The sequence below is a fragment of the Bidens hawaiensis genome, unplaced genomic scaffold, assembly GCF_021521415.1.
Source record: "Bidens hawaiensis isolate Kalapana, Puna unplaced genomic scaffold, B.hawaiensis_p1.1 tig00053460_1, whole genome shotgun sequence".
NCBI lineage: Eukaryota > Viridiplantae > Streptophyta > Magnoliopsida > Asterales > Asteraceae > Bidens > Bidens hawaiensis.
The window spans coordinates 20207-92295 of NW_027499640.1; the positions used below are offsets into that span (position 1 = coordinate 20207).

Genomic DNA, 72089 nt, shown 5'->3' on the forward strand with positions numbered 1-72089 from the left:
CATATATCTTTTAACATGTGTGGCTTTCAAAGTTACTAGGCTATGACTTTGAGATCGTATACAAGCAATGCGTAGAGAACACTCTTGTCAACGCTTTATCGTGTGTTTAAGCTTCTAGTCTCATGGCCACAACTCTATGTATTTTTTAAGCTAGATATATTGTATGGCATAATCAAATAATCTTGGAAAAGATACCTTTCTCACTAAGCTTTTATAAAGATGTCTCGATGTGATCTTTTTTCTAGGTACAAATTGTTAAAAGGTGGTCCTAGCTAGGAAATTAAGTCACCACCTTAAGGGATGTTATAGAGGTAGGGTACCAAAAAGACCCAAATACCCTTAAGTACCACCCGCGGGTCGTAGAGGAACCCCTCATATACCACCCGCGGGACATATGGATCACCCGCATAACATGGTAAAGGAAGAATATCCTTGCACCACACGCGGAAGCATCCAGGCACCCCTAAAGAGTCATCCGCGAGACAGGACATCTGTCCGCCAAAATGACCGAAAGGCAATGCCAACCGGACAGCTATCATTAACCATTTTCCCTCCAGAAGAATATCCATGATTGTTACTTGAAGAATACGTGACTCACCAGCCAATGAGCGAAGGACACCTGGCCAGGTTGTTATAACCGTGCACATGGCCAGGGTGTGGTCCGTCCTATCATAAGGTGACGAGTGTCCAGGTTGTTATACCCATGCACATGGAACGTATAGCTCAACTTATCATAAAGGGACACGCGTCCAAGCGGTTATCAAGATCTTCTAGAAGAGGACAGCTGGCCCAATCACCTTCATACATCCTTCGGCTAAAAATACCTTGTCAACCAGCATGAGGTATTCATTCACATTCACTCACATACTCTCACTGTACTTGCTTTGTTTACTTAGTACTTTCTCTCAAGAATTGTACTGATTCTCACGCCGGAGGGTGGTTATGGGAAGATCCCCCCCCCCCTTGTCCTTCCCGTAACGAGACTCATGGTGTCTGTTTTGCAGGTTCCGGTCATTGGACTTTGGGAAGCTATACTCATACTGTGTTTGTTGTTATCATATCCTACCCTGTGGACTCATCGGATCCAGGACCCATACCTGGGGAACGGATCCATGTTTCTTCATTGGAGCCATCCGTTTTGGTGTTAGAACAGCACAAGTTGTCATTGGTTTTTGGTTCGTTTAAGTATGAGTAAACTTCCTGAAGGGCCGACGGGAACTACTGCACCTACCTCACATGTCATTAATACTGAAGCACCTGAGGGTTTTGCTTCGAGTGTTTTTGCACGTGTTACCGCTCCAGGTTCACGAAATGCCGATGTAACGCCATGAGGTCGTACCCTTGAACGTGTCACGGTACCAATTGGGCTGACTCCCACTGATATGGGACGTGTTACAGCACCGGAAGGTTCTAATCTGGGTGATCTCGGACGGATTATGAGAGATACTCGTCGAACTCAATCGGTATTAGATCTGGAGGACGACTCCGGCGATTCTGATATGGCGGGTCTCACCACCATATTTCCAGATCTAGGGGACTACTGTCTCCGGAAGAGTGGCTCCGCATCCATCAAGAGAACCTAACAGCTGAATATGAGCGTATAGTGCAGAATGAACGTTTCCACTCTCGCACTCTGACTTACGAAGAATCTCCCCGGAGATCTCTTTCTCCTCCACCAACAGTGAGAGGGAGTCAAATCCGTTATAGTCAACAGAGGGAACAAGATTTTGGTGAACTACGAAGGCTGCGCCCTCGTCCTCGCATCGACATGCGGATGCCATCCTACCTGGATGAGTATGACATCTATGATTCAACTTATCATCCGGGAGATTTCAGTTTTTATACGGGTGACAGCAGGATGAGTTCGCGGAAAAGAAACAGTCGTCTGCGGGGTGTAGTATGCCACACTGAGTATCATAGCGATGCAGAGGAGGATTTCACCAAACCATATCGTCCGGCAGCCTTTGCCGAGAAGTCAAAGTTTATAGCAAGCATTGCTACAGCACCTTTTCCCGTTAACGCTAAGATACCTACATCTGTGAGTAAATACAATGGTATGACTGATCCAAGCGATCACCTTCAAAACTTCGTGGCGTTTGGTGGTGTGAGCGGATGGACGCTCCCCTATTGGTGTCACATGTTCGCATTAACACTAACAGGGGCAGAGCGAGAATGGTTCGAAAAGCTACCTGACGGTCAAATTTCTAGCTGGGATGATCTGGTGAAAAAATTTTCTCAACAGTTCAGCCAGCAGAAAAAGCATACGCGTGACCAATCAGAAATTTTGGATGTTGTCCGCCGAGATAACGAATCCGTGGAAGACTTTATTACCCGGTTCAACGACGAAAGTCTGAACATTGGGAGAATCAGCAAGGACATGCTTCGCGGTACCTTCCACAAGAATGTCAAGTGTGACGCGTTGATTCGTAGGCTTACTGGTAGAGATGGAATGCCAAAGGAATGGGATGATATCATGACTGCAGCAAAATTATTCGCCAGAACTGAAAAAACATTGGGATATAATAATTCGAAGCAAAAGTTTAAAGTAGAGTTCCAAACTCCACGACCCACAAGCAAAGGGACCAATCTGGTCTAGACTGCAGCCAAATACAAAACATTTAAACCATTCGATGCAAGATCTCTCATTGGTAATAAGAACAAAGGGGACCCTCGAATCGAGGTCCCAAAAATTGGACTCCACTTTCAAAGACTCCCGCTGAAATTCACACCACAGAGAATGTGAGCTTCAAAAAACCGCAGCCACTCACGAGGAGATCATTCCTCGATGCCAAAAAACATTGTTCATTTCACAATGACATCGGTCACAACACGAACGAATGTAACGCTTTGAAAAGAGAGATTGAGGCGGCTGTAAAGTCTGGGAAACTTGTACACTTGGTAAAAGATGGAAAACCTAGGACTGGTAAAGCACCCGTGCGGGATAACCAGGGCCCATCCAAAAAACAAGTCAAGGACTTGAACGTACACATGATCCAAGGCGGACGAAGGGTTTGGGGAAAGAGGCAAGACTCCGACGAAGAAGAGTGGAAGAATGAGCCAGTGATCTTTCCACGAATCAAAGGAGGTCCCAGTAACAAGAACCCCTTGATCATCGCTTCTCTGTTCGGCCACTATCGCTCCCAATATGTTTTCTTTGACACTGGTAGTACATCTGACATCAAAAACGAGCAGTGCTTTGAACAGCTTGAAGAGGAAGATAAGGAGAGGTTGAAGCCTATTCATGCTCATGTATCTGGATTTGTAGGGGAGGTAATGCACCCGCGAGGGGTGATTTCTTTCCCAGATACTTTAAGCGATGGGATCCACTCAAGAACTGAGGAAGTTGAGTTTTTGGTTCTTCCAGCAACTTCCAAACATGACATCATCTTAGGAAGAGAAGCAATCGGTGACTTTAATGCTTACCCATCCACGGCTCACGGCGCGGTAGGGGTTCCAACCCGCACCGGTGTAGCGATAATTCATGTTAATCGACATTGCTTCGCAACAGAAAGCTCAAAGCCCAGTAAGATTCCATAACAATCTCAAAGAACTGAACTGGAAATATGGGTCTTGAACAAAGAATTCCCCGATCAGACAGGCATAATTGGACCCACTATTTCAGAAATAGTGCGGACTTTCTTAAAACAATTGTTGACCAAAATATGGACATCTTCTCTTGGCAACCTGCGGACATGACTGGTGTCCCGCGGAGTATTGCAGAACACACAAGTTAAGGGTGAACCCAATGTTTACACCAATTGTCCAGAAAAAGCAAAAGATGGGCCCATAACAGACGAAATCCATGAATGATCAAGTACAAGATTTGCTCCATGCTGGTATCATCCGTCCAATTCAATATCAAACCTGAGTCACCAATCCGGTTATCGTTCCCAAAAGCAACGGGATGTGGCAGATGTGTATAGATTTCCATGATCTAAACAAGGCATGTCCCAAGGACTGTTATCCGTTACCCGAAATAGATCTCAAGGTTGATGCGGTGGCACCATTCAAATTCAAGTGCTTTTTGGATGCTTACAAAGGCTACCATCAAATCCACATGGTTGCGGGTGATGAGGATAAAACAGTCTTTCGTACTGATCAAGGCACTTTTTGCTAAAAATGATGCCTTTCGGATTAAAAAATGTGGGAGCCACGTATCAACGATTGATGGATATAGCATTTAAAGGTCAGATTGGTCAAAACTTAAAAGTATACATGGACGACCTTGTGATCAAAAGCATTGAAGAAGATCAAATGTTGAGGGACATCGAAGAGACATTCGTAACCTTAAGGGGTATCAACATGAAGCTGAACCCAATGGAAGAAGGAAAATTTCTTGGGGTAATTGTTACGGGCGCAGGCTTCGAAGCTAATCCGGATAAAGTCCAAGCTGTAGCCCGCATGCCTTCTCCTTCCTCCCTCAAAGAGGTTCAGACACTCAATGGTCGATTGGTTGCTTTGAATCGTTTATTGGTGAATCATGCAGCTAAATCCTATCCGTTTGTCTCAACATTAAGAAATTCCCTCAAGAAAGCACAATTCAAATGGACCGCGGAAGCAGAACAAGCTTTCTCGGAGGTTAAAAAATGTTTGATGGAACTACCCACGTTAACAGCACCTTATGCGGGGGGAACCTTTAACGTTATATTTGTTGGCATCAGACATTGCTATTGGGGTTGTACTCCTGACGGAAAGAAAAAACGTTAAGACACCGATCTATTACGTCAGCAGAACATTGTCAGATCCAAAGACTAGATATTCAATGTTGGAAACACTTGTCTTAGCACTGGTCTATGCCGCCCGACGCCTTCGCAGGTACTTTCAGGGACACCCCATCAACGTATTAACTTGATACAAACTCAAGAACGTTCTTAGTAAGCCGGAATTGTCTGGGCGATTGGCGAAATGGGCCATCGAGCTGGGTGAACATGCGATTGAATACAAACCCAGACCAGCAATCAAGGGGCAGGTGTTAGCGGACTTTGTCACACAAGTCCGCAACACAAAGAAAAGGAATGTTTGATTGAGAAGAACCCCAAGCACCTCCCGAGCAAGGACAGATTTGGTCTTTGTTCACGGACGGGGCTTCAAGTAGTGAGGGATCTGGCGTAGGCCTCAGGCTAGTCAATCCCGAAGGTCACGAGTTTACATACGCCATAAAGTTAGATTTCAAGAGTACTAAAAAGTAGGTAGAGTATGAAGCTCTCTTGGCTAGCTTACGGATAGCCAAAAAGCTTGGGATGAAACACTTGGAAGCCCGCGTGGATTACATGTTGATTGCGGGAAAAATCAATGGCACTTATGAAGCAAAGAATGACGTAATGGCTTCATATGTGTCACAGGCGAAAGATTTGATGCTTCAGTTTTCTTCGTGCAAAGTAATTCACATAAAACGAAGCGAGAACAAGTCGGCGGATGCTCTTAGCAAGCTGGCTTCAGCGAACTTCAAGCACTTCACTAAAGACATCCGCATTGAAATACCGTAAGTCCCCCCGGGGCGTCGCCGATCGATACGAGATCCGCACGAGGTCTAGGAGTGCGGAATCCTCCTAGACTCGTTTATTGGTGTAAAGATGAAGAACACAAACACGTACACGAACAAATACACGAACAAATACAAGAACAAATACAAGAACGGGATAATCAAATCTGCAGATTCTTATATAATAATCAAAACACGTTACATACCGTAACCAAACAGAAAACACGACTGACCCGAGGTGAGCTCTACCTCGGGTCGTCTCACACGACTCTCCTTGTCTCTTACTCTCTCTAAACAAACAAACTGCTCAAAACACACACTAATTTCTGGATCTCTAAACCTAAACAAGACACACGTTTATATATATAAAACATTCTCGGGCCTGGGCTTCAGTAGGCGAAGTTGTGCTAACTTCGCCTATGGCGAAGTTATTCTAACTTCGCCTATGGCAGAAGTTGTTACAACTTCGCCTACGGCGAAGTTGTTATAACTTCGCCTATGGCGAAGTTGTTCTAACTTCGTACTTCGTTTCCGCTTATCAGAATTGCATAGCGACGGTCACAAAATGCACCAACAGTCTCCCCTTTGACCGTTGCTCTCAATTCTAACAAACACAAAAGATCATCTGTTACACGACATGCACCAACAGTCCCCCTCTTAACTGATGATCTTCTGTTTGCAGTCAACCAGCCGTGTCTAAATCTGTCATGTAGCTTCACAAATCTACCAATCACCCAGCGTCTTCCATATCAGATCTTCCCTTCATGTAAGCTTCTCCGACTATAACGATTGAGGTCTTTGAAATGCATGCATCCTTGTGCCAATAGATCATCTCAACCAATCACGTGAGTCCATCTGACTTCACCAACACGTGAAGTTGGGCTTCCTCCACAACTTCACCAACTCGTCGGCATACGATAAGGTTTAATCTTCAACTACTAACATCAAGTGATCAATTTCATCACAAAACCACCTTGACAGAATCTAACACATGACCATTAATTAATCCGAAGCATCTTCAATCACCAGGGATAACGATCAAGAACATAAACACTTTAATTCCCGATTAAATCCAACTTGTTCCAGAATTTTCACTCTAATAAATAAGCATCACGTTTCAGGATCCAATTCTCGAACGCCTTGAAAATAACATAAATAATATGCTCTGACCGCAATCCAGTAATGACGAAAACCTTCAGTTCAATTTGACTTTCTTCAGTTGGTCAACCTCGAAAAACAACAATTTCATTGCCCATAAACACCCGAATATGTGTCAATATCCAGTTTCAAACAATATCCCATTCACAACCTCAACTCCAAATCCAGAGTTGACAAGTATTTGTTCACACGTAAGATCAAGAGATAACAAGATCACTCGTTGACGGAACAACATCTTCGGTCTCACAATAATCGTGTACACCTGGCCATACAGACGAAAACTCCAAATACTCTTTTTTTTTTTTTTTTTTTAACTTCGCCGAGAAGTCAACTTCGCCTAAAGTCAACTTCGCCTGTTCATAACTTCGCCTGGCTATAACTTCGCCTGTCCATAACTTCGCCAGACCTTATATCTTCGCTGAAACCCTACGAACAGTGACGGCAACTTCGCATGATGAACAATAACTTCGCCTGCGGCGCTGTTCGGCCAGAAACGCACAGAAACGTGCCAGAAACACCAAAACGCAGATCTCGAACCATAGCATAAGAGCCTAAGGCTCTGATACCACATGTAGGTCCCCCCGGGGCGTCGCCGATCGATACGAGATCCGCACGAGGTCTAGGAGTGCGGAATCCTCCTAGACTCGTTTATTGGTGTAAAGATGAAGAACACAAACACGTACACGAACAAATACACGAACAAATACAAGAACAAATACAAGAACGGGATAATCAAATCTGCAGATTCTTATATAATAATCAAAACACGTTACATACCGTAACCAAACAGAAAACACGACTGACCCGAGGTGAGCTCTACCTCGGGTCGTCTCACACGACTCTCCTTGTCTCTTACTCTCTCTAAACAAACAAACTGCTCAAAACACACACTAATTTCTGGATCTCTAAACCTAAACAAGACACACGTATATATATATAAAACATTCTCGGGCCTGGGCTTCAGTAGGCGAAGTTGTGCTAACTTCGCCTATGGCGAAGTTATTCTAACTTCGCCTATGGCAGAAGTTGTTACAACTTCGCCTACGGCGAAGTTGTTATAACTTCGCCTATGGCGAAGTTGTTCTAACTTCGTACTTCGTTTCTGCTGATCAGAATTGCATAGCGACCGTCACAAAATGCACCAACAAATACTGGATCGCCCAACTGTCCCGCAACATCAAGTATTGGTATCCAGAGTGGAATCCTCGATGACACCCATCATAGCATACTTGTCATCAGGAGCCCTCCCGGAAGGAAAAGCTACAGCTCGAAAGATAAACACAAAGCCTTGAACTATCAACTGCATGATGGTGTTCTATACCGACGTTCCTTCCTCGGACCACTACTTCGATGTGTGGACGCCTAGTACGCGAACTATTTAATCAGAGAAGTTCATGAAGACACCTGTGGTCTTCACGCAGGCCCGTGCATGGTTGTGGCAAAATTAATGAATGCCGGATATTATTGGCCAGGAATGCATCTGGACGCTGTGCATGAAATCAGAATGTGTGATTTATGCCAACGTCATGCTTCTAACATGCTACGACCAAAGAACGAGCTCGTTCCAGTCACTTCAGCCTGGCCGTTCCAGAAATGGGCTATCGATGTAATGGGACCTTTACCCGAAGCCCCGGGACGGGTCAAGTTTTTAATAGTAGCCATCGACTACTTCACGAAGTGGGTGGAAGCCAAACCGGCTGCTTTTATAATAGCAAAAAGCGTTAAAAAATTCATGTGGGAATTCATAATCTTCCGGTTTGGTCTTCCGTTGGAACTCGTTAGTGATAACGGTACTCAGTTCACGGATACTGGGCTACATGAATGGTTGAAAGAATTGCAGATCTCTCAAGTTTTCACATCCGTAGCCCACCCGCAAGCAAACGGTCAGGTTGAGAGAACCAACCGGACAATAAAGGAAGGAATCAAAGCTAGGTTAGGAACTAAACGGACGGGTTGGGTTGACGAATTGCCCCATGTACTTTGGGCCTTCCGCACTTAAAAGAATTCTAATAATTCTGAGACCCCCTTTAGCTTAACCTACGGCACAGAAGCCATGATTCCAGCCGAGATTGGGATTCCATCCGCGAGAGTTTTGTTGATTAATGACAATGATCACGAACTCCGGATGAATCTTGACCTCCTTGAGTAGAGGAGAGAACTAGCATCGATCCACGAACACAATTATAAACGCCAATTGCAAAAGTATTATAACTCGCGGGTCCAAAAATGCGAGTTCGATGCGGAAGACTTTGTCTTCCGCAACAATGAGGCCTCCGGGAAAGTTGGCCCCAACTTGGGAAGGACCTTATAGAGTTAAAAAGGTATTATCTAAATATGCCTACAAGTTAGAAAATTTTGATGGAACTGAGATTCCTAGAACTTGGAACGGGGCCCAGTTAAAGAAGTGTTACATATAATATGTTTTTTTCCTTTTTGGCCTGCGTGCCTAAAAATATTAGCAAAGATATGTAATTTCATCTTTTGTAATTCGTCTTATGCCTCATCTATGGAAATTCTATTTCAATCATGTATTATGTGTTATTGTGTAATCATTTATTGACAAACAAAGAAGGTCCTACAAACACTTATATTATGAAGAGTAAAACAAAGTGTACCGGACAACAAAAACTTCTTATTACTTCTCAAAAGGGATTACAAAAAGATCTTAATTACAAGGAAGAAAAATATTCTATGGCACTGCATCTTCATGCTCCGCGTTATGTCCTTCCACGTTATTTGGATCTTCTTCCTCATCAAGATCAAGAAGGTCTTTAAGCTGTTCAACGACGTCCTCCTTGTCCGCAAGTTCGGATATCTGCTCCGCGAGAGAAAACTTCAAATTATCAAAGATTTTTTTTTCTCTATAAGTACGGTTGCAGTATCCTTGCCATATAAAATGTGTTCTTCCGGATGCTTAGATTCTAAGGCAAATTTAAAAACCTTCCTGGAAGCCCACTTGGCGGCCAGCTTTCTTGGACGCGTTTAGCATTAAGGCGACACAATTCCCGAGTTCATCACTCTCCCGGACTTGGGTGATGACCTGGCAAATAAATTGTAAGCAATTGTTTCACAAATAATCATGAGAATATAAAACACAATTACCTCGGGGATTCCTTCCTCCAACAACCACTTCTTGTCTGCCTGAGCGCGGAAAAGCTCCATCTTATGACCTGCACATTCCAAGGCCTGATCTCGGCTCTTAGCAGCAAGGTCATTCAAGCGCTTGTCTTTTACCGCTGACTCAGCCCAAAGAGTCCTTATCAACTCAGCTTGTTCATCCAGTTGCTTTTGAAGAACAGCTATGGCTTCCTCAGCGGCGGAATGAGAAGCTTTCTATGCTTCCAATGCCTGGCGGCTTTCTCTGGCCTCATTTATAGCCTTAAGGGCTTCGTCCTTAGGTTCAGACGCTGAAGCCGCCAGTTCATCCCATTCCTCATTCATCGCCAACTAGTCCCGGGTTATCTCCTGATTAGTGGAAATAGTATTCGCCATATGATAAGAGTTTGAGTTTAACAACTCTTGGCGAATACATCGGCGCTGTCGCTCCCATTCTGCGGGAGAAAGACTTTCCCGCAAATACTCAAAACATACGTCCACGTCGTTGAATGTGGAATCTCGGTGGAGAGACCAACGTGGATGATGTGGAGAAGCGTCTTCCTCATGAGGGGACGGGGAGGTCTGACGCCCATAGGCGAAGGTATTAACGCCTCCTTGGTCTCTGAAGCGATAAACATTGAAGGGAGGCAACATACTAACGTGTCAGTATCATCAACCTCCTTATTCTTCAAAGGAGAATCATCCGCAACAATGACTGGATCTTCAGCGGTGTTAGGCGGTGGAGATAGAGGCAGAGTTGAACTCTTCAAACCTGAAATATCTTCAGAAATGTCTTTTAAGCCTTCTGTAGAATGATAATCACACGTCAGACTTATGGTTGATTAACAATATTCAACAAATTTGAAGAATGTTAAACTCACCCAAGGAAGCATCTTTAGAATCAAGTTGATGAAGGCATGACTCCAAATTGACAGTTTTCACCTTTTTCGAATTCTTGGAGGGCGCAGCCTTCGCGGGTCGAACTTTACGCTTGCCAGCAGCCTTTAAAGCACCCGCACCAGCAGCTTGAAGCTCCTCCACAACGTTAGCACCGCCAACCGTTTGGCGATCACCTTCGTCACCCGTCGACGGATTGGTGGTGGCTTTTGAATCTTGTCTACGGGTCAGACCTACAGCTGAAAACAATATATTAGGGGCACCAACTGTTAAATCTCCTTCGCAGACTGACGACTCCTCGCTAGACGAAAAGAGCACAACCACTCCACAGAAGTAATAGCAGTCACGGGTCGGGGTTGTAAAACGTCCTCACCTTTTTTAATAGATTCTTGAACATAGTCCTCACCTTTAGCGTACATTGCTTCGGAAACTACAGGTTCCGAACGAAACGCGGTGGGAAAAAGGAAGTTGACACATGTAGGTTCCAAAAATGGCACATCCCTTGGATCGATTGGACAGCGCACCATCATTCCCTCTTCATGGTCTAACAAGGTATCGAAGGCGGAACCCTCACCTGTACAAACAATAATAGAAGTCAGAAATCAGACACTTATTATTGAGAAAATTGAAGTAACACCAAGCTTACTTTTGTTGGTCCTCTTGTAATAAGGCTCCAAATCAGGGAATGGCCACAGGCGGCTCATCTTAACACTCACCATCCCCCCCCCCCCCCCCGTGAATAGGGTGCATGGGAGTTGCCGTGGCGGTTAGCGTCATAAACCATGGAACACCCTCATGAGCAGCGGCCGGAACCACTGGCATTGCGTCCTCCGCCTTGCGATGAGTCATCGCGAACGGGATAACATCTTCCCTGATCCAGAAAAATTTTGGCTTCCAACCATGAAGACTACGGATCCGTTCCGTACCTATAACCCCCTTCCCGGTGGTGACAAAGCTGTACCACCCATCGCGGAAGGTCATCTTGTAAAAAACGGCAAACATGCCAACGGACGGTTCAAAGTTGCGAGCTTGATAACAGAATTCAAAATGTCGAATTCTTAACATCCCAAAAGGGTGGATTTGCGATATGTGGATTCCATAAGTTGTCAAGATCGACTGGACAAACCTCGTCACCGGGATTCAGAAGTTTCCTGTTGTAAAATGGTCCACATAAACCACCATTTTCTTCGTAGGTGGACTGGTTGCAATGGAACCACTCACTGGACGCTCTGGTTCCCATTCCGATGCTAGTCCATACACGCTAACAACATCGTCATAATCTTTCTTCTTGAGGTTCACAACGACCTCATGAACTGCAGGAGCGCTCTTCTTATCTCCGGCCATCTGAATAAGATTGGTATACTACGATCTTGGTAAAGAACTTGAATCAAAAGTTAGTAGTAATGGAGATGAAGAAATCTCAGATTTGCTTTCAATAAGAAAAATGGAGAAATTTATAACTGGTAAAGATTGAATGAAGTATGGATACGACGTATTTATACTCATCGCAATAAATGCGTCCGACTGGTTGTCAGAGGAGAGAGAAACCACGGACCGTTAGATGATTGACACGTCAGGCGGGAAATTCAAGAAAGTGTGAACAGGCTGTCAAAGGCGTCATATACGTCTTGTCAGTTGTCCCTTAAAGTTCTTCTCTCCGCCACGTCATGAAAAGTGTTCAACTTGCAAAAATTCAAATTTCAAAATATCTCTCAAAGATATTATCACACAAACAGTATAATATTCACAAAGACAAAAAGTTTCTTTCTATTAAGTCAAAAGACGGTTACAAAACATGGAAGAATAATTACAAAGTCTTAAAAATATAGTCTATCCTATTCTATGGATTTGAAGTTGTTGTATCTTCCGGAGCCTTTGGCGAAGTATCCTCAGATGAGGCTTCCTCAGACTCATCATCCAAGTAGTTCCTCAATTGTTGCACGCCGTCACTGGCTGAGGCAAACTCCGGGAGCATATTTTGTTGCGGGAAGACCATGCCATCATGTTCCTTAATCCGCATATCTCGCTCCTTCTTGACATCAAGGCCATGAAGTGGATGATCTCTAAAAGAACGATTACTTTGAGCATAGGTCATCCCTTCATTGAAGCCTCTCACGCGACCAAGCTGGGATGAGGCGGTCATTAAATTAGCAAAGCTATCAGTTAGCTCTGCACTTCTCTTAATATGACGGATGACCTGACAAAATAAAAGATAATTCACTCAGTATCAAAGCATGAGATGCGTAATAAACAGCGCGTAAGGAAAACTTACAGAGTCAAGTCCCCGAGTGAGGAACCACTGGCGGTCTTGCTCCGCACGCTCTGCACTGCCCCGCAGCTCTTGCATCTCGTTGGCCATCCTTTGGTTATCAGCAGAAGCTTCAGTAGCACGAGTTTCTACCTCCGCACGAGATTGCAGCAAGGAATCATAAGCAGACTGCATTTCAGCAGCACTTTTATCTTTAAGATCATATTGTTCCTTCTGTAACCTCATCTCTGCCTCAAGCTCCTGAATTCGGTCGCCCTGGCGGGATATCTAGCTCTCTAAGGCCGTATTAGCCTCAAGGGCACCCGCCAAGTCTTCCTTTCTTTTTTGAGCTTCAGCCCGGGCAGCTTCGAGAATAGCATTTTGCCTCTCAAAGACTTCCTTCCATTGACAGGCAGAGGAAGCATTCCGATCTTGTTCAATCCTAAGGGCGATCTCCGCATCCGTCTGTTTCCACTTGGATGTACTGGCCGCCAAGCGATGATCCTCAACTATTTTCTTCGCAGCTTCGACAGCTCGAGAAGCTTCACCTAATTTCCCGCCCATGGTACGCCATTCACGTAAAATTTCCTGTCTGTAGGCTAAAGTGTTAGCCACGGAAAAAAGACAAGGCATTGTGGAGATCATGGAGAGAACGTTCACGTTGGTGCGCCATTTCGGCAGGCGGCACACAATGTTTAACAAAACTCATCCAGATCCCGGGATCAGAAAACCGGGACCCATTGATAATATCCCATGGAGGGACAAAAAGATCAAAATCATCCCCCAGATTCGCGTCCCCGTAATAACGAGAGCCTGAAGTTTCAAGGCGAATAGGAATTGAGGTTGATTATTGAGTAGCATCTTGTGTCGTCGCCTCCCCGGTACCTCGGGATGTTTGCCCAACCTGAAAACCTCCTTCCCCGCCAGTAGTTAAAGGGGAATAAGTAGCAAAAAGTTGTGGGGGAGGACAAAGTGGAGATTCATCTGTCCTAAAACCCTCCGCATTCATAGTCGGGCCGCCCCCTCGAAAACCAGTAGCAGTCCCAGTCTGAAAAAGATAGTCAAAAGAACTATCATTCCCAGACTGGACGATTGGCTTCTCCGTAGTAGTATCAACCGGAGGAGTAGGCGGCCTATCTTCTGTTGTTCTCTCAGGAGGAGGAGATGGTTGTTTATCAGATTTGGGGGTTGGTGAGCTTAACTGTTCGAACACATCGTCCCCAACAATCGATGGATCTGCATAACAAAAGTTACACTTAGCTAACATACTAAAAACAAGTAAAGTATATGAAATACACACCTTCTACCGTATCCATACGTTCAGCAAGACTATACTGCGGCTTTTTAGGACGACGTGTCCTCCGCTTCTTCTTTGAGGATCCTTCCCCGGCGTCCGCGGCACTTGCATCCGCATCACTCGCCCGAAAGAGCGAGAAAGCCCTCTTCTTATCCAACTCTGCCAATAGATGTGAGACAGAGGAAAATTCAAAGGCATCGTCATCGGAGCTCCACCCTTCCTGAGTGGCGGAATCGTCACTCGATGATAGAATGGCGATCACTCCATCAGAAGTGAGGGCATTAAGTGGAGGAGGATTTAAAACGTACGCATCTGATTCATAGGTCGCGTCCGAAACTAAGGGTTCGGCCCGCACCTTTGTTGGAAAAAGGAATCGGTCTTTCGTCTTTTCAAGGATGGGTCTGTCACTCGCATCGCGGATGCTCTTTCAGACACAACCCCTATCCTTGAAAAGAGCGTTTATCATGGGACCCTGACCTGAAAAGAAAATTACAAAAAATCAGTTATAAAGTTTCAAAGCAAGGAAAAATCATAGAAAGTAACTTACGTTCGTCCAAGCCAATAAAAACAGGCTCCAAAAACTCTGATGGCCATAGGTGGCTCATGCCCGCCCATACAAGAGCTTCCTCGGGAAGCGCCCACATCGGTGTCGGTTCCGACATTAGGACGCGAAACCAATCGCGTCCCTCGTGGGCGGCCGCGACAACGTCTAGGAGTGCATCATTGATCGGACGGCGGACCATAGCAACAGGAACCACGTCCTCAGATATCCAGAAGAATTTTCTACGCCAATCCTTTGACCCTTTCTCGACCTCGTAACCGATACTCCTGTCGGACAGCCCTTGGCACGTAAACCAACTGCCACGGTTGGCAAGTCGGTAGAAAATGGGAAATCGGTCAAAGTGAGGTAGCATCCCATGAGCTGTACACACGAATTCATAATGGCGAATTCACATGACGGCATGTGGATGCAACTGGGATAAATGTATCCCGTATGTACTTAAAATCTTCATAAAAAACTTCGTAATGGGAAATGGAAATTCTCAACAACCAAGTAATCAAAATACACGGCCATTTTGCAGGGGGTGGCAGGCTGGCTATGGAACCAGGGGAGGGAAACTCCTGTTCCCACTCCGGTGGGAAACCATAAGTCCCAATCAGCTTTTCAAAGTCAGATCGATCCCACTGAATCTCTATCTCGTCAACTTCATATTGACCAGCCATCGTATTACAGTAAGAACAATGAAAATTGGAGGAGATTTAGTGATTAATCAGAAGTCTCAAGAAGGAAAAGCAGAAAAATACTTTGAAATCAAAGGCGATAAAACTTCGAGTGGAAGATAACTCCCACTATTTATACCCATCGCAATTAATGCAATGGGATATGAACAGTGGAGAGAGAAAGTCGTCACTCAATCAAAGGTCGCCACGTGACGCGGGAAATTCGAAAAAGATAAAAAGTTGCACAGTCGAGTACAGTGACAGCCGTCATAAACATCCCATCGTCTGTTCATGCGCCTGCGAGTGGTCAACTTGTCCTTTTTCATGATTATCCACACCAACAGAAGATATTTTCTACCTAACTTCAAAATTCAAAAACCCCCAATTTTACCTTAAGTCCAAAATTTCACCCGCATAAAAACTTCACACGGAAGAAACACTGGACTGGGGGACTTATAGAGGTAGGGTACCAAAAAGACCCAAATACCCTTAAGTACCACCCGCGGGTCGTAGAGGAACCCCTCATATACCACCCGCGGGACATATGGATCACCCGCATAACATGGTAGAGGAAGAACATCCTTGCACCACACGCGGAAGCATCCAGGCACCCTCAAAGAGTCATCTGCGGGACAGGACATCTGTCCGCCAAAATGACCAAAGGAAATGCCAACGGACAGCTGTCATTAACCATTTGCCCTCCGGAAGAATATCCACGATTGTTACTTGAAGAATACGTGACTCGCCAGCCAATGAGCGAAAGACACCCGGAAAGGTTGTTATAACCGTGCACATGGCCAGGGTGTGGTTGTTGTGTGTATAATGTATATAAATATATATATGAATAAAACACAAGTCGCAACTAAGCTTTAAAAACCAAATAATCTATCCTAGTTCACACAAACGGCAAGTGTACCGGTCGCGTATAGCACAGATGAGGAAAGTCCGGATAACGAACTCGAAGACACGTGAAAATGTTTATAATCACTAAACTCTAACCAATACTCACCAAAATATTTAATTGATTTTTTTTTAGATTTGATTTAACTACTTAACTTAACTAAATGAAAACTTTTGACAAAACTTCGGAAACTTTGACTGCAGTGATAAAAATGTCTACCTAGGTAAGAATCATATTGAAGGAGATGACAAGACAATGGATTGAAAACTCTCACGACACCGGTCCTAAAGGATGACACAACTAAGGTTCGCTCAAGAAGGTCAGATCACCTCTCGGTCTCACTAACAAACTCTAACTTATCTTAGTTGATTTTAAGAACAAACCGGGAAAACAAATTATCAACGTGTTCTAATGTCGACTCACCTCTCGGTCTCACCGACACACTAGCCTAATGGAAACGAATACTACGCAACCAAGGATAGAGGAACAATTCAACTTAACTTAAACTAGACCAACTAATCGCTCAAACATCTAAACCCGACAAGAACAAAACCCGCTCTCGCGCGATCTTAACTCTAACAAGTAAAAGTAATGAGACGAGTTTACTTCTTATCACCTCTCGGTCTCTAAGAAGTTGTTTCACAACTGATTTTATCTAATCAATTTACCCACTTATCCCTACGGTTGTACTTCCCGCAAATAAACCCTAAACACAAAGTAAAGAGCCTTAAACATGCCACAACTAATCAAAACCGATTCAATTAATTAAAGCATGAGGTTATTAGGTATAATCAAACAAAACACAGCCACTAAACACAATCTAATTTACTGTTAAATCAAACTTTACATTAACAATTTAAGCCATGATCATTAGCAATCCATATTACTAGTTAAAACCTAACAATATTCATCAAAACTAGGTAGAACAAACAAGATTAGCTACTCATTAAGTTTGGACAGCCATTAACATTCAAGTAAAACATAATAAACATCAACATAAACATAATCAAACTCATTCAAAATCCAAGAATAACTAAATCAAAGTCAAACAATCAATTACTTGCAAAACAATCCAAAGAAAAAGATCAATTCAACTAGTTAGCGTTCTTGAACAAGAAACAAAGTTTAAAGATGATTACTTAAGGTTTATGAGCTGAGTTTATGGATTTATAAGACCTTTAGCTGCTGTATAAAACCCTCCTTGGTGTTCTTCTTCTCTTCCAGCCGTCACAACCACCAAACCCTAGCCGCCACAAGCTTTTTCTTCCTTCTCCTTGCTGCTGCCGATCGCAATTTGCCTAGGGGGGTTGGGGCTGCTGAATTTCGGGATTTTGGGCTGTTCTATGGCAGAAAATTAAGTTATTAACTTAATATAATATCATGTAAGGCTTCTAACTTGTGGGCTTGGGTCGGGCCTTGAGTTGTAGTTTTGAAACTTGACCAAAAAAGCCCCTAGAGTCTTCCAGCTTAACTCTTTTTTCACCATCTTTCATAAACCTACAATTAACATTTAAACTTTGTAAATTATTGCACTTAACCCCCAATACTTTCATAAAATAAACAATTAAGCATAAAAACCATGATAAAATCATAAGGAAAGTAAGTGTGTTTTACAACACATCAAACATCCCCACACTTAAGACTTTTTCGTCCCTGAAAAAGATTTGACTGCAGTTGGATCAGAATCGGAAAATCATAGTCAAATCAAACATATAGGTTAGATTTTAAAGCTCAGAAAAACGCAAAAACCGCGATCATCGATATTGTTGTCCACCTAAACCCACGCCTTAATCTTTACCGGGACAAATAAGATCCGACAATAATATTACTTAGTGGTTTACACAATTAAGACCCGCTTATTTTCAGCTTTTACCGAACCAGACCACCCCAACTTGACTTAAACCTCAAAATTAGCAGAATTAAAACTTTTTTGCTCAATATTTATGAATAGTTAAGACGATCAAGGGTATTGTTTATCCACCTAAGCTTAAGCATCAAAGTCTACCAAGCAGCCATTAGATACGATTAAGGTTCAATTAATTAATAGCTAGTGTTCCCCACAACATGACATACCCCCGTTATCAAGAAATACCCCGAAACCATCACCATAGGTGAGTATGCAAAATTTCATCTGTAGGGATTACATGTAGCATGTCCCTTGTGGTCCGTTTCTTAATGGTAATGAGATGCGAGCAAGGGGACCCCCCATGGCTAACAGCGTGGATGATCAAGTCTGTAGTGTATTTGTACTTTTGCACTTTTGTGATCATGTTTATAGACTTATAAGGGTTTGCTCTTTGGCTTTATTTTTAAATATCCACAACCCCACTTAGGAATTGTGAATACCCAGATAAATAGATTGCATACAGACCCATGGTCTCCAGACCCGAAGCATCCCATCAATACAGGATTTAAGGTTATAAAACTATACGCCAATGAGGTGTAAAACACTAAACTAGCAGTTTAAGATTTATATCACAGGCTACACGGCATACTCTAACGTTAAACCTACCCAAGCATCATATGATAACGTATTCAAATTTTTAAAACTCATGATATTTCCACTTTTTCATACCAAAATTTGAAGCTTGAGTATGGCCCGACCTTTCATTGCTTATTTTCCACGGACAAAACGTTTTACCCAAAAAAGATTTCCGTTTAACCATTTTATCAAATTTGCCCTTTCATTTTCAAGGCTGAGCCTACCAACACATCCCAAGTTAAGTGCATTTTCTTTTATTTATCTCATATTATTAGTAGTTTGAAAAACCGATTTCCGATAAATATCATCATCTCCCACTTTAAAGCAAAAGAAACTAAAAACAAGGGACAAATTTTTTTTTTAACTTAAACAACGTACGAAAACGAAAAACAAGTGAAAACTTTTATTATTTTTTTTTAAAAAAAAATTCTACAACTAAGTAAAATAAATTCCCATCCCACACTTAGAACGAAATCGTCCTCGATGAGAACAATGAAAAGAAATAAAATAAAAATAAAACGTAAAGCATAAAATTAAAACTTGAAAGAACAGAAATTAAAATAGAGAATGGGTTACTCCCCTGGTTTAGATGCAGATTCTTCATCAGCTGTGTATGACTCGAACGAACGACCGTATAGCATTTCATTCGCGGCCACAACCTCGGGTGAACCAGTTCCAAAACGCCATCAGAGCTACCATGCGCATAATAATACCTGTAACAACTCAAACTCGCTCGCATGTAGCGGCGTACAAAACAGAAAACAAAAACATAAAAAATAAACATATTTTTGTGTTTTTGATTTTTTTTTTTGTATTTTTATGTTTTTATAAATATAAATAAAAATAAAACAAATAAAAACAGATAATAAAGAGAATCATAATACAAACTCTACAACTCGGGCTGTCTCCCGAGTGATGCATCCATCACGACTATTCCTCTGTGAATAAGTCAAGGTAGAACACCTCGACTGTCTGATCAGTTATCGGCTCTCCTATGTAGTGCTTCAATCTATGATCGTTCACCTTAAACCTCCCGCTTCGATCTTGTATCTCAATCGTGCCATACGGGAAAACCTCAGTGATCGTGAACGGTCCCGACCATCGGGATTTCAACTTTCCCGGGAATAACCTCAACCGTGAGTTATACAGTAAAACCTTATCCCCACACTTGAACTGCTTATTACCCTTCAATTTCCTGTCATGCAGTTCTTTCGTATGCTCCTTATACCGAAATGATCGTGCATATGCGTGATCCCGGAGCTCCTCTAGTTCGTGTAATTGAGGGAAACGAATACCCTCTGCGGCGGGTAAATCAAGATTAACCCTTTGAAGGGCCCATGACGCGCGGTGTTCCAATTCAACAGGAACATGACAGGCCTTCCCATAAATCATCCGAAATGGTGTGGAACCAGTCGGAGTCTTGTATGCTGTACGGAAGGCCCACAGAGCGTCATCTAATTTGTCGGACCAATTCCGACGATTTGAACCAACCGTTTTCTCGAGAATACGTTTGATTCCCCGATTACTCACTTCTACTTGCCCACTAGTCTGTGGGTGGTAGGCGGTCGCAAGCCGATGGCTGACCCCATAACGCTTCAACGCCTTATCCATCTGCGAGTTGCAAAAGTGAGTACCTCGATCACTGATCAAGGCTTTCGAGACTCCAAAACGAGCAAATAGACTTTTTAGAAAACGGACTACCGCTCGGGCATCATTGGTGGGTAGAGCTTTGGCCTCAACCCACTTAGACACGTAATCGACGGCCACGAGTATGTATTTGTTTCCACGCGAAGATGAAAACGGTCCCATGAAATCAATACCCCAAATATCAAAAACCTCACAAACTTGAATGGCATTCTGGGGCATTTCGTTTCGCGAAGAAATGTTGCCGACACGCTGGCAACGATCACAACTCTTAACGAACAGATGAGCATCCTTAAAGATAGACGGCCAGTAAAAACCAGAATCAAAGACTTTCTTTGCCGTAGAACTCACACCGTGGTGACCTCCAGTCGGTCCCACATGACAATGGCTCAAAATTTGCCATCCTTCCTTGACATCTACACACCTTCTAATAAGCTGATCAGCACCAATGCGGAAAATATATGGATCGTCCCAAAGGTAAAATTTGATGTCAGCAAAGAATTTCTTCTTTTGCTGGTAAGGCATCTTTGAGAGGTATCCGTCAGCAAGATAGTTCGCGAAATCAGCAAACCATGGAAAACCTTCCTCTTGTTCAGTAACAAACATCAGACTCTCCGTTGGAAAACGATCGTCGATCCTAACTCCCGAATCTCCTAAATCAACTCCCTCTAGACGTGAAAGATGATCAGCCGCCACATTCTCGGCCCCCTTTTTATCATGGATCTCTATATCGAACTCTTGAAGCAACAGGATCCATCGGATAAGACGAGGCTTAGCATCCTGCTTGCTGAAGAGATATCTAATAGCGGCACGATCCGTATAAACAATCGTTTTGGACAAAACCAGATAGGACCTAAATTTTTTGAAAGCGAACACCACAGCTAAAAACTCTTTTTCGGTGGTGGTATAGCTTTCCTGTGCGCCATTTAAGGTCCGGCTCGCATAGTAGATCGGATGGAAATGTTTATCCTTCCGTTGTCCAAGAACCGCTCCGACTGCGAAGTCGCTCGCGTCACACATCAACTCGAATGGTAACGACCAGTCGGGAGCAACCATGATTGGGGGGTTAACGAGTTTGTCTTTAAGAAGATCAAACGCCTCGATACACTGCTTAGAAAAAACAAATGGAGCATCCTTCTCCAAAAGTTTGGTCATGGGTCTCGCGATTTTAGAAAAATCTTTGATGAGCCAGCGGTAGAACCCGGCATGACCTAGAAAGCTACGAATTGATCTCACAAAAGTAGGCGGGGGGAGATTAGAAATTGTCTCGACCTTTGCCCGGTCAACCTCTATCCCCGCACTTGAGATTCGATGACCTAGAACAATGCCCTCGCGAACCATGAAATGACATTTTTCCCAGTTAAGGACTAGGTTGGTGTCAACGCAGCGGGACATCATCCTCTTGAAATTTGATAAACAATGATCGAAGGAACTCCCAAATACGGAAAAATCGTCCATGAACACCTCCATGGAGTCCTCGATCATATCATGGAAAATGGCCACCATACACCTCTGGAATGTGGCCGGAGCGTTACAAAGTCCGAACGGCATACGTTTTTAAGCAAACGTTCCGTAAGGGCAGGTGAAAGTGGTTTTCTTCTGGTTGTCCGGAGCTATCGGAACCTGGAAGTACCCGGAGAAACCATCTATGAAGCAGTAGTACTGCTGACCTGCTAAACGCTCTAACATCTAATCAATAAATGGGAAAGGAAAGTGGTCTTTCCTGGTGGCATCATTCAATCGGCGATAGTCGATGCAGACTCGCCATCCCGTCACAGTCCTCGTGGGAATAAGCTCGTTCCTCTCATTGGTGACGACAGTCATGCCACCCTTTTTAGGAACCACTTGGACTGGACTCACCCAAGCACTATCATAAATGGGGAAAATGATCCCCGCATCAAGGAGTTTAATGATCTCCTTCTTTACGACCTCTTGCATTTTCGGATTAAGCCGCCGTTGCGGCTGGACGACAGTTTTGAAATTTTCCTCCATGAGGATTTTATGAGTGCAAAACGAAGGGTTGATACCCATGATGTCGATAATCTTCCATGCAATAGCCTCCTTGTGCTCTCGTAGCACCCTCAACAACTTCTTCTTCTCGACCTCGGTCAAAGCAGATGCAATGATAACCGGAAGCTTCCTCTCTTCATCTAAAAATGCATACTCAAGGTGGGAAGGTAAATCCTTAAGCTCTAAGGAAGAAGGAGGACTCTCGACTGAAGGTCGGTCCATCGGATCGTCTCGTACGATCTCAGCAGACACGCCAGATTCAGGGGTATGCGACTCGGTGTCGTCATTTAAAGACTGATTGGTTACGGCAATCATTTCAATCTCCGGAATCTCCCTATCGAGAATCTGGGTGTCGGAGGCAGATCCTCCAAAAATTTCGCTGAGAAACTCCCCGACATGCTCCATGATGGTATCAATGAAGTATAAGGAGTCATCAGCAGACTTGGGGTGTTTCAGTGACTGTCGAACGTCAAAGGTGATGTTCTCATCCCCAACTCTTAAGATTAATTTACCCTCGCAGACATCGATCAATGCCTGTGCAGTGGCAAGGAATGGTCGGCCTAAGATGAGTGGGACACTATCGTCATCGTTCATGTCCAGGATGACAAAGTCCACCGGGAAGATGAACTTGTCGACACGAACAAGCATGTTCTCGACCACCCCTCGGGGGTATTTCACAGAACGATCACCAAGCTGGATACTCATACGGGTAGGCCTCGGTTCGCCTAGACCCAACTTGCGATACACGGAATACGGCATGAGATTAATACTAGCACCAAGATCTGCCATCGCATGGACGACCGTATTATCACTCAAGATACAGGGAATTGTGAAACTCCCAGGATCGGACATCTTTTCTGGTAACTTTCTCTGCAAGACTGCAGAGCAACCAGCACTCAGAGGAATGGAAGAGACTTCGGCTAACTTCTCTTTGTTTGAAAGAATATCCTTAAGAAACTTTGCGTATTTGGGCATTTGCGTAAGTGCCTCAAGGAAAGGAATATTAAGATAAAGTTGCTTCAAAAGATCAAGAAATTTGGAGTTCTGCTCCTCGTCTCTATCCCTACGGACTCTCCCGGGATATGGGAGTCTAGGTTTGTAGACTCTCGGTGGTGTGCTGGGTAATGGTTGGTTCTCGGCCTGTGCTGAACTTCCGGGGTTGTGCCACTGATGCACCTTGGCCAGTGGAGACTCCAACTGAATCTCCTCGTCTACCTGCTCCTCTACATCTACCGCAGGCTCGTTAACGAGTCCTCTCGTCGCCTCTTGAATCACTGGCTCACTACGTGCCCCTGCACCGCTCCTTGTCGTCACAGCCTTCGCGAACGCCTTCGGATTTTGTTCAGTGTTACTTGGAAGTGTACCTGGCGACCTCTCATTTAGACGACTTGCTATCTCTCCTATCTGACGCTCAAGATTTTGAATTGACGCTCCTTGATTTCTCATGAATGACTCGTTATCCCGGAATTTCTCTTGAGTTTCTTTGTGACGGGAGTCCTCTCGAGTCATGAGTTGTGACAGCATCTGTGTCTGCTATGCCATCATCTCCTCAAACGTGGGCTTCTTCTCCCCACTACTCGTTCCCTCACCGGAATCCTGGAATAGGCTCTGACGTTGCTGGAAGCCGGACTGATTTCCGTTCCTCCAGTTGGAATTTTGGTTACCTCTCCACCCCGAATTATAAGAATTGAAAGAATGTTGATTTCGGTTTGGATTATTAACGAAGTCGACTGCCTCCTCCTAGAAACCTACGGGGCACTGAACAGTATCATGTCCCCCTCTACTGATCTCGCATAACTTACTTTTCACCTGCAATTCCTTCACGATCTTTGCTAATGCTTCAACTTGTGCCGCAAGTGCGGTGCTCGTGTCGACCGAATGCATGCCGCGTGATAGGGAATCGACGGTTTTGGTACTCTTAACTGGTGGTCGCTGGTATCCACTCATGGCTAAACCGTTAAACAAGGCAAGGCACTCAACCGTATCCTTCGTTGTCAGTAGGTTACCTCCTGCAGCTGTGTTGAGCATACTCTGAGTTGCGTACGTCACTTCGTTGTAGAACTTCTCAACAATCGCCCAGTCTTGTAGGTCGTGGTTTGGACATAACGCAAGTAGATTTTTGAACCTTTCCCACGCTTCGTAGAAGCTCTCGGTGTCCTCCATCTGGAATGAATGAATTTGGTTACGCAAACGAGCGTCCTTAGCCGGAGGATCGTATTTTTCAAGAAATTGGGTCTGCATGGCAGCCCAAGTAGCAATGGATCCCTGTGGGAGGGACTCAAGCCACAGACTCGCATGATCAACGAGTGAGAACGGAAAGATTCGGAGTTTGATGGCGTCTTCGGATACGCCTGCAAGATGAAACGTGTCGCAAATTCGTGTGATGCGAGTGATATGAGCATGTGGGTTCTCATGGAGTAACCCATGAAATTGAGCAGAATGAGCAATCGTGTTCAGAACATTAGATGGAATCTGCCAAGTCGTTTGAACTCCTATAGCTGGTGGGGCAATGCTGGATCTCGCGCCAGCATCGACCGGACGGGCCCGGTCTGCAACTGTCCTCCTCGGTGGTGGACTCGCGTCGCCCATAATCCTATCCCTAATGACGGGTTCAGAAAAAGTAGGAGAAGAGAACGTATTACCGACGGACGTAGATGAACTGGAAGACGGGTTTGTACGACGTCTCTCACGAAGCTCTCTCTCTGGTTCGGAAAATCCTTCAGTTTCTGGTGGTCCTAGAGATCGAGTACGTCGCATACAACTATTAAAATAAACAAAGTAAACTAAAATTAGCTAAACTATTTTAAACTAACAAACAAAACAAATAAGAAAAACAAGTAGTAAACAAGGCAAGTCCTAACTCGAGTCATTCTTAATACGCCTCAAACCGTGTCCCCGGCAGCGGCGCAAAAAACTTGATGTGCGAAAATATATATAATTAATAAACACATATCACAACTAAGCTTTAAAAACAAAACAATCTATCCTAGTTCACACAAACGGCAAGTGTACCGGTCGAGTATAGCACAGATGAGGAAAGTCCGGATATCGAACTCGAAGACACGTGAAAACGTTTATAATCACTAAACTCTAACTAAGACTCACCAAAATATTTAATTGATTTTTTTTAGATTTGATTTAACTACTTAACTTAACTAAATGAAAACTTTTGACAAAACTTCGGAAACTTTGACTGCAGTGATAAAAACGTCTACCTATGTAAGAATCATATTGAAGGAGATGACAAGACAATGGATTGAAAACTCTCACGACACCGGCCCTAAAGGATGACACAACTAAGGTTCGCTCAAGAAGGTCAGATCACCTCTCGGTCTCACTAACAAACTCTAACTTATCTTAGTTGATTTTAAGAACAAACCGGGAAAACAAATTATCAACGTGTTCTAATGTCGACTCATCTCTCGGTCTCACCGACACACTAGCCTAATGGAAACGAATACTACGCAACCAAGGATAGAGGAACAATTCAACTTAACTTAAACTAGACCAACTAATCGCTCAAACATCTAAACCCGACAAGAACAAAACCCGCTCTCGCGCGATCTTAATTCTAACAAGTAAAAGTAATGAGATGAGTTTACTTCTTATCACCTCTCGATCTCTAAGAAGGTGTTTCGCAACTGATTTTATCTAATTAATTTACCCACTTATCCCTACGGTTGTACTTCCCGCAAATAAACCCTAAACACAAAGTAAAGAGCCTTAAACATGCAACAACTAATCAAAACCGATTCAATTAATTAAGCACGAGGTTATTAGGTATAATCAAACAAAACACAGCCACTAAACACAATCTAATTTACTGTTAAATCAAACTTTACATTAACAATTTAAGCCATGATCATTAACAATCCATATTACTAGTCAAAACCTAACAATATTCATCAAACCTAGGGAAAGGCTGCTGAGGTGAACACTGCTGAACAGGTTAATGAAGGTGTCAGTGATGACGAGGCATTATTTTTCAGTGTGGATAGCATGGTGGACTCTTGGGTCATGGATTTCGGATCTTCGTTTCATGCTATGCACAGCGGGGAGACGATGGTGAATTTGAAGGTTGGTAACTTTGGTAAGGTACGTATTGCTAATGGTGATGTTCTTAATGTTACGAGCATGGGGGATGTTAATTTGGTAACTCTATTGGGAACCGTTTGGAACTTGAAGAATGTCAAGGTTATTCCATTGTTGAAGAGAATGCTTATCTCTGTTAGTCAACTGGATGAACTAGGCATGGAAGTAAAGTTTCGTGGAGGTAAATGGAAGGTAACTAAAGGTAGTCTGGTTATTGCTTGTGGAAACAGGTATGGTTCATTATACATGGTACAAATGCCTACTGAGGGAAGTATGATCGTCCCTCAAAACAAAGTCGGGTCTCGCTGAGTTAAAGGGGCAAAATAATGTTCAATTTGCAAGAGTAGAGCCTGGTGCCAAGGTGATTCAAGTTGAGCGGGGTCGGAGGTCTAAAACAGGTCAGGAGTTTGGTAACAGTGGGAACACAGGTTGTGTTCCGCTACAAAACAACGTTGGGTTTTGAATACCGTTATTCCGATTGATAAAATCTCTCCTAGGAAACTCTTGCTGAAAGAGGAGAATGGTAGTGGTTCTCGGGTTATCTCTGGATCTGGTGGATCGTGCGTATTAGGTGAGATAGAGGACGGATCAGTTTCGGCTGATGAGTTGGGGCTCAGTGGAGTTTCAACTGGCCCTTCTGGTACGTGATGTTGAAGGGGGTAGCTGCAACTAGGTGGTAAGTCTTTGCTTGTTTATGGGAACTGGAAGCTTGGAAGACTTGTTAATAAAGATTACCGGTATTACTGATGACTGGGTTGCTTTGTACTTGAATGGCGGGCTAGAGTTTATCGCAAGGCCTTCAAGTGGGAGATTGTTAGGATTAGTGAAGGCCTTTGGGCCGGGTTCGTTGGTTAACAATTAGAAGACAAAAGGGGGCGGCCCGTTTAATTATGGAGGATGACCCATTTGACGTTTTCTTGGTCCCTAAGTCATTTAACCTAATTGTTCTCTATATATATCATGGTCATGTATTGTAATCTTTGTACCGTGCTTAATAAAAATACCCTAGTTGCAGCCCGTGGACGTAGGTCGCGTTGACCGAACCACGTAAAATCTTGTGTCTCTTATTTATTGCTTTCGTTTGTGCGTGTGTGTTTGTGTTTCCACTACGTACCGACTCTGTTTAATACCTAACAGAGCAGAGCATGAAAATGTGGCTTCCCCAGGATTACAATAACCAATATATTGTAAATTGCCAACTAACAACTTGTTAGTTAATCAGTTGGATCGTATCTTCATCTATGTTACTTTTCTTCTTTCTTATCAGAACTGAACCAAGAAATGCCCGGAATTAATTATATGTGTTGGTCTTGTCTTCCATTTGTACTTTATCAAAATCTACTTTTTGATCCGGTACGATTTGGTAAAACTAAAGAAAGAATCAGGTTCGGTCACGTGTCTTTGTTACCAACTCCTCAAAACCGATATTTTAAATGGGTACTTATATATTAGACAAAATTACAAAAGACGTCCTTTATGTTTGAACATTTTTCAGTGGACGTCCTTTAGCAAAAGACATGGCAGAAAACGTATTTTATGTTTCAAATTTCGTTCACGTTACATCCTTTGACACTAACCCAGTTAAACTTTTTCGTTAAATATAATCATGTGCTTTGCACATGAGGGCAGGGTAGTATATTCACACAGTTATTAATAATTAAAACTAAAAAATAAATATATTTAAAGTATATATAACCTCCCCCCCCCCCCATCTCTCTCTCACACACACACACATAATCCACCACCATCACCACCAACCCCATCTTCTTACAGAACCACAACAACCGCTGCCACCATCACCAACTACACAACCATCTCCGGTCACATGTTGTCGACCAGCGCCACCAAGCACCTGGAACACCATATCCCAACAACCCTACATGGAGCACCACCACTGATATCTAACACCACCGCCTCACCATCCTTTTATTTTGCTGCTACCACTTCTTGGTTAAAACTAATAAAATGCCCAAATAATAAACCTAGAAATCATTCAAATAAAAAATTTGTGTTCGTTAACAAAGAATTGTGATTAAAACTTTATGGCTTTTGTTCGGAAGTCAAAGACGAGTATTATAGTGTGATTAGCTTACCTCTATTTGATCAATTGGCGACCGACGGCGTGTTCTCCGGCGAGGAATTCAACGACGATTTGATCCATGAACGGCGGTGTTCTCCGGCGAAAACTGGTTTGGTGGTGATGAAGATGATAGGAGGGGATGGTGGCAGTGGATGGAAAGGTGTTTGTGTGTGTGTGTGTGTGTGTGTGAGAGAGAGAGAGAGAGAGAGAGAGAGAGAGAGAGAGGCAGAGAGAGAGGGGTTATTGTATATTTTTTGTTTTATTAAAAAATAAAAGTATTTCTTTCAAAAGGCCAAAGCTGTAGTTTAATTACACAAACAGTCCTTAAAAGGATAAAATGACCGTACTGCCCTCATGTTTAAACCACGTGACCATATTTATCAAAAGAAAATTAACTGGGTTAATGTCAAAGGATATAACTATTAGTGGATTTATATGACATGTATTAAAATATTTCAAATATTATAGGATTTGTATTTGAGTTATAATTATTTTGTAACCATATTAATTGATGTCGGTTTGTAATTCTCCCCAATATAATGGAGACTAGTTTGTTGATAATATTCATAAGAATTACAAACAATTTCATGGTAATCAGAGCCTTTGTAAACCTCTTGATCCTACCATCGTTTTTTTCTTTTTTTTTCCTACCTAACCATCGTTTTCTTTCTTCTTCCTCCCACACTTCGGTTTCGATCGTAACATGGGAGACAAATCTAAACTGGATGTTGAATCATCCGATTCAACCAAGAACAAAGCGTTACATCCGGCATATTCGGTACGAACATCCAGACAAAGATCAGAACGCTCGACGGAACCAAGGTTTCGTACTCGTCATGGACGAAGTTATTCAAGTTACACGCCAAGGCTTACAAAGTCTTGGATCACATTGAAGATAAGATACCACCAAAAGAGTTATCCGAAGAATTCTCTGAATGGTCCAAACTCGATTCCCTCGTCTTACAGTGGATCTATAGCACGTTATCGGACACTTTGTTAGTCCGGGTTCTCGCAAACAATATCACTGCACGTGATGCTTGGCTCAAACTCGAAGGTATTTTTTTAAATAATAAACGTGCGCGCGTCGCGGCTCTTGAGCAAAAGTTTTCAAATCTTCTTCTTACCGCGTGCACGTCCATGGAAGATTACTGTCAAAAACTTAAAGATATCGCCGATCAACTCGGTGATGTTGATCACCTGGTAAGCGAGGAACGACTCGTATTACAATTAGTTCGTGGATTGCCTAGCGAGTATGAAGTCGTTGCTGCTATTATTAACCAGTCCACACCTACATGGGATGAAGCCCTGACACAGATCAACCTTGAGCAACAACGAAAAGCGGCACAACAAAACTCACAATCCGCTTTTATGGCAAACGGAGGAGATCGCACACAGCAAAATTGGAGTTCTCAAAACTACAACAACCAACGAAACGGGTTTAATTCGAATAATAATCAAGGAGGACGAGGCTACGGGCAGTATCGTGGATGTGGTCGAAATCAACGAGGCCGAGGTCGAACCAACCCTCAAACTCACGGTTTATATGGTTCGACCAGTACCAACTGGAACAATAGTGGCTGGCCATACCCTGGTTGGACTCCGCCTCCGAGTCCGTTCCCTACTCAGCCTGCCGGCCCAGCCCAACAACAATGGGGACAGACTACAAATCAGATGTGGACAGGCTCACATTGTCCATGGACACAAGCTACTCATCCAACCAATATTGGGCCCAACACCCAGCGCACCAACGCTGGCACAGTTCACTCAATGGCCAATACTGCAGGCCAATTTTTCCAGCCTAGTGCACCTCCTCAAGGCCAGACGAATAACACGAGTTTGGAATTTGCTTGTTTTACTGATTCAAACGCTACCGAGCTTGCTAATGCCATGGGTCAAGTGAATTTAAATGCAATGGGTTCAAACAACTTCAATCCAATGGATCCCGCATGGTACATGGACTCCGGAGCTTCATCCCACCTCACATCGGATCCAGGTATGATCTCCTCTCACGTGTCTAATTCAAATGTAAATTCTATTTTTGTCGGTAACGGTAACCACGTCCCAGTTTTTGGATCCGGAAACACCCTTTATACCACCCAAAACCAAACATACAAGCTTAATAATATTCTTTATACACCATCAATTATTAAAAATCTTCTTTCCGTTCGAAAATTTAATATTGACAATTGGACTTCTACGGAATTTGACCCTTTCGGTTTTACTGTGAAGGATTACAAGACTGGAGTCACGCTTTCCCGCCACGATAGCACCGGAGAGCTCTATCCTTTCACCGCACCAGTTTTTCCGTCCGCCTTCGTCACCACCACCGCAAATCAATGGCATAATCGTCTCGGTCATCCGGGCGATCCTATCTTACCTTTATTACGTTCTAGTTTATCTATTTCCTGTAATAAGCAGTTAAATTTACCTTTATGTCATGCTTGTCAAATATCAAAAAATAAACGTTTACCTTTTTATGAATCTAATTCAATTACATTTTCTCCATTTGACATTATACATTGTGATTTGTGGACCTCTCCAATCACTAGTAGGGCAGGTTATAAATATTATATGGTTTTAATTGACAATTTTTCCCACTTCGTTTGGATCTATCCTTTAAAATTCAAATCAGAAACGTTTACCAACGTTTGCAAATTTTACAAGTTTATCCATACCCAATTTAATATCAAAATTAAAACCTTCCAATGCGACTTTGGTGGGGAATTTGACAATAACGAATTTAAACAATTTTCCCACACTCATGGCCTTGCCTTTCGCTTCTCATGCCCTCAAACTTCCCAACAAAATGGTCGTGCCGAACGCATGATACGGCGTTTAAATAACATTGTTCGTACACTACTTAACCATGCATGCATGCCACCTATTTTTTGGGTCGAAGCCCTTCATACGGCCGCCTACCTTCACAATATCTTGCCCACTAAACGTCTTAACTATTCCACTCCACACTTCGCCCTATACCTTCGCCATCCCACTTATGATCATCTTCGGGTATTCGGGTGTACGTGTTATCCGAACACATCATCTACTAATCCACATAAATTTCATCCACGATCTGTTAAATGTATCTTTCTCGGTTATCCCACTGACCATCGTGGATATCGATGCTTCAATCCCGCCACCGGTAAAACCATTATCTCACGACATGTCGTCTTCGACGAACACTCGTTTCCGTTTTCTCAACCACTTTATGCCAACACCTACAATTTCCTAGATGACACTATACCCATCCACACCTTACAAAGCATGTCATTCCCTTCACCTACATTATCTGATCCATCTTCACAATCCGATCATAATCCCCTCTCTACCACCCACTCATTCGACCCAAGACCAAACCAATGCAAAGCCTTCCCCATCTGCCCACCCAATGACAACAAGGGCTCGGTTTGGCATCACTAAACCCGTAACTCGTCTTAACCTACATACCTCTACTGTTCCACCTATATCTCCTTTACCAAAAACCTATCAAATAGCCCGTTCGGATCCAAATTGGCGTGCTACTATGATTGACGAATTTAAGGCTTTACAGGTGAACAACACATGGGAACTTGTCCCGCCACCGACTGACCACCCGGTCATCAGATGTTTATGGCTATTTAGACATAAATTCAATTCCGATGGGACTCTTGAATGGTATAAAGCCCGGTTGGTAGTTAACGGTAAATCTCAAATGGTTGGAATAGATTGCGAGGATACTTTTAGTCCGGTTGTTAAACCAGCAACCATACGCACTGTCCTAAGTCTGGCAGTATCACGTTCTTGGCCTATACACCAGTTGGATGTCAAAAATGTTTTTTTACATGGAGATTTACAAGAAACAGTATTTATGCATCAACCACCGGGATTTGTTGATCGTACCTATCTGAATCATGTTTGTCGATTAAAGAAATCGTTATATGGGTTGAAACAAGCGCCGAGAGCATTGTACACTCGGTTCTCTACATTTATTATTGCACATGGGTTTGGTCGTAGCACTTGTGACCAATCGTTATTTATTTATAATCATGGTCGTCACCAAGCATATTTGCTCTTCTATGTAGACGACATCGTTTTAACAGCATCTACTGATGATCTCCTTAAAACCATCATCAACTTGTTGTCACGTGAGTTTGCTATTACCGATCTTGGTCATTTGCATCATTTTCTCGGTATCACTGTCACACGCGATGCCAATGGTTTATTTTTATCTCAGGCATCTTCATTCGTGATATTATTGAGAGGGCTGGTTTGACTAATTGTAAACCATGCGTCACTCCTGTGGACACAACATCTAAACTAAGTGCTAACACCGGCAATCTTCTACCTAATGATACATTATATCGAGAGTTAGCCGGCGCACTACAGTATCTGACATTTACAAGACCAGACATCACTTATGCAGTCCAACAAGTGTGTCTATTTATGCATGCTCCTCGGGATTCTCATTTTGGATTTATGAAACGTATTATCCGTTACCTTAGTAGTAGCATTGATCATGGCCTTCGCATTGTTCCTTCTTCCTCTGCCACGCTAACAGCGTACTCTGATGCAGATTGGGGTGGATGTCTAGACTCCCGTCGCTCGACATCTGGATATTGCGTGTTTTTAGGGGATAATTTGCTTTCTTGGTCATCTAAACGTCAAGCGACGATTTCTCGTTCAAGTGTTGAAGCCGAGTATCGTGGAGTAGCTAATGCAGTTGCTGAAACTACATGGTTACGTAATCTTCTAATCGAGCTTCATGTTCCACTTACTCGAGCTACCATTGTTTACTGTGACAATGTCTCCGCGGTTTATTTGTCTCATAATCCGGTTCAACATCAACGTACAAAGCATGTGGAAATAGACATTCATTTTGTTCGGGAAAAAGTTCGTCTTGGTCATGTTCGCGTATTGCATGTTCCATCGTCATCTCAATACGTAGACATTTTTACAAAGGGGTTGCCACGTCAATTGTTTCATGAATTCAGAGATAGTTTGAACGTTCAGCTTCGTCACGCTCAAGCTAAGGGGGGCTATTAGAGGATTTATATGACATATATTTAAATATTTCAAAGATATTATAGGATTTGTATTTGAGTTATAATTATCTTGTAACCATATTAATTGATGTCGGTTTGTAATTCTCCCCTATATAATGGGGACTAGTTTGTTGATAATATTCATAATAATTACAAACAATTTCAATAACGTGAACAGAATTTGGAACATAAAATACGTTTTCTGTCATGTCTTTTGCTAAATGACGTTCATTAAAGATACGTTTAAACATAAATGACGTATTTTACAATTTTATTTATATATTATTACATAAGAGGGAGAGGAAGTGGTTGGGTTTGTAAAATTGAAATGTTTAATTTGGTGAGGAGATGATGTTAGTTATCAATAACCAATTATTATCCATCATATAAAATTCGTTCTCTACTTATCCGCCCTCCATTTGTTAATTCATTTCGATTTTCTTTCTTATTTTGATCATTGTTGCACCATATAATACGTAATAGAACTGATAAATGCTAAATGACAAATGGATTCCATCAAAAGACTTTGTTTTTCAAGCCTTTATATGGGCCCAAAATATTTTCGTTTTATTATATCTCCTAAAGATGACATAAAAATCAAGGGATACTCATGGAGAAGATCCAAGTTTTCTTTTTCATGTATAAAAAACAAATTTAGCCAAATTATGAAAACATAATCACTCAGCCACAAATGAATACATGTATACCTACAAGGCTACAAATCTTAATCCAATATTAACACACAATACCAACCATCACTTCTACATGCATGAAAATGCATGGCATGACACACACTTCTCTAATAGGTAGACGCAATGCCGGTCTTTGAGATTTCGAGTTTTTAAGATGAGCATAAACAAATAGACATTATATAATTTTGTCTTTCATATATATTGGCCCATTTAAATTAAACAGACTAGTGGCTAAATTACTGCTTGGATTTTTTTCCATATTTTTTTCGTCCAACTATAAATAAACAAATTTATTGCTAAATTAGTAGTCCCTTTTTGTAAAGATTTTTCTACCCAAATTCACTTCTTAACGTTTTTGAAAAATTGTTATATATAAAAATTAAAAAATTTGTGACCCCCATCGAAATCGTGCCATATACGCCCTCCGAGCCCATGACATAAATGAATTTTGCAAACATGACATCAAAGGAACATAGTTACAGAAAACATGCATGTAATATAGTTGCACCATGTGAAAATGTATTATCCAATAGTTTCGACCAGTTTACTATAATACGGGTGATTAGCGTTATGTAATATGTTACATCTCTAAGACTCTTAACTAATCAAACCAAAAAACAAAATAGATGCAAAAGATAAAAGGTTCATGACTTCATGGGCATGAAGTTTATGTCCAAAATATTAGGGCCTTCTAGGGGTTTATTGGGCTAGCTCGGGCTCATTAAGGCATATAAATGTCCAGTTAATATTAAATATAGGTTTTTGATCCAAATAACTTTTATTATACATTTTTAATAATATTTCAAGTCTGAAACTTTATAAAAATCATCAATATATGATTTTATGGATTTTATCCATTTAAAACCTATTTATTTGATTAAACTGTTTATGAAAGTAGTTTATGTTGCAATAAAAGGTCGAAATAACTATGATCACATTTTTATAGGCTTTTCCACTTAATAATAAGTTTATAAAAATACAAAATTGTGAGGAATGCATTAAGCATATAAATTTTATTTTATTGCTTTATATGTTGATAATTGCTATATAAATTGGTTTTAAACTAATAACCAACTAATGTAAAATGGACTGAACAACACCGGACTCATATTTTTATGTATAACTTAGGGAGTGTTTATTTTCTCACAAAAGATTTTCTTGGCCCCTTTTGTCTGCGCCGCGCAGACCAAGCGCAGGCATTGAGGTTTGCAGATTGTTTTGATTCTTCTTACTTAACTTGGCCTTACCGACACCTCTAATTAGGATATTACGATCAAAGAGATACGGTTTGCCTAACCTATTAACCCGTCTTGTTCATAATCGGTGTTATAGTATTTAGCGATCATTATAATCCAATTATAAAAGCACATACCATATTTTGGGTCCATGAACCAGCCCAATCAGTTGTCATTGACTCATTGGTAGCCGAAACATACCATATTTTGGGTTATATCATTTGTAATTTTACAATATTGAGTTAGCATTTGTTGGGTTATGATTGTGGTTTATGCTTTGTTTTTGGGCTTATGTGGGATAACCGAAATCACTTAGGTGATTTCGGTGGGCTTAGAATAGTATTGGGCTTAGCCGTATGGGCTTATATAACTTGTACCCTATATAAGGTTTTGTTTTATCATTGATAGGATAGATATCTCATAGTTCACTTATAACAACTCGGACTTTTTAAATTATTATTTTTATTAAAACCTGACCCATTTCAATGTTCGGAAAATTTTTACCACATTTATCGAATAGATTAACTATTATTAGATATTAATTATATAATATAATGTTATAACTTTCAATATATGATGATTTTAGCCCAAACTAAACTATTACCATTTTTTATCCCACCCCTAATCTATAAGGACCAATGTGCAATTTCTAGATATTATAACATTCAAATCATTTTTCCCGTGATCCATTTTTAATGCCCGTGACCCGTATTGCAGACCCGAATACCCAAATATCTAGATTGAACCACAATTCTCGTCCGGATTACGGAATATATTTGTGCGTTTGACTCTTCTTACTTAAATCGGCCTTGCCGACACCTCTAATTAGGAAATTACGATCAAAGAGATACGGTTTGCCTAACCTATTAACCCGTATTGTTCATAATCGGTGTTATAGTATTTAGCGATCATTATAATCCAATTAAACATACCTGCACGATTCTTACAAGCTCGCAATCAAAACCCTATCCCTAATTACGTTATATCTGTAACACCGCGTAAATAACCCTATAGGAATATATCCAAATAAACTAACTTATAAAGTATAAGGACTAAACTTGGAAAAATCTGAAAACTTTATCCATCGCGATACGCGATGGGGTAAGCGTTAAGCCCATCGCGTAGCACTATGGACTTGCACAAATACCCAATTTTGGGTGGCGTAGCGATACGCGATGGCTCAAACCTATTGACCATCACGTAGCTCGATGACTAGGTTAAGTAACCAGACACGTGTCCAACCACGTGTCAACACGTGGCACAAAATGACAGGCCACGTGTCACAACGTGGCAGAGGCGGCATAATATTGCGGCGTCGCGATACGCGACGGGGTAAAGAAAACCCATCGCGTATCGCGATGGGTCACTGAGTTCGCTTATAAAAGGGGGGTGACGGGCATGAGGCCATTCTCATCCCAAATTTACTCTCATATTCACATATTTAATCTTGGAAATCGTGCCCAATAGCCGTGACGAGTCGACGATCCGTTTTCTCGAAATTTGTGCAAGTTTTGAAGTCATAAATGAGTAGCAATCGTATAAGCGAGTAGATCAAGATCCTACCGACAAGTCATCACCTTTTTCTTAGTATTATCATTCCGAGTATCCATACTAAGGTAGGAGTTATGTTTAAGTTATTTAAGTTATAGCTTAGACATCAATCGAGGCTATGGCCTTTAACCTTGAAAGTATTTTAAAAACATTCTATAAATGAGTTATCATAAACGTTACTTCAAATGAAGTAATATCAACAAAAGATATATTTTGACGGGCATGTAGTAAACTGTAAGGGTAATATCACTAGTAGTGAGTTTTTTACGTAAGGAAACGTAATTCGTACAAATCATAATCAACCGAGGGACCCGTTTACTTACCTGAAGAAACTTACCAACGTGTTATAACCTATTAAGCCAAAGCATGCTATATCAAACGTCACATAAAAACAAAGTGTTTCATTCACGAACAAAGATAAACAATTTCAAGGTTAAGCTTAACAATCATAGCTTAATCAAGAAACACCATTCAAAATATTTATACAAACCTATTTATATATAGGTTAATATCATTCTCATTCACAATCAAAGTTTCAAACGCACACCGACGGTACAGGTGAATATGTTAACCTTTACAATCAGTCAAAACATATTAATACTCGATAAGATGAACAAGTGTTTGTCATAAAGAGTCAGTCAACGTTTACATGAGATTACGTGATCTCTAAAACGTTATAATACAAAGTAGAAAATAAAATCAACTCAGACGATTACACATGTGTCTGGATCCAAACATGACTGTTCAACCTAAACAGTCAAAGGCTACGTGGCAGCGGGCTAACGGTCATAACTAGTTCTCCATTAAGGGCTACGTGGCTCATAGAGCACTTTTGTGTGTGTAGGGCAGTGGTACATATACCGGAAGTAAAATTACTTCCGCTGAGCTTGTCAAGAAAACTATATTTGTATTGTAACTGTTATTCAATCATTTTGGAGTAATACGTGTTCACCAGCATATAGCTAACGTATTTTTCCAACCCATTGCAGGTAATTAAGCCTTAGTAGCAATAGCAAGGATTGGAATCTTTATGAAAATAGAAGCGCGTTACAAGATGGCTCCGTTTTTTATAAACTAAATCCTTGTAATATAAACACATATTTTGTAAACAAATACTTGGGTATTTAATTCCCAGGTAAATTTTCAATGTAAATTAATATTCAACCTAAAAGTCTTCCGCTAAAATTAACCCATAAACTCTGATATATTTACAAAACGGGTACCAACTTGTGGTCACACGCTTAGGCCCTAAATCGGGGTGTGACAATATCTACTGCCTGATTGGTGTTTGTGGTCTATTATTGGCGGGTGACTTATTATAGCAATTAACCCTCGTATAAACATCATTAAAGATCATTAATCTTACTGGTTAACTCGTTTTGGTGCCTGGATCAATAACCTATAACGTTAATTAATTTAATACTTAATGGATTGATCGATTGAACTGGTTAGGGTTTGTTGTATGATCTGGTGTGTTTGTTTGTCTGTTAATATTTATTTGTTTCAGATTCTAAACAACTAAAACACCCAACTCAGTTGGCTGGGTGTGTGGTTGTCTCTCTTGAGCCGACCATGGCAGTTTTGGGTTTTTTTTTTGTTATTTTTAGCTATTTAATGGATCTAGAAGGTTGTATTAATTTAATGTAGTAAATAAACGTTATTCTGTTAAAATCGACATTTATCCCAAACATTTTTTCCGATATTTGGTTTCACAACATACATACATACATACATATACACACACACACATGTGTATACACACACACATATGTATGTATGTATGTATGCATAAGTATTAGATTATTAAAAATTTATAAAGGTTTTAAATATTTAAAAGAGTTTTAATCTAAGATATATATATTTATTTAATCTTGTTAATTAATATATTAAGATATAGTTACAAGTATTTTATAAAAATCATATTTTATATAAGTCTTATTATTGATTATCTATTCTTTACAATAAGTATTTAAAAGAAATCTTTATTAATAATAAAAAATATATATAACTACGTTAAATGTGTTTTTAAATTGAAATAAATAGATCTCGTTATATAAACTATCCAAAATTTTATAAATATTTAATTAAGAATTTTATTAATTAAAATATACTATTTAAACTAATAAAATAATAATAAATCTTTGTAATATTAAACTTTCGTTAAAATGTACCCGATCATCAAATCTCGAACCTTTATTTAATCTTAGTTCCGTCATTCAAGTTATATTTATTTCCGCAATTATTCTTTATTAGGATATCTCGTTGGTATTTCCCGAAGAGCTTGATCTACCTTTAACTTTCTTGTTGAATCCTTATCTCTTGCTTAATTACCAAGGTGAGTATTTCACTCCCCTTATTTTACTTATTTTTAACCGTTTTGGGGACATATGTGTTCGTAGATATTTTCTATTATATAGTATTCAACTGCAACTGTCTATCCTTGTGTGTTTATCGGTTTGCCTAACTCGCTATTTGCTTACTTGTTTTATTTGAACGCATTTTAGTGATGTTCCTCATTTCTAGTATGATCATACGACTATCTTTGGCAACCGATTTCCATTTTATGGCAACGGTTTAGTCCTTGCTTGGTAACAAATGTCCATTTATATGAGATCGGTTGAGCCATTTCTTTATGGTTTGATTGATTGTTTATGTGCTATGGCTTAACTGTTTATCTCAAGGGAACAATTTGCACTTTTATTTATTATTATCATAGTGTCTTAAATCTGGTGTTATACTCCCTCAACTTCGTGTTGACAAAACCTATTTGTATTTTTAACGCATATGCAGGTTACCGCATGATCAAAACCTAACTCCCGACTCTCTGTTCGGATGCTGGTCGGTACCAGCTCGCTTATTTATTTAAAATATCATAACCGGAGTTCTATACATTCGTTTGGATTGATTCCAACGGCTATGTTCTCGGTTTTTACTCTATTTGTTTTTCTATAAGTCTCAAGTCTATTTGGATCAGAATACTTATCGCGATAACCTAGCTCATTTATTTTATCTCTCGGTTTACTCGCTTAATCGTCAAGGTGAGTAATCACTCCCCTATTTTACTGTTTTTAAATACTTTTGGGGACATTTTGCATATCAATTCTTATTTTTCATACTACATATTATCCATACTAGCAAATCATGATTATTGTGTTGTTGATCAATTAAATGTTTAGTTATTTTAATTGCTTACTTGCTTATCTGTTTAATTCTAGCAAATCCTGACTCTAGCAAGTCGTCATAGTAACCATAGCCCGTTTGTGAGGCATGGTCAACTGAAACCAGTTATTTATTTTTATTTAATTGTTGATACTCATGATATTGATTTGCATATTTTATATATAATATATTTATTATCAAAATCTGGTGATTACTTACTCAACATGTGTTGTTGACAAATTATATATATTTTTACGCATATTACAGGTTATTCTTTGGTTTGAAGTGGAGATTGAAGATCACATAGATTGGCTTTAGGTTATATATAAAAAGACAACTAGTTTGATTTATTTATTTTTTTATTTATTTGTAACAAGTTGAGACGATGTGTATTTGATTGAATTTAAATAAATAAATTAGATATTGTCATATTTAAATTGTATGATAGTACCTTTTGAGCTGTGAGCAATCAGTTTGCGGTCCGACATTTCTGCCTTAGGTTAGGGTGTGACAGTGATTGCATCTTTTGTGATTCGTTCGTATTTGTAACCTCAATTTGTCGTACATTGTCTCGTCTTTGTCTCTTATTCGAATGTTCAGCTTTACTTATATCATATGGTCTTTGATTTTCACTTACTGTTCGTGGTTTTGATTTAATTTTTTGGTCAATTGAAGTGAACCATTGCATTTGCTATCGGAAGCAGGAGGCGAAATTCAATGTTGTCTTGGATACAATGATTTTTGTGATTTTCTCTTTAGCTTTTTTATATTTGTATTGTTGTTGGCTTTACTACATGAATATTGTGGCCCCCTTTCTTTGAAAGTATCCCCTTTTGAAAAAAAAAAAAAAAAAGAAAAAAGGTTTTCCAGCCTCCAAGTAGTTATTTCTTGTAATTTGGCCCCCTTTCAAAAAAATTTCTCTTCATTTATCATTTTGTATCATAAGCGGACACGTAAACAAGACAATAATGAACACTAATATTTTATCTTACTTTTCTATGTAGACAATGATTGTGTTCCCTTTTTTGTTATCATAGTGATAAGTTCCATACTAGACGATGGATCTCTTTTAAAAGTTACATATGTTAAGGTTTTAATGAATTAATTTTGGCAACCATGCATGTGTTTATGTTTTTTTCTTTGACAGGCACGAAGCCATTGTACAGTAGAAACTTGATAAATTAATACTCGATTATTTAATAAACCCTCTAAGATAATATTTTTTATCGGTCCCGACTCGGGGATAGGGTGTTAAATTAATAATTCGCTAAAATTATAAAATAATACATTTTTGATAATTTCTTTAGACCCCATATAAAATATAAATTAATAATTCCTTAAATATAGCATATTACATGAATGATTTATGAAGGTTTCTTGAAAAATGACTCAATTGTCTTTTGTTTTTTGTTGAAATCAATTTCCCATTGAATCTCGTCTCTAATTTTCCTTAGCATGGTAAGAACTTCTGGTGTTGTTTTCTCACTTTTAAGATGGGAAGCCATGTTGTGTGTATGATTTGTTTGTGTTAACCTATTTTGATCTTGTATTTATATAGAAAATATTTTTAATGACCATAAAGTGATACATTAAACACAAGAAGCATAATAAGGTGAGAGATTGAAGGTTTCTTTCAAATTGGGGCGTTCATTTGATATACATGCATTGTATACAATAATTAAGTGGAAGCTTGAATGGTGTTTGTAAACTAAGTATTCTACTATAATTTAGTAAAATATTAATTAATATATAAATTAATAATTATTAATTTATAAATTAATTAATAACTCTTTTAATTAATAAATTTTGGTGGTCCTAAGTGTATTATTTTATAGAGTTTCTACTGTACCATGAGACGTTAGGGACTTTGATATTTATTTTACTATTCCATACAAGTTTTCTTTATTTAAAAAAAAGTTATGACATGCTTCTACATCTTAATCAATTCGATAATTTTTTTGAATGATGTTAGCTCATTGGCAATGGTATCTCTCCCAGAAAGTCATAACACTTGCCAACATCTTCTTACCACAAGTTCGAATCTTTTCTAGTGGTATTAAAATTTTAAAAACGTACAAACGGCTTAGTTATACGTTCTTTTGTAATAAATCATTTGAAATATTTGTTTGATATCTTTTCACGACCTTGTTCCAAGTTCCGCTTGTTTGCTCGGGTTGAAAGATCCGGTTACACCGATTGCTTTCTAAGAAAATCAAGGAAGACTAATGTTCGCTCAGTTAGATGATTAGAATCGCGAGGAGTGAATATGCGAGTTCATACAACCGAGCTAATAGCCGGGGACAAGGTCACAGAGGTGGCCGAGTTCGTGAGAGACACAACTTTGGATCAAGAGTTCCAGGAGATCAAGGCTGGGATGATGAAATTCAAGGTGGTTGTGAAAGCCAAAAGAGACAAGATCACGGGTTAAATCAGACATGCAAAAGGAGAAAGATCCGTCTATTTCGACTAAAAAGTTAAGGGGTGATTGATCATTGATGATTGTTACAAGTAAGTGACCAATATTAAAAATTATTTCTATTCTTCATTTATATCATCTTCAACAGTACAATAAAAAGACAGTTTCTAATTGACTACATGATTTTCTGTAGTTAAACCAATATATATACTCCTCATAAAATAAACAAACAGTAGCTCCTCGTCACCATCATGGAATAAATCATGAGTCACTAAACTCCAAATCCTAAAAAAACAAATCCAGATATGGCACAAGCCAACCACACGCCACTACCCCCTCCTTCAATCTCACCCCTCCACGTGTCACACCACTGAACGGCCACAGATCCACTCTCATCTCTACAAATGCACCCATCTTCATCTTCTCTAATCACACACTCTCCTGAAACCCCTGTTTTTGTGCTTATTAAATCATGTTTCTCAGAGCCCCTTTAACTCCCACCATCTTGACCGGACCCACCACCGGCGATAACTCTAACCGTACTCAGTTTTCATCGCCGTCGACTGTTGTTTGTGCGGCGGTGAAAGGTGGGTCTTCGAACCATCGTCCGCTTACTGGGGTTGTGTTTGAACCCTTTGAGGAGGTCAAGAAAGAGCTTAATCTTGTTCCTTCTCTTCATCACCAGTCTCTTGCTCGTCAGAAATATGCTGATGACTCCGAAGCCTCCATTAATGAACAGATCAAGTGAGTTCTTCTTTTGTTTTGAATACCGTTAATTTGTTAATTAAGTGTGATTATCTACTGTTTACTGTGTTTGGGATGTGAAAATTGAGTTGTTGTGGCTTAAAATTAGATCTTTTAGTGAAGTAAAACACTGCCCACCACCAGGTGTATGATAATAGTTCTAGCTCAAACTCTACTGGGCCAACTTGGTGCGTAAACGAGCCGTCGAGATTGACTAGGCTTTAGTTCGGCCTCGTGAGTTGTTTTTTTGGCTCGTTTATTATTTATTAATTAGATTATATATGCTTTTAGTTATCTTTACTCGTTTTGAGAAAGATCTCAATCGAGCCTAAGCTCGGACCTTAAAGGAGCCAAAACTTGACTCGAGAGCTTGGGCTCAAACTCGAAAAACCTTGTTTTGAGCTTTTTTTTTTCTGATCCAAGCTCGAGCAGCTCGGTTTGTTTGCACCCTTAGGGCCAACACCTCATGATAAAATATTTATTTGACTTTATACACTCTTCTTTAGATATCAGTGAAGGCTCTTCTTTTATGTTAAATGTTTTTCTTTTTTTGTTTGATTGGATTGGGATATCAAGTTATGTTTCTTGTCATATGTGGTTTTGGGCTTTTGTTTAATTACACTGACGAAATTTTTTGTTCTGTTTTCAGTGTTGAGTATAATGTATCCTATGTATACCATGCTATGTATGCCTACTTTGATAGGGACAATGTTGCTCTCAAGGGCTTAGCCAAGTAAGTTACCACTACTGTTTTATAAATCTTCACATTTCTCATAATAATCTAGTTTTTTTCATTTATTAAATATGACACATTAAACTTTATAGGTTCTTTAAAGAGTCTAGTGAAGAAGAAAGGGAACACGCCGAAAAATTCATGGAATATCAGGTGTTTGATCATATTTTTTAGCCGTCTTTAGTTTTATATTTGAAAACGGTTGAAGTGTTATAATTATTTTTTTAAAATTTCAGAACAAACGAGGCGGGAAGGTGAAGTTGCAATCGATTATAATGCCTTTATCTGAGTTTGACCATGAAGAAAAAGGAGATGCATTGTATGGTAAGTTTTGTACTTTCGTATATCCCCGATTGGATCATTTTAATCTAGTTTGAACAGTCAACTGCTTTAAAGTTATGATCCAGTTGTTAACTTTACTTAACTGCTTCTGATTGTAGCCATGGAGCTTGCATTGTCATTGGAGAAGTTGACAAATGAGAAACTCCTAAACCTTCATGAGGTGTGACATACTTGTTGCCTTTTGTGTTCATTAATATTGTTTATATAATCACAACTAGATTCAAGTTTATGATGCAAATTTGTGATGTAAACAGGTAGCCAGCAGAAACAATGATGTGCAATTAGCTGATTTTGTAGAAAGCGAGTTTCTTGGTGAACAGGTTAATATTAAGATTTACTTCTAATATAACCGTTGAGTTTAGAATGATACTGATGCCTATTTTTTTTATTTTTTTTTTATGAAAAGGTTGAAGCAATCAAGAAAATATCTGAGTATGTAGCTCAACTGAGAAGAGTTGGCAAAGGGCATGGTATAATATTCAAAAACTCAATTTTCAATTTTCACATTTTATTTATAAATGTGTAGGTCACAAAGTGCTTTGTAATTTGAGGTGTTAATATGGTAGTTACTAAAATTTGGATTTGGAAAAGTGGGTGGTTTAGGTGGGTTGGGTAATGGGTCAAGACTGGTAATTTTTGTATGGGCTGAAACGGTTTGGATTGGGTTTGGCCGGAAATTCTTGATATAGACTTAGCGACTTAGCGTGTCAAGAAACTGTGACAAAAGTTATGCTAATTCTCTCAATTCTAATCTTCTGCATAAAATGATTTTCGACCTGTTGACCCATTTGATCCTTCTGATTTACCTGCTAAAAGTTGGTTACTTAATTTAAATATCAGGTGTTTGGCACTTCGATCAGATGCTCCTGAATTAAGGTGTTGCTGCTTGATAGAGGAAGCTTTTGTTGATTCTACTAGCTACGTTAGTGGTTGTTTAAAACTTTGTTATAAATGGTATGTGAAATCTTGTGGGTTCTATTGTGTGTTTATCTTGTGTTATGAAGCAAACCTGGTCTGGTTTTAGTGATGGTATTGCCGGTTATTTCTGGCTCATAATTACAACATATTTATCTGGCTCATAGTATGACTTTGCAACACTTGATGGTAATACAACATATTTATTAGTTTGTTGAAGAACATAATTGCAACTTTGTTGACAAAAGGATGTTCATTTCTTGTATTCCTCATGGAAGTAGGCATCTTTTTAACAACAAATAATATGCAATTTATCTAATATTAACAAGAACCTGTTTGAAATGGTGGATGCAACAAAGTTATTATAACAACTTTGAGAGGGATATTAATTGTTTATCAGATTCAGATGGTTGTTTGTTGACTGAAGCAAAAAAGTGCACTTATTTATGGTCCGAGTATGAATCGGGGATAGAGGAGCTCGCTAAATTGTTTTACAGTTGGTGATGTTTCATGTGATGCAATTTTCCAATCGAACAAGTGTATCTTTATTTGAACTTTGAAGTGATCCATGTTACTAGTTTCTTAGTATTATCCCCTCTTAACACAACCCTTTGTAGGTACATGTTACATCTCAGTGGCCTGCCACTATTACAAATTTACATATATAAAAAATTAAGACACGCGTCACATCAAAATAACTAACTCTTTTATCTCATATTCAACACACTCGAGATGACAACTTAATGACCACTAAAATCACAATGAGAGTTAAGAATATAAATCATAATGATAATGATTTGTAAAACGGGCGTTTAAAAGGGTAGAATATCAAATCTTAACTTTCCTACTCTTCAAACAACCATTAGAGGATTTATCAAACGACCGTTTGAAGGGTAAGATATCAAATCATAGCCCTCTATTTTTCTAACGATTATTTGAAAAAAGGATAGTAAAGTGTTAAAACCAAGCATGCAAATATTTTAACTTTGAAATCTATAAAAAGTTAGCTAATCTGTTTAAAATAAGTATATTTAGTTTACCACTATCAATTATCAACATTAAAGCTTTTGCATTAAAGTTTTACTTTAAAATCTAGAAATAGGTTAGTTGCCCCTAGTTGAACTTGACATACAACAATTACAAAAAGAAATTTATCAAAATGGCATATTTATAAAATGTGGTTCCAAGTTTATCCCCCCTAATTCAAGTTTTCAACTTTGTCCTTTTGGTATCTCGTCGGCGGCGACATGTTAGCGAATACCAATGATGTGTTACTGAACAATCGGATAACGACACGTGGCCGGAATAGGTCGTGGACGATGTGTTCTCCGACCCATTTAATCACTGACAATAAGTTTTGTTAACGACGTCAACGACGGGCTGCCATACCTGACACTCGTGTTCATATCGCCGGTGATGACTTGCCGGATCTCATGGCCGGCGACTTGTTGACATAACATAAGGTTGACGATGCGTTTATGTTGCTAACATAGGGTAGCAGCGATGCGTTATCCACTAACGCATCGTGGAACCCCTGCTTTAAACATTAACACATCGCTGCTACCTTATGTTAGCAACATAACACATCAGCAACCCTATGTTATGTCAACAAGTCGTCGGCATTCGCTAACATGTCGCCGGCGACGAGATACTAAAGAGACAAAGTTGGAAACTTGAATTAGGGGGGACAAACTTGGAACCACATTCTATAAATGGGCTATTTTGGAAATTTTCCCCAATAATAAATTGGGGAAAGTGAATATGGTGCTGTAAGTCGTCTAACATTACACGCGAAACACATCAAAACTACGTAGTTTTGATTAAAAACCTAATTTTGTTTCTTTTCAAGATGATCCCTAATAATATTGACAAACAAAAAACCATCAAATTTCTCTAAATTCGTTAGGTCCTGTGCAATGTCTTTTTCCTCGTCATGTGTTCATAAAGTGAACTTGATCCTCAAACCTAAACCAATAAAATCTTTTTATTGCAAGAACAGTTCCATTCCGAACCAAACAGTTTCGTATATTCGTTCGGCAGCACAGCAGTGCCTGAGCTACATCGAAAAAATTGATCAATTCCCCATGTAAGGCCCCGTTACCGGTGCCCTACTTTGGATGTTGGATTTACTCATAAACACAGTTCTAAATATCAGAGTTAATTAAAACTTGCCGCGGAATATAAATCTTTCATAAACATCACATATCAAATCATAAACATGTCTTAAAACATTCATCTTGTCCTTCAAAATCAAAACATAACTTATAAAACATAACAGGTCTTCAGATGCCAGACTCTTATTCTTCTGCCATGTGTCCCCGCTCAAGCCAGCTGTCTCATTCTAGTCATCTGTGTGCATACTAAAAGTCAGCTACGCTGAGTGAGTTCTAGTTAATCATGCATCATACATCATACATTACATACACTTACCTTCAATTATGCACCCGAAGATACATAATAATTACTTTACTAATTTACTTTCATACATACATTCATACTTTATTACTTTCATACTTTATGTTTACTATCCATATTATCTCAGATGTTATTGGGGTCTGATCCCTTTCTTTTCTATCTCGGATATTATTAGGATCTGATCCATCTTTCCTTTGTCTATCTCAGATATTATTAGGGTCTGATCCCTTTTTTGTCTATCTCAGATATTAGTAGGGTCTGATCCCTCTTTACTTCTCTATCTAAGATATTATTAGGGTCTGGTCCCTTTCTTCTCTATCTTCGTACGTTCTGTCTTTACATACCCGTAACATACATATACTTTCTTTAATTATTCATACATACTCATATCATTCATCTTTCATATACATACCTCCCTTGTCAATACGTGCAATATCCGAAGATCGTTCACGTACCGACAAGCTTTCATTCACAATCATAGCATAATATCTATCACATAAATCATACATGGCATACACTTACCATTTAAGGTAAGTGTATTAACTATCACATCGAGTATGCACACAGCCCCGAAAACATAACAAGGAAATGGGGCTAGAAACTCACCTGAATGCGGTTACGTTCACTGTTAATCGTAATCCCTTTCTTGAGCTGTGCACGGCTAACTGTATAATATTTACATGTATCAATTAACTATTACTACTCGTATCGTATTTCTATCTTTATATAACCCACAACGAACGGGGGTTCGGGGGCAGCGCCCCTGGCAGCGGGGTTCTGGGGGCAGAGCCCCTGGCTGGGGTTAAGCTGCCAGGTCTGCTTCGAAAAATTTTATTTTCATTAACTGTCTTAACGCATTTTCCATTAGGATTTTAAGTTATTACTTTATTCACCTACTCATTCGTTACAGTGAATTAAGCCTGATTCGTTAGCCCGATTCGTGGTCTAGTACTGGATTACTTTTACTTAGCGTTTTAAGCGAACTTAATCATTAAGCGAACTTAACTTTAAGTGAACTTAACATTAAGCGAACTTAGCATTAAACGAACTTAACCAGTAGCGAACTTATACATCAGCGAAGTTTACAATAGGCGAACTTGGCGTGCTGCAAACTTATGTACGCGCGAACTTATACACGGGCTAACATATCTAGCAAAGTTATCAGCAGCATCGATGGGATTGCTTTTGAGCTCATAAACATCTCTATTTTAACATGTGAACCTTGATATGATGTTAATCAATCCCGTAAACATACCCAATGTCATTTTCGGATAAGACTCGGCCCAGAAAAGCATAAAGTTTGGACCTTTAAGCTAAAACGTTCAATACTAGATCAAAGGTTTATTTTAAACGAGTCGTGCCTAGCCGTGGGTTCATTAAGTTTGTATTTTAACATCAAGGTTGCTACTTTACGTTTCATTTATACCCGATCTACTCTTGTTTTAAGTTTCAAGACTAAACGTTTATAAAAACGTAAACTTTAAAGGTAAAAAGGCATACCTTTATGTGTTCTTCGGTCTTGGTTAGCTTGTTTATGGCCTCTAAATCTTGTATATAACTCGTATAATAACGATCTAATCACCAACTAGCTTTTGTTTGTCCTCGGATCTCACCATTTCTCTCTCGGCCGTATATGCGTGGTGGTGTGTGTGTTAGAGTGTGTAGAGAATAAGATGGAAAGAAATGAGGGTTTAGGGTTTTAGGATGGTTTAGGGGCGGTATTTATATCCCTTAAAGTCCATGAACCTAAGGTTTATTACCCTTTAATCCATCTTAATTATTCCAAGTCCATGATCTTTTCCTTAGTAGATGCTACTTAATATTATTTAACACACGACAACTTATCCAAATCTTTCTTTATTTAATATTATAATATTTAAGATGTTACACCCCAATTTTAGAAAGTGATTAATTAATTGATCCTAATCACCAATAGAAATAAATTAGCAACGACATATATCTTTGAAAAATTTAAATAAATTGGAAAAGGAGATCCACACCAGTGATCAATTAATTCGAAATTGGAGTATGGAGTCATGATTGCGATACGATTAGTTGGGTGGGTTATGGCAGAAAACAAAGAAATATAGTATCCATGTGGGGCAGATATAATTAAAAAAATGTAACAGGTTTTGCAACAAAAACATATGTTGGTTGTGTTGGTTTTGTAACAGGTTTTGCAACAAAAACATATATTTGGTTGTGTTGGTTTTGTAACAGGTTTTGCAACAAAAACATGTGAGGAAGAACACATTGTATAGGGGATGAACGAGCGAACCTAGAGCAGGGATGTGGTCTTTTTGCTTTTCATTATTGCTAAGAAAGTTATGTTTTTAATCAAAACTACGTAGTTTTGATGAGTTTTTCGTGTAAGGTTAAACGGCTAACAGCACCGTACTCACTTTCTCCTAATAAATCACACCAATTATATTGATAGTCTTTATGATTAATTGGGTGTATAATGTGGTAGTTGTAGATAGACGAATACAACATGAAGTCGCGTAGAGCCGTCAATGCCCAAGACAATTACTAAAAAATAGCCCAATGAAAAACATTAATAGGATATATTTATAAATGCATTACTTCATTACTAAGTCTAGACACAATAACATATTGTTAAATAATTTTACATTTTTACTCTTGGCCATTGGGGTTGTGGTTCAATGGAAGATGCAAAGCTTGTAATACACTAAGGTTTGGGGAGGTTGTGGGTTCAAAACCCACTTCCAACAAGGGATTAATGTCACACTCCCGGCCGAAGGCGGAACTCCGTGGCGTGCGTAGATTGAAATCATGCACATGGTATTAAATATAAAAACTCTTTTAAAATAAACCAACAAGTTGTTAAAACCAAACATAATCCAAAATAGAAAACATGACATAGAAATTAATTCATTAAACTTCTAAGTCTGATTCATCCCCTATGTGAAACTTCAAGAATCTTCCTTAATTTCCATAACCTGAAAAACATGCGAGAGTGTCAACTAAAAATAGTTGGTGAGAACATAGGTTTTTAAATAGAAAAATATGTATTATGTTGAAAACATTTTATATGTGTTAAGTTACTTTATATACTTTAGTGATTACAATCAAACCTCTGACACGATTAGCGAGTCATCTAATCCACGATTAGACTATTATGTTTAACGTTTAACGATCGTCGGATTCTGAATACACAGGCCTCTACCCGAGGCCTGAGTGGGCGGGTCGGGCCAATAGATCTATCATCATACTACCACGGGCTTAACAAGTTAATGGTTATACATGCGATTAAGTATACACTCGTAATGATCACACACCATGAATATTATGAATAAAGATTGAATCAAATAGCATTTATAAAACATAGAATAAATAAGTTGCATGTTTCCACCCCAAATTACAAAACATTTAAAAGCATGTAAAAGGGGCTATGATCTCACCTTGCTTGATAGATGAACACGAACACGAGCAAGAGTTAGTTGAACCGGTCACGAGATGCCCTAGATTAAGTTTCGATTTTTAAATTAGTTAGAGTGTCGCATACTAGAATGTTCTAAACCAAGAGCATGACCTCCAGCAAGTTGATTCCCTGGTAAGAGTCACGGGTCCAATGGGATTATTTACGCCACTCTTGCCTTAGGCAGAGCCGTTTGCTTGTCAGATACATACATACCCGGTTTATACTCTATTTGTATACTAACTCAAAGTGTTTTAGAATGGTTTTGATAAATAAGAAAGTACGAGGTTAAAAGTGTAATATCATATAGTTTTATGTATTTATTATCATTTAGGAAAGTATAGGGTTCAAAGTGTAAATATTATAGTTTAGGATGTTTATTGACATTTATGAAAGTATATGGTTTAATGTGTAAATATTATAATCTATGATATTTATTGACATTTATGAAAGTATAAGGTTTAAAGTGTAAATATTTTAATTTATGATTTTTGTGATAATTTTATGAGTTTTTGAAGATCATAAAAACATTCATAGTTGTTCATGGTAAAATTATACTTTTGATCCAAGATCTTGAGAAAATAATTGTGATTTCTTGGAATAACATGATCATTATAATCTTTAAAACAAAAAGTAAGGGTTTTATTAACAATTTACGATGATCATGGTGAGAGTATATGAACAACTATGAAGATTCAAAGGAAAACTCAAGAAAATAAGAACAAACAACAAGAAATTCTTAATAGAAAGCAAAAATGTATAAAACATCAATGAAAAGCAAAATTATTATAAAGACTTACTTGTTTATGCTTAGAGAGAAAAAAAAGAATGTGTTTTGGTGTGAAAAATAATGAGAATGAGAGCCTCTATTTATAGGTCAAAAGTTGAGGTTTAAATATGATTTAGATAGAGATAAAATTTATTTAAAGATTAAGTGATAACTTAATCTTGGAGGGTAGAAGAGTGCCCAGGAAATACATAGAGATAATTATGGATATGTATACCAGGAGTGAAACAAGTGTCCGTGCGCCAGTGGGGGATACTGATTTCTTTCCTGTAGAGGTAGGTCTTCACCAGGGGTCAGTGTTGAGCCCGTTTCTTTTTGCAGTAGTCTTGGATGAGTTGTCAAAGTCGATTCAGGGGACTCTCCCGTGGCGCATGATGTTCGCAGACGATATTGTGTTACTTGCTGAGAAAAAACAACATCTAAACATGAGGCTTGAGGAGTGGCGAACAACCTTAGAGACAAAAGGTTTAAAGATTAGCCAATCTAAGACGGAGTACCTCCACTGTGATTTTGGTGGGATAAACGACAATGAAGACGCACAGATCACAATTGAAGGTCAGGTGGTCCCGCAGGTAACGAAGTTCAAGTATTTAGGATCATTTGTACAGAGCGATGGGGAAATAGACAGTGATGTGACCCACCGAGTTCAGGTAGGATGGTGTAGATGGAAAGCAGCCACAGGTATATTGTGCGACAAGAGTTTCCCGACTAAACTAAAGGGAAAATTCTATAGGGTGGCAGTTAGACCTGCAATGCTATATGAAACAGATTGTTGGGCCATCAAGAAGGCACAAGTGCGGAAGATGGAGGTAGCAGAAATGAGAATGCTACGTTGGATGTGTGGGCACACAAGGCTAGACCGAATAAGAAACGTTGAGTTTCGCGAGAGATTAGGGGTGGCGAACATAGCAGACAAGATAAGAGAGTGGAGATTGAGATGGTTTGGACTTGTAAAGAGAAGACAGACGAGGAATCCTGTTAGATCCGTAGAAAACATTACTATAGAGGGGAGGAGGGGTAGAGGACGACCGAAATTGACTTGGGATGAGTGGATTAGGCATGATTTGATAGACCTAAACCTCTCCGAGGACATGGTTGAGGATAGGAATTCGTGGAGAAGTAGAATTAAAGTTAAGGATTTTTAGAGAGAATTGAATACCTTAGGGCTTAGAATTAACTTATTTAGGTCACATACCATAATGGTATTTCCCTTACATATATTATTATTATTATTATAATTATTATTAGCTTTTATATAGCTGTTAAACTGTGATCTTATTATTAATATTATTATAATTAGTAGTAGTTTTTATATAACTGTTAAACTTTGATTTCCTTTATTTTGCTTCATACACATGTACTTAGAGCCGAGGGTCTCTCTGGAAGCCACATCTTTATTCCTTTGGATAGAGGTACGGTGTGCCTACATCCCACCCTCCCCAGACCCTACTTATAGCTTTGCTGTCGGTGGGATTTTACTGGGTATGATTGATTGATAAGTGATAACTTAATAATAATAATGAATAACTATAATATTAATAAAAATAAAAAGAATGTGTGTGCACATAAAAGTGCACGGCACTTTCAAACCTTTTCTTTTTTCTTTTTTTTTAAACGATTAAATAAACTAACTTGAGGAATAAGTTTAATTTAGAAAGCTCTAGAATGTTTCATTTTTCAATCACAAGGTTTAGTTAAATACTTATAATAAAAATAATATTAATATTGATAACAAAATATTTTGTTACATGTTATAAAATATTAATCTAGGCATTCCGGTTCAACGTGTCATATTAACGATTAAACATGTTTATGATGAAATGAGTATAGGATCATATAATTACGCATACAAAGTTAATGTTATTTAAGAAATAACATATAATTCAACACTAATAAATGTAGACGATGAAATGAATAGAGAACTTGATTAAATGAGTAAAAAAACTAGCGTTTATTAACATGAAAATCCATAGGTGTTACAATTAAGAAATTCACCTTTCAAGAAAACTTTTTTTTACTCTTTTCAAGGCCATTATTGGTTAATTTGGTTTCTTATCAACCCAATTTACCTAGTAATGTAGAAAAGAATTAAGTTTTAAACTTTTTTTTTTTGAATTTCAGATTCTCATCGAGACCATACACTAATCGTTCGCCGAGTTGGATCTTGGCCCGGCACTGAAGTCGTGATATGTGAAGATTTTTTGTGTCCCCTACTTAATAAAATCTAATTATCTTCGTCATTATTAAAAATGCTTAGTTAACATTAGACAATGTGGGGTTTGCCATTATAAAAAAAAAACTCTGAAAATGTGTGTAGAAGGCTAAAAGTGAAATGACAATTGGTGGAGTGATGAGTCATTTTACTTAGCGTGTGACGCGTAATATATAATACTACTAATAATAATAAGTTGTGTAATTAATAATAATTCATTCATACGATGGTATAAAGCAAGCCAAAGAAGCCAGAGACAACCATCAACACTTTGTTTGTTCCTCCAATTTCTTCAAACTTTCTCATACTCTGTGTGTGTGTGCGTGTAATTCTAAATCACATGGCGAAGAAGACGCTACTTTTTATTATACTGTTGTTGCATTGCCTCGTATTTAATTCTTCAATCGCTCAAGAAGATACCTTTGACGTCCGTCAACACCTCTCTACCGTAACAAGGTAATTGCTTTAGGTTTAATCTATTAATTCCAATTGTTAATTTTTCATGATCAATTTACCAACGACCTTACGAAATTTGAATAGGATTGGTGGTTAGATATTATTCTATACAAATCAAAGTATTATGAATATTACAGAGGTTCAATGAGGGCACTCATGATATTCTAATTCACTAATTTGGGAATAATAATTATAATAAAATTAGGAATTTGAATGATTTTCAATTCAGAGTAAACACACACACAATTAAAATGCAGAAACACAAGCATTTACGAGGTTTGGTCTAAGATGACCTACGTCCATGGAACTAGGAATTTATTTATTGCTTTATGCTCTTTACTCTCCTAATGAGAGATTTCAAGTACAATTAATGCAATATAGAGAGTAGAGACGAGTCTAGAGTTTCTAGCTTAGGGAACAAGAAAACATAAACGGGCCCTAGTAAAGAGATACAGGGCCGGCCCAAATACCTCGCATGTATTCATTCTTCATTAAACACAAAACATGTCTTCAAGTAAACCGAGCCCAAGTCTCCACAAACTCAACTTTATAAACATTACATTTAGTTTATATAGTTCTGTGTTCATGCTATTATTATTATTATTATTATTATTATTATTATTATTATTATTATTATTATTATTATACAAGTGCACAACCTGTTTGAACAACATTGTTTCATGAATTAAAGAAATTCTGATTGTTTGATATGTAACTTAGGAAACGGTTTATGTTTCGGTTGCAGATACCAGGCCTCAAAAGACATCAAAGAAAACGCGTTTGAGTCTTCAAAAATTCCTGATCAGTGTCATCCTATCCACCTAAATCTTGTGGTATTTCCGTTATCGATTATGTTTGTAGCATGTGCACAATTAATCACTAGCAACAAACGATGAAAGTTGTGATATTTGCAGGCAAGACATGGAACACGTGCACCTACCAAGAAACGAATGAAAGATTTGGAAATATTATCGACTCAATTAAAATCCCTTATCCAAAATGCAAAACAAAAAGGATCTTCATTGGAGAATATTCCTTCATGGTTGTCGACATGGAGTTCTCCATGGAAGGGGAAAGTCAAAGGCGGAGAGTTAATAACCCATGGAGAAGAGGAAATGTATCATCTTGGAATCCGAATCAGAGAACGGTTTCACCAACTGTTTAGTGATGATTATCACCCGGACATATATCAGATACGGGCATCACAGGTTCGTGGTTCATAGTTTATAGCCCATATAATTTTAAAGGCGTTTCAGTTTTTAAAAGTTAATAGTTTAACATACTTTTTTAATCGTGGAATAGATTCCCCGCGCGTCGGCTAGTGCTGTAGCCTTTGGTATGGGGATGTTTAGCGGGAGAGGGAATCTTGGAGCCGGAAATCATCGAGCTTTCGCGATTTTGAGTGAAAGTCGTGCAAGTGATATCATGTTGAGATTTCATGATTGTTGTCAAAACTACAAGGTACACAATTATTGCTATAGACGGGTCAATCGGGTTGTATATTATCACAAACGGGTCAACAGTTTTTTAGCTAAAAAGTTTGTTTTTAATGTGTACAACCTCGTGAACCGTTTTTAGTGAAAGATCGAAGTCATTACTATAATAATATTGTTTTGTAATCATAATTAGTGCCTTTGTGTTGCAGGTTTATAGGAAACGACAGGAACCAGCTGTTTATAAGCTTAAAGAGCCTGTATTAGATGAAATTACCCGTTCATTAGCAGCACGTTATGAACTTAATTTCACAATAAAGGATACTTCCACACTTTGGTTTCTATGCAAGCAGGTAAATTACTGTTTCTTGAGTCTCGTGCAATATAGGTTTACATTATTATTTATTTAGGATTTTTTTCTGGGGTATTAAAATTTGCAGGAAGCATCTTTGCTGGACAAAACTGATCAAGCTTGTGGTCTTTTCAGTAATGATGAGGTAAATTTGTACTCGTTCTGAATTATGGTAACGCAAGTAGTTATTAGTTATATGTATGAAAATGTTGGCTAAATGTGTAACATGTGCATGTGCAGATAAAATTGCTAGAATGGACGGATGATCTGGAAATGTTTATCGTAAAGGGTTATGGTAACTCACTAAATTATCGAATGGGAGTACCGTTGTTGAATGATGTCATTATGTCCATGGAGACGGCCATTAAAGCAAAAGAAGGTAATATAAAAAAGGTTAACATTTGACATTGAATATTATATTAAAGTAATTAACTCTATATTTCAGAAGGATATGCACCTGGTAGTTATGAGAAGGCGAGATTACGGTTTGCTCATGCAGAGACATTGGTTCCTTTTTCATGTTTGATTGGGCTCTTTCTTGAAGGATCTGGTGAATGCTTTCTCTTTTTATTTAATGATTAATATGTATTTTGCTAAATTCTGTTTTTTTAATATTTAATTGTTTGATATTGTGTTTAGAGTTTGACAAAATTCAAAGAGAAGAGCCGTTGGAGTCTCCCCAAAAACCGCCACAGAAAAGAACATGGAGGGGCAGCACGGTGGCTCCTTTTGCTGGGAATAATGTTTTAGTTTTATATAGCTGTTCGGGAAATGACACGAATAAATACTTTGTGCAAGTGCTACACAACGAAAAACCAATTTCCATGGCTGTAAGTTTTTTCTTTCTGTATAGAGAATTAGAGATAATGTATATGTGTTGGCGTTTTGAGTTAGTTTCAAAATTAATTCTGGTATTTTATATAAATAGAGATCATTACAAATGCACAGAACTAATTCCTAGTTATATTTTCATAGTAATAGAGCCTTCATACATCAACCACACCGATTAGTCTGATCTTTAGTCGATCGAGTTATTTGGTTTTTTGGTGGTTAGCTGATTCGGTTTCGATCCAAGTCATAAGGCTTTACTTCTAAGTTTTATTGGGCCATAGTGGGTTCAATTTCTGTTTTGGGGTTCAAAAGTTTTCTTCAGAGATTGGGTTTCTGTGTCTTTACACTGTATAACTGAAGATTGCAACTAAATCAGCTATTGATTTCAGTTTGTAAATTTCTTCATGTATTGTCTGTGTATGCTTAATTAAGTCGACATTTGTTAAACAATCCGGTTAGATCTTTGTCTCTCAAAATCAGTAATCAGTCTATCACGAATCCTAGATCTGTTACCGTCACCTAGTTCTAATCCAGCCTTGGGTACAGGTTCATCATTAGAGACAAATCAAAGTCAAATGACGTCACAATTCCAGGAATAGTTATTGACTTAGTAATTCTAAAAATACTGGTCAAAGTAAACTTCACGAGTCCAAGATTGGCTCAGTGGAGTATGTTTGCTCAAATCGGTCTTGTAAGCCTCAACAAAGATGATGACCCAAGCCCAGGTAAACGCCTGTTGATGTTGATAAACCACTCGGTGCATACCTCCCTAATCTCAGTCTCTAGCTAGAATAATAAGTTAAGGTGTCATTTAATGAATAACCTTATAGTTTAGAAACCTCATATGCTGACCTGAGTATTGTTTTTGAAGAAATACCCCTGCCTCATCTTAACATTGAGTTCTTCACCAGAGGCAGAAGCCGAATTAAAGAAGAAAGTTGAAGTGCATGAGTTATTTCCTTCTAAAAAGGTCAAATCAGAGGTGAAATACATTGCTTTCTGAGGAAGTCCCGTGCATGTTCTTCTATACCTGGAGAGTGAAGATATCATGATTGCAGTTAAACATGCCATTGTCTTCATTCGAGAATATATTATTTGGTTGCTGAAAGCCACTGCTGTTTGATTTTGGATAGAGATGGAGGAATGATGCTGGAATGAATATGGTCGTCAGATTAATGGGCATGTTTTGGAGAGCGGTTATTATATTCTGTTATCCACATGATCTTAGTAGTTAGTATCTTGGTAATCAAAGGTTGCCTGCTGGCCAGGTTTAAACATGCTTTAGGCTGTTTTAGACTAGTTTAGACTGTTTTTGTCTTGTTTAGACTAGTTTAGGCCAATCAGGACAGGCTTTTTGTGCCTTTGACGATTATGGTTAGTGGCGGCTGTAACTGTTATCAATTTAGGGCTACTGCTAGGTGTGTTTTCAGGATGTAGGGTGTGTTTGGGATTCCTTATTTGAGTGAAAAAGGACTTCTTGTTAAAAGACCTTATTAACTTATGGATTTTTAAAAGAAGTTTTAAAAAAAATGTTTGGATTAGCTTATGTGATGGAGAAAACCAAAATGACTAAAAAGGACACTCTTTTTTAAAAGAAGTGTAATGGGTTTTGAGTGTTAGAAGGGTGTAATAGGTAAACCAAACACATTAAGTTAATAAGTTAGGAAATCATAACTTTTCAAAACCCTCTTATTTTGCCTTGGCCAAAAGTTAAAAACCATAAGTCCTTAATGTTTGCCAAACACCTTTTACACATTATTAACTTTTTAAAATGTTAATAAGTTATAAGTTGATGGAAATAAGGAATCCCAAACACCCCCATAGTGGATGGGCATTCTATTGAAATACCCAAATACAGATTGTGATATTAGTTATTTCAGAATTTTGTTGTAAATGCAATAATATCAAGTTCTCTAACTAGTCCTTTTTTGCAGCTAATTTCTCTTAGAATCTTCATATTTTAATCAAGCTTCTAGTTTTCATTCTCTTTGTTGATACTATTTATTCTCTTGTCAACAGGGATGTGGGGGTACTGATTTCTGTCCATTCCAAGTTTTTAAGGTACTTTACTCCCATTAACTCGCTCTCAGAGATAGATATATGTCTGTATATATATAGATGTGTATATCTCTCTCTATCTCTCTCATCTGGTTTGTCAATTTTGTTTTGTATGTTGGATAAGTGTTTACCTTTTCTTCTCCAGGAAAAAATAGCAGCTGTCCACTTGAAGCACAGCTATGATAACCTATGTAATGCCTGCGTGGAAAAACCTCGCAAGTCATACACGACCCAATTATTTGAAATGCTGAGCTGGATTTTGTCTGGAAAGAGCAAGGATAAGGTGCCTCCAAAAGTAGAGCTATAAATAGATCAGTTCACCACTTTTTAACTTCCAAAACCCGCGTGGAGGACAGTGCCTGTACGCCTGAATCAGTATAGTTTGTAGAACAATTTGATTCGTGTCTTTAGCAACAGAAAGCTTTCATTTGCTAGTACTTTTGTTTCAGTCTCTTGTTAGGGTTTTTGATTGTTTTTAATGCGAACCTGTTTTGGCTCATTTTATATCTAACAGAAATGGAAAACAAGAAATCTTGAACTTATATAAAAATTATCAGAAAGAATATAAAGTATAGATTCTGGTCTAAACAAAAAATATTGCACAAAAAGAATGCCTTGTTCTATCTGACCACTATGTAACAATTGTACAAAACCATTCTGTATAATAATCTTTTATTCTCAATTAATAGAACCAAATTAAGTGTGGGTCGGGTCGGGAAGTGAAGATATGAGGTCTTCTCTAGATTGTGATTGCCTACTTTGCAGCCGCATCTGACTTCTGTGAGGAGCGGTGTAGAATGCACCGTCAAATTGCATCTGCCCCAAGTTACTTGATGAAATACTATGTGTGATGCTGCTACTGTTACTGCTCGATAATGATGCGTATAGTGCTGGCTCAGAAACCTGTGTATTGCTGCCAAACGGCCTCTTTTGTACACGTGCCACAGGACTAAGTGGCGTCTTCATTCTTCCCTCTCCTGAAACACCATATAACATGTCTAAAATCAGTAACACATGATATATACTTATATATATATTAACCAGAAATTAGTGTTAAAATATTTTACCTGTTATAATAGGACTCCATCGCCGAGAATTGAAAGGATTTGATATATTAATAACAGAAGCCCCTGATGCATTTCGGTGCCTATGAAACAGACGCGGCACACACCTACCAACACGTGCTAACGCACACACTAACAAACCTAAAGAAATCACCAAAATGGCAGAAAGAGTGAAAGGGTGCATCTCAATCTGAAACAATTTATAATTATAACCATTCACTTTCGTCGAAAATACTTTTCCACCCTCCAACAAGGCAACCCGGTTGTCCACGTTATCCCTCCAGAACCAATATTCACTTGACTGTCTTTTATATGCAAACCTTCTCTCAACAACAAAACAACATATGGTGCTCTGAAACAATACTGTTCTATAAAAGGCTGAGCTGGCACACTAACCTTAGCCACATTCCATGTTTTTTCACAAAATTCCCGACCCTTGCGTAAAACCTCGTCAAGTGGTGCATTACCACTCAAGTTGAAAAACCGGTAAACGACGAAAAAACCTGACATTGCATAAAACTGTCCACGTGGACGAGGTAAGTTGTCTTGAAGAGCACACGGGTTCAACTTACAATCGATCGGTTGACTTTTATTAGACCATTCTGATGAATTGACACTAATTCTTGCCAACTTGCTGCATTCTTCCCAATTAACTGAACCCAAATCCCGGTTTTCGGGCTTTTATCGTGTCGAAAAAACCGATTGGCACATTGGGCAATTGTATTTCTCGTTGTAACCCGACTGTAAACATGGATGCTTTACGACAGCTTTTCCCTTGATTACATCAGTTTTTGTAAACTCACGACTCGTTTTTAGTAAATAAACAACTGATTTATCAAAAGCATCGTTAAGACCATAGCCCGCAAGAGAATAGCCGCTTAACTGATGGTTCACGGGTCCAATGTTTAGGTCCAAGCTAGTCTCGTTATTAGCACGATCACGGTTCTCAAATGTGACCTGTAAAGAGGAACCGCCTAAATCAAGTGCACCATATGTTTGTTTGTTCGGGCTAGCTCCCAACATATGTGTATGATAATTTAATGCAATCCATCCAAAATAAGCTTCCTCGGTGCCACTAATAATTTTAACCCACTCTCGTTCACACACAAACGACGACTTTTTCATAATTGACCACGCGTTGGTCAACAACCAGTCTGAGTCAGCAGTCGGTAACCGTCTCACACCAGCTGTCGCGTAAAGAAACAATGACGTCGTCTTATGTGCGTGTTTAGGGATTTGTTTTTCAGCCCAGCCAAGGAGTGGGTTTATGGCTTGGGTCAAACCCGTTACATTATGGACCAGCTTGTCAAACCCGGGCTCGGTTTCCTTACGATTATAAGCCCGCCCGCTTTGTGAACTGGGTTTACTTTGAAGATCTCTGGGTAATGACTTTAACATAATCGGGAGATTCCCGTCTTTTTGGCGGTTTATGGATGCTTGATATACAAAAACCCGTGTTCCTGTGCTACCACAATCGAGTACAACGAAGAAGCGAGTCGATTGTTGAGACCAGCTTGGGTATAAATGCAAGAACCCATAGATAATACAAGTAAGAACCAGCAAGCAGATGAAAACTGTTGCGGGTCGGGCCCACTTTAGTTTTACAGTGGCCAGTGGTGGCGATTTGTCCTTTGAAAAACTTAAAGCGTTGTTTTCTCTTAATAACTGAGGGTTAAGATTGCCTTCTTCTGGATCAAGCTGATTATACTTGGAGAAATCTTGAAGTGATGACGAGAGTCTTAGATTGTTTTTGTATTTAGAGCTGGAAAAACCAAACCCGCGAGGTGGGCCGCTCGGTGGCAATTCAGATGGCGTGTATGGTGTAGCAAACGGTTTTGGAGATGAAAAACGAGTTGTAATAGAGGAAACAGCTTCTTTGATTCCATTGAACACCATGTTTGTAGAGATTTAAGGGAAGTAATATGCCTTCCCAATGTAAGTATAGATACTCACATCTCATCTTCACGAAACATGATAGAAGTTATGAAATGAATGTGCAAGAGTAGTGATATCAACTGTCAGGTTGACCTGCAAAACCATAAAGTCAGAGTTAAACAGGATGATATGGGATTCGTCTAAGGTGTCACATAACATTTTTGAATGTATTAATCATCTAACAACGAACCCTAAAGATCAAAGCTTGCACTATGTGTCAAAAAACTGAGTTTTGAGTGTACTTGTCATTTTAATTTAGTGCTGCTTGTTGTTTTGACTTTTTTAATTACCGGTTCAAACCTCAAGATTTGAGTGATATTTATGCAAAAATCATGAGTGGTGTTAGCACCTGGAGAAATCAAGAAGCAACATAAGATTTGTTCTGATAAAAAAGCCCAATCCGAGAAGGGCAATTTCTCCATATTCCATTACTACAGTTTCATATTAAAAACAAAGACAAGCAACAAATGAAGGACAAACGTGATCTAATACTGCTATGAATGGCTATTGGCCTTGACTGTTGTGGCAACTACGAGATCATAACAGTGAGTGGATCTATGCAACAAACAAACAATCAATCAATCAATCAATCAAAATTGGAAGCATGATTGGATGCAGAGAAGAAAAGTAAATTGAAATAGATAACATAAAATGAGTAGTGGGTACTTAGGGATTCCGGAGCAATGGGTTTAAAGGTTTAGATCTGGCGCCAAGAGTATGAATTGTTAATTGAAACAAGTAATTGAACTTAGTTGCCGGAGATCAGAATCAGGCGTCGGATATATAATAATAATAATAATAATAATAATAATAATAATAGTATAGATCGGATCCAAAATGACGAAGGAAAGAAGAGAAGAGAAGTGATATAGAGGCTCGCCGTGTTGATCACTTCCGTTCCGACACAACCTACGCAACGCAACGACTCCTTTTCATTAAACTAAACTTTGACTCGCCTTTTATTATTATTATTATTATTATTATTATTATTGTGCGTCCCAAATGGGCCAAAATTATAACCCACACAGATTACATTTAGGTTTCTATTATTACGTTGTATTTGGTGCCATTTTTTTTAATATAGTAGTTGGTGACGAATCCCCCGGTTAACGCTTTTGAGGTACGAGATCTATATTCATCCGGATTATTACCCTAAAGCCGCTTTGGTGTTTGTGAAAGGTACATAATGAATCACTTTAATAACACGAGACTATCGGTGAGTAGATTAAAGGAAGACATCAGACATCTCTCATTTATATGGGTGAAACATAGAATGAGAAGAATGGTGTAGGTTTTCATTTTGATTATTTGTATCTAGGTTTATGTCATTGTTTTGGACAAAAATCTGCTGAGGACAATGTATCCAAATCTGTTATGTGAGGTTTAGTGCTAAAATGATAACAACGATTATATGAACGAAATAGAGATGAACACCGTGATTTGATCACGAAGGAAAAAACCCTTAATTACGATAATCTTACTTCGGTCAAAACTTAACAAGGCAATCTTTGATAAAATGACTTCGGTCAAGGATTAACAAGATAATATTTGGTCGAATCACTTCAGTCAAGGATCAACGTGATTATAGTAATCTCCGGCACAAAAAACCCCCGGACGGTGAAAACTATCACCGTCAAGTTTATTAATGGTAAAAATCGGTTACAAGGGTGGAGATATGATCAAAGATTACAAAGAATATCTAAGTGTGTGTGTATGAACTGCTAGAGAGTTCTTGACAGAGTATTTACGAGTGTAAGCAGTGAATGAATGTGAACAAGTGACCTAACTTTGATCATAATCTCAATATATATAAAAATAAAGGCTAACTAACTCCTATTTTTATGGCACTACTCCCACTAACTTAGTCTTCACTATTGATCACGTGCTGGAGGTGCCTTGTAGCCTAATTTTAGGTAGACCACGTCCTTGAGCCGTTACACTTGATAAATATCAGCCTTCATATAAGAAACAACCGTTAACAGCACCAAATACCGAGGATCCATGATCCTGACATAGCTCTGGAACTCTTCAGAAGGATAATTGATCCAGACATGTCTTCAAGAATTACATATCCTCAGCATTCAGTTATTTGTGACTCAACAAGAAGTCCTATAAATCCGCCACTTCTCCCACTAAACGTGTTATAGCCATTTGACCATGTGTTTGACAAGTCCAATAGCAAAATATCCGGTGGAATAAGTCTTGGAGCCGTTATACTTATTAAATAACAACCTACACACAAGAAACAATTGTTAATAATACCAAGTACTGAGGACCACTGATCTTGACAGGATCTGTCTAAGGATAACTGATCCAAGAACATATGTCAGGATAACATATCCACAGTGTCAAATTTCCGTGCCCTAACAGTCATATTATGATGTTTGTTTTTTTGTCCTAATGTTTGTAATTTGAGGATAGCTACTTGCTATTCTCTCTGTTATTTATTGATGGTTGTTCAAAAAATGAAAAAAGAAACGGATTGAAAAGTTGGTTTTTAGTTTTGACTGGATAAACGAAATAACGAACGTTTAGAAAAAGCTTAATAGTATGGCATAGTTTGTTTTTCAGTAAAATGAAAAAAACCTAATATAGTTTGATTTGTTAATTAAAACTAGAATCCACCCAAATACAAACCAATTTTTCTAATAACTGAATTAAGTTAACCGTTTATAATCATAGCCGATTGAATGCGAAGATCTAGCTTCATAATATTACGTCCTCGTTCAAGACAATCACGTTCATGGAAAATAAACTAATTTATGTGCAACAATACTCAACAAAACTAAGTTAAATACTTAACCCTACCACAATTTTTCAATGGTTGTTATCTATGAAATAGGTCACTAGAGTTTAAGAGAAGCTCCTCAAAACAAACAAATTAGGTAGAAATTCATGTTTGAAGAAATTACTTTTAAAATGGTATGAACAAGATGTGGTTGTTGGTCAATAAAGACTGATTTTGACCCTTTCTTTAGTTTGGAGTTGGATTTAAATGCTAATAACTTTAATTGTAAAATTAAGTTGTTGATAAATTGCAATCAGTTGATGATGATCCGGAAGATATGATTACGTAGTTGATGAAGATAATGAATCGTTCCATAGTTGTTTACACTATTTGGAGCACAACATAAAAAACTGAAACACAAAAAATAGAAGAAAGTTAAGGGAAGTAGAAAAAGTGATCATGTATTTTGAAATTTCAATGAAGTTAGCGTGTAAGGCCCCGTTCCCGGTGCCTCACTTTAACGTTGGATTTACTCATAAACACAGTTCTTACAAATCAGAGTTCATTAAAACTTTTCGCGAAATATAAAATATCATCCATTCGTTACAAAACATTAAATCCTTTTCTTTGATACCATAACCCAAAACATTATATTTAAACCTCTTTTCTTTATATCTTCAGATGCCAGCCGTTCAATCCATGTCATGTGCCAACCTCATGCTAAATCTTTAATCAAAATCACCTGCGTGCATACTAAAAGTCAGCTACGCTGAGTGAGTTCTAGTTAATCAAGCAACTTATCATACAACCACTACATACATTATATACGTATCCGAAGACACATAATTCACTGTCTAACCTGTTACTGCTTAATCACATAATTACCCCTACAGCTTAGCCACTTAGTTACCCCAACAGCTTAGCCACTTATGCCACTTTAATAACGATTAACGTTATGCCACTTTGCCACTTTAATGACGAAGTCACGTATAGGCTTACCCTACCACGTACTATCGTCATGCCACTAACACTCTTACTAGACCATTGCCACTTCTATCACACTCTACATCTACTTGTCTATAACCCACTTACTACCAGCACATTATTTACACAATAAGCAAGTCACGTCATAGCAATCATACACACTATTAACCAATTGACAGTCACTATCCTTGACGATACGTGCAATATCCGAAGATCGTTCACGCACCGACAAGCATTATATATATATATTAGCTACTTGTATAACATCTATAGCATACACTTACCACTTAAGGTAAGTGTATTCACACTTCACATCGAGTATGCATACAGCCCCGAAAACATAACAAGGAAATAGGGCTAGAAACTCACCTGAACTCTGCTTCTTCCGTTAATGGTTACTCCTTCCTTTGGCTGTGCACGGCTAACTGTACAACAATTATGCGTATTGATCACTATCATTTTCCATATCGCGTTTCTAGTTTAATTATTACCCTCAACAAACGGGGATCCGGGGGCAGCGCCCTTGGCAGCGGAGTTCTAGGGGCGGCAGCCCCTAGCGGGGTCCAAGGGGCAGAGCCCCTAGCTGGGGTTAAGCTACCAGGTCAGCTTGGAAAAATTTTATTTACATTAACTGTCTTAACACATTTCTCACTAGGATTTTAATTCATGTCTCAGCGAACTTAACTTCTAGCGAACTTAATATTAAGCGAATTTAACATTTAGCGAACTTATATATATAAGCGAAGTTATATACAAGCGAACTTATATGAGGCGAACTTAACGTTCAGCGAAGTTAACTTGGCGAACTTAGTACCAACGAAGTTGGCATAAACGAACTTATACGGCAAACTTGCTTTAGCGAACATGTTGGGCGAACTTGCTGTGGGCGAAGTTACCCAGCAGCAGCTACGGCTCAACCCAAAACCCCTATAATCAATCCGTTTTAATGTGTAATACATTGACAAGATGTTAATATTTCTCGCAAACGTTCCCGAAGCCATTTTTGGATAAAACGCAACCCGTAAGTGCATAAAGTTGGGACCTTTAAGATTAAAAACGTTTAATACAAGGTCTAAGGTTTATCTTTAAACGAGCCGCACCTATTTGCAGGTCCTTTAAGTTCGTTTTAGCATCAATTTTACAACTTTACGTTTCATTTACACGCGATCTATTCTCGTTCTAAGTTTCAAGGTTAAACGTTAAATAAAAATGTGAACTTTAGAATCAAAACATACCTTTCTTCGGGTTTGTTGGCTTATTTATGAACGTTAGGGCTTGTATTTATCTTGCACTATGAGGATCTATCAAGTATCGATCTTCGTTTGGCTCGAATCTCGCTTCTCCCTCTCGGCCGTATATAGAGGTGTAGGATATGTGTGTGTTTGAGTGTGTAGGCAAATATGGAAGATGGAATGAGAAGTTAGGGTTTTAGGATGGTTTAAGGGGTATTTATATCCCTTAAAGCCCATGGACCTAAGGCCCATTCCACCATCCTAATCCATTTAATTACCCAAGTCCATAATTCTTTATATATTTAATCTTAATTAAATATTGACGCTCGTTTTTAAATCATAGAACTCTTTTATTTATTCTTATAAAATTCGGGATGTTACAAGTCCCCCCCTCCCTTAAAGAGGTTTCATCCCCGAAACCTAACTTATTCATTGTAAAAGGAATGCTTCTTATATTTACACGCTTTATAGAATCGCTTCCGCTGTATGGGTCATCCTTCTTAATCCTGACTTGTAGTCATCGAGCGGTGATCCTGTGTTTTAGCTATTAAGGCAGCTTGTCCATGAGGCCCTCGATGTGCCGAGTCTCGTCTTCCCAAGGAACCTTGTTTTATATAATAACGCTAAATCCTAAAGCAACGCTTTACCACTACACAACTACTTTTTATAACCAACATGCATTAAAGATAACTCATAAGCCATTTATGCCAAATCATTAGCAATCATAAGTCATTCACAAAACAAAAAGGAAATCATTCAAAGGTTCAACGATAACATAAAACACTCCTTAATCGTACTAAACATAAAACAACTGTGGCATGCCACTTATTATTCTTGCAACTTCCTCAGCAGCTAATAGACCATCTCTTCACGCGTCTCCTCTCCTTTCCTTCACTGCCACGGCTTCTCCACACTCCCTAGCTATGTGACCAGACTTACCGCACTTGTAACATTTCTGGTCCTCGGTGCATTCACGGGAGATGTGTCCCTTCTTTCCGCATCGGTGGCACTCGTTAGGACCAGCCTTGCATTCTCCCAAGTGCATCTTCCCGCACACTTTGCATGTTTCTCTGTCTGCCATCTTTGGTGCCTTCTTCCTCGCATACTCCACACCATCTGCAGGCCGTTTGTTTCCTTTCCCTCCTTCCTTATTTCCCACTTCCACATCATCCGTCGCCAGATCATCATAAACCATCTCTGCTAACTCAACTGCAGACTCAAAGGTAGCAGGTTTGTTAGCCCTGACTAACATGCGGACCTTCTGGGGAAGTCCCCTGATGTAGCACTTGATCCGTTTCGCCTCGGTGTTCACCATGTCAGGAACCAGCCTAGACATGCGGTTGAATTCAGTGGTATACTCCCGGTGTGTCATCTTGCCCGCCTTCAGATTCATAAACTTCATCTCAGCCTTCTCAACCTCAGCATCAGCACAAAACTTTTTCATCACTAACTCCTTCAGGTCATTCCATCTCATTGCCTTAATCTCTTCTCGAGTCCTCCTTTGTTCCACAGTTTCCCACCAGTACATAGCCTCATCTTCAAATGATTGAGTGGCATAACCCACTGCTTGGTCGGGACGACACTCGCTAATTCGGATAATTTTGTCCATTGCAGTTATCCATTGGAGAGTAGCTATTGCATCTCCCAAACCAGTTAGCTTCGGTGGGTCACAACCCTTGAAGGACTTGTAGTTACACCCACCTCGGCCTTTCTTTCCATCATCAGCTTTCACAGACCCAACTTCACTTGAGTCACCCTTCACTCCCTCACCACCTTTCCCACCATTCTCTCCTGATCCTTCAACAGTTCTTTCACGGCCTCCAGCAGACCCTCCCGGAGTCATGTTCTTCACAGCAGCTGCTACAGCTTGAACAATGGCTGCTTGAACCGCAGGGTCAAGTTGAACCCCTTCGTTGTTGCTCGGGTTTCCTCCAGCTGTGCTTCCTTTGTCTCCGGTGTTGGAAGCTGCCTCTACTGAAGGTTGCTGGACAAGACGAGGCCTGCCATGACGTCCAGTGCGACCTCCAGTTCCAGCAATTTCTCCAGCTCCAGCCATCGTATTCTAAAAGGGAAAACACAAACGTCATCACTCTAGGAATTATTTAGCACATGGTTCGTAAAGTAAGTAGTTAATGACGTTGATCAAGTGTAATTAACTATTTGCATTACTCCTCACGTTCTACATACTTCCCTTTGTGATTTCACTTGTGCTAGTTTCTACTTTTAAACAGTTAATCAATCAAACAATCAAGAAATCCTATCCCTAACCTGCATATATCCTTCCTTTAACAATTAAGCGAACATCTTTATACATTATTTAACATACTTACCGTTACTGAGCTTACTTGAGTGACACATGGCTATCTTGAACTGGCATCTTCTTTCATTTATTACTTAAGTACCATTTTCTGTTCGAGTCTAAGCATGTAGGATGCTTAAATCTCTCGAACTTATGCTCTGATACCAACTTGAAAGGCCCCGTTCCCGGTGCTTCACTTTAACGTCGGATTTACTCATAAACACAGTTCTTACAAAATCAGAGTTCATTAAAACTTTTCGCGGAATATAAAACATCATCCATTCGTTACAAAACATTAAATCCTTTTCGTTGATACCATAACCCAAAACATTATATTTAAACCTTTTTTCTTTATATCTTCAGATGCCGGCCATTCAATCCATGCCATGTGCCAACCTCATGCTAACTCTTTAATCAAAATCACCCGCGTGCATACTAAAAGTCAGCTACGCTGAGTGAGTTCTAGTTAATCAAGCAACTTATCATACAACCACTACATACATTATATACGTATCCGAAGACACATAATCCACTGTCTAACCTGTTACTGCTTAACCACATAATTACCCCTGCAGCTTAGCCACTTAGTTACCCCTATAGCTTAGCCACTTATGCCACTTTAATAACGATTAACGTTATGCCACTTTGCCACTTTAATGACGAAGTCACGTATGGGCTTACCCTACCACGTACTATCTTCATGCCACTAACACTCTTATTAGACCCTTGTCACTTCTATCACACTCTACATCTACTTGTCTATAACCCACTTACTACCAGCACATTATTTACACAATAAGCAAGTCACATCATAGCAATCATACACACTATTAACCAATTGACAGTCACTATCCTTGACGATACGTGCAATATCCGAAGATCGTTCACGCACCGACAAGCATTATATATATATTAGTTACTTGTATAACATCTATAGCATACACTTACCACTTAAGGTAAGTGTATTCACACTTCACATCGAGTATGCACACAGCCCCGAAAACATAACAAGGAAATAGGGCTAGAAACTCACCTGAACTCTGCTTCTTCCGTTAATGGTTACTCCTTCCTTTGGCTGTGCACGGCTAACTGTACAACAATTATGCGTATTGATCACTATCATTTTCCATATCGCGTTTCTAGTTTAATTATTACCCTCAACAAACGGGGATCCGGGGGCAGCGGAGTTCTAGGGGCGGCAGCCCCTAGCGGGGTCCAAGGGGCAGAGCCCCTAGCTGGGGTTAAGCTACCAGGTCAGCTTGGAAAAATTTTATTTACATTAACTGTCTTAACACATTTCTCACTAGGATTTTAATTCATGTCTCAGTGAACTTAACTTCTAGCGAACTTAATATTAAGCGAATTTAACATTTAGCGAACTTATATATATAAGCGAAGTTATATACAAGCGAACTTATATGAGGCGAACTTAACGTTCAGCGAAGTTAACTTGGCGAACTTAGTGACCAGCGAAGTTAACTTGGCGAACTTAGTACCAGCGAAGTTGGCATAAACGAACTTATACGGCGAACTTGCTTTAGCGAACATGTTGGGCGAACTTGCTGCGGGCGAAGTTACCCAGCAGCAGCTACGGCTCAACCCAAAACCCCTATAATCAATCCGTTTTAATGTGTAATACATTGACAAGATGTTAATATTTCTCGCAAACGTTCCCGAGGCCATTTTTGGATTAAACGCAACCCGAAAGTGCCTAAAGTTGGGACCTTTAAGATTAAAAACGTTTAATACAAGGTCTAAGGTTTATCTTTAAACGAGCCGCACCTATTTGCAGGTCCTTTAAGTTCGTTTTAGCATCAAATTTACAACTTTAAGTTTCATTTACACCCGATCTATTCTCGTTCTATGTTTCAAGGTTAAACGTTAAATAAAAATGTAAACTTTAGAATCAAAACATACCTTTCTTCGGGTTTGTTGGCTTAGTTATGAACGTTAGGGCTTTTATTTATCTTTCACTACGAGGATCTATCAAGTATCGATCTTCGTTTGGCTCGAATCTCCCTTCTCCCTCTCGGCCGTATATAGAGGTGTAGGATATGTGTGTGTTTGAGTGTGTAGGAAAATATGGAAGATGGAATGCGAAGTTAGGGTTTTAGGATGGTTTAAGGGGTATTTATATCCCTTAAAGCCCATGGACCTAAGGCTCATTCCACCATCCTAATCCATTTAATTACCTAAGTCTATAATTCTTTCTATATTTAATCTTAATTAAATATTGACGCTCGTTTTTAAATAATAGAACTCTTTTATTTATTTTTATAAAATTCGGGATGTTACATAGCGATATACTGTAAAGACATGCAATTGAATCAGTAAGTTACATCTTTTAAAAACGATGGATTTTGATATATTATCCTGAGGGCAAGCTAACTAAATTTGGGACGAGTATTCAGATATGAGACCTGTAAAAGATTACACTAGCAGCGGTGA

The 72089-nt window shown here is 39.1% G+C and overlaps 3 protein-coding genes and 1 pseudogene across 4 annotated transcripts; 3 read left to right on the plus strand and 1 right to left on the minus strand.

The window, feature by feature from the left end:
• The first annotated feature begins 26435 nt into the window (after nucleotides 1–26435).
• On the plus strand, nucleotides 26436–33630 carry LOC143600139 (uncharacterized). The gene is made up of 6 exons (XM_077077912.1): nucleotides 26436–26758; nucleotides 27026–27168; nucleotides 28589–28770; nucleotides 29401–31015; nucleotides 32103–32777; nucleotides 32822–33630. The coding sequence occupies exons 1-6, from the start codon at nucleotides 26436–26438 to the stop codon at nucleotides 33628–33630; spliced, it is 3747 nt and encodes a 1248-aa protein (XP_076934027.1).
• Nucleotides 33631–43032: 9402 nt separating this feature from the next.
• Nucleotides 43033–45546, plus strand: LOC143600137 (ferritin-3, chloroplastic-like). Its single transcript, XM_077077911.1, has 8 exons — nucleotides 43033–43426; nucleotides 44076–44159; nucleotides 44252–44312; nucleotides 44396–44483; nucleotides 44600–44661; nucleotides 44756–44821; nucleotides 44908–44971; nucleotides 45342–45546. The coding sequence occupies exons 1-8, from the start codon at nucleotides 43155–43157 to the stop codon at nucleotides 45374–45376; spliced, it is 732 nt and encodes a 243-aa protein (XP_076934026.1). The 5' UTR covers nucleotides 43033–43154; the 3' UTR covers nucleotides 45377–45546.
• Nucleotides 45547–54609: 9063 nt separating this feature from the next.
• LOC143600142 (uncharacterized) lies at nucleotides 54610–59889 on the plus strand. The gene is made up of 11 exons (XM_077077913.1): nucleotides 54610–54725; nucleotides 55471–55558; nucleotides 55640–55933; nucleotides 56028–56186; nucleotides 56371–56511; nucleotides 56599–56655; nucleotides 56751–56889; nucleotides 56956–57060; nucleotides 57150–57340; nucleotides 59361–59402; nucleotides 59545–59889. Exons 1-11 carry the CDS (start codon nucleotides 54610–54612, stop codon nucleotides 59704–59706), a joined length of 1494 nt encoding a protein of 497 aa, XP_076934028.1. The 3' UTR covers nucleotides 59707–59889.
• A 13-nt stretch (nucleotides 59890–59902) lies between these two features.
• LOC143600140 (putative apyrase 7) lies at nucleotides 59903–62478 on the minus strand (annotated as a pseudogene). The gene is made up of 2 exons (XR_013147420.1): nucleotides 60467–62478; nucleotides 59903–60376 (listed from the first exon to the last, which is right to left on the minus strand). The product of XR_013147420.1 is annotated as a putative apyrase 7 (transcript).
• Nucleotides 62479–72089: the final 9611 nt, after the last annotated feature.

Coding starts and splice junctions, on each gene's coding strand:
- LOC143600139 (XM_077077912.1), top strand. CDS start 26,436: ATGGTGGACTCTTGGGTCATGGATTTCGGATCTTCGTTTCATGCTATG. Junction 31,016..32,102: donor TTCTAGTTTATCTATTTCCT/GTAATAAGCAGT, acceptor CCTATCAAATAG/CCCGTTCGGATCCAAATTGG. Junction 32,778..32,821: donor TCATTTGCATCATTTTCTCG/GTATCACTGTCA, acceptor TTTTTATCTCAG/GCATCTTCATTCGTGATATT.
- LOC143600137 (XM_077077911.1), top strand. CDS start 43,155: ATGTTTCTCAGAGCCCCTTTAACTCCCACCATCTTGACCGGACCCACC. Junction 44,160..44,251: donor GCTCTCAAGGGCTTAGCCAA/GTAAGTTACCAC, acceptor TAAACTTTATAG/GTTCTTTAAAGAGTCTAGTG. Junction 44,484..44,599: donor AAAAGGAGATGCATTGTATG/GTAAGTTTTGTA, acceptor TTCTGATTGTAG/CCATGGAGCTTGCATTGTCA.
- LOC143600142 (XM_077077913.1), top strand. CDS start 54,610: ATGGCGAAGAAGACGCTACTTTTTATTATACTGTTGTTGCATTGCCTC. Junction 56,187..56,370: donor ATTGTTGTCAAAACTACAAG/GTACACAATTAT, acceptor TTTGTGTTGCAG/GTTTATAGGAAACGACAGGA. Junction 56,512..56,598: donor TTTGGTTTCTATGCAAGCAG/GTAAATTACTGT, acceptor TAAAATTTGCAG/GAAGCATCTTTGCTGGACAA.